We start from the raw sequence: 71,334 nt of genomic DNA, 5'->3' as shown, positions 1-71,334 counted from the left end.
GCCGGGTGCACTGTGCAGGCTGGGAAGCAGTGTGATTAATGTAGGAGACATGCACGTGGCAGTAAAACCAGAGGGATACTGCCAAGCTGTGAGGAGAAACTAAATCACATCAGGAAGGTGAGATTTTTTTGTTCCAGTTGTATACTGGAATCTCCTCATACATTCTTCCAGTGCCTGCAGAGACAAAAAGTAGCTGTAGATGAGTCAAAATTAAACATCAGAGAAGTGCATGTGCCCTACCTGGAAAGTCTGAACACAGTAAACTCTATCCTTAATGATAAAGATAAGGCTTATTTCTTTATTATTTTTATTTCCATAGAAGTCACAATAACTATTGGGGAACAATTGTATTTCACAAGGAGCACCACTTACCCTAGGGATGCCACATCTTGCCCTCAAAATGGGCAGCAGAGAAGGATCTGGACACTTGTATGCAGAGCATCAGGTAAAAGCAAGTGTGAAACAATGACATGATTGTTGGTATTAGATGACAAACCTGTCTCCCAGCTAAGTCTTGTTGTTGCAAATATTTTTGGCAGTGTCATTTTAAGCAGACAACCAAAGGAGCAAGGCACTGGTTTGTCTCAATTTGCTACAGGGTGGTTGGATAAACGTCACTTAAAGGGACACCTGCAATACCATACCATTTTTAGTATGTTACTGATGATAAAGGGTCATAAAATTTTTAAGTTGGTTTTTTTTTTTCCATAGATGACCTTTGTTTAATGAAAAATGATGGCAGATTTACTCAAAACAAATTGTAGTCATTAGAAGTTACAAAGAAAACGGAGTTGTTGCTCTCAGGTACTAAAATAAGACCTATACCAACAGCCATCATCTTTACCCAGCCCTTCTGGGCAGTTATGAACCTGGTGCTGAGAAGTTTTCATGGTCTGAGACTTCTGGGATTTTAATGCAAGTTCTCTTCATCCCAGCTTCATCCCCAGTAAAGGATGGGATGACACAAGCAATGTCAAACCCTGTCATTTGCAAAGACAGGAAGCACCAAGGGTGCTTACATTGAATTAGATTAGATCTTCACCAGACCTTTTAGAAGAGTTTCTGCTGCATTAAAACTCCACTTTTTTTTGGTAGGAATAAGTAAAAATGGCTGGTAAGTAGACTGAGCTCTGTCTCCTTACCATTAATTAAATAGTAGCAATACTGATTGATAAGAAAGCCAAATACCTCATTTTCCAAAAGAGTTATCCACCTTACTCTTGATATCTTTCACCAGAAGCAAGAAACACCCTCCCCAATATAGGGTAAGTGATCAGAAGTATATAGATATGAATATAATTACTACAGAATACCATTACTTTATCAGCAACATCTACAACTCTAATCTGATTTAAATAACTGCATTCTATGATCTTCTGTGTGGTTTGCAAACTGGTGACTCCCTATGAACTCAGATTAATTTTTACATCTCTGCTTGCTGCTGCTGCTGAAGAAAAGCGGTGATGAGGTGACTCACTGCCACACTCGTGCATGAATCATCTGAAACATCACATTTTTTCATCTCCAGTTCTGCAGATCCTTGTTCCTGTAATGACTAATTAAATTACCTTTTTTTTTTTAGTTTTCTTTTCCACTCTAGTATTTTAATACTGTTCAACCTTGCTCAAGGCTTAAGACAAGGTCTGTGTATCTGCTTGCCTGACCTTGTTTATCTGAAATTTGATGCTGGTTTCTCTTGAGGTTCATCTGACCCAGACTCCAGGCCTCCCACAGTGATGTGGATATTTGAGCCAGGTGTTCTGGGCTTCCCTTGGCAGCAGCCAAGAGAAATAGGCATATTTAAGGTAGGATTGACTCTCCTTCATGTAGCCAGGTCTGCAGCAGGGTGCTAAGACCCCACACGATTATTACATTCCCCACAATCATATGTGATTGCATCAAACATCTCCTAAAATCAAGGGGGACATTTGCAATGAATTTTATTATGTCTTTTCATTACTGGCTATGGTAGACATGTTTGTGAACATAACCACAGTGAGTGCAGTCTACTCCAGCAAATCCTCTGGGAGAGTGTCCCACCAATATTTCTCTCAAAAGAAGTCATAGAAAACATCTTTTCATTTAAAGACTGAGCCTGGCTCCTATGGCCACAGCAGTGGTGAATGTCCTTAGTGCTTGCTGTTTGTTATGGAACAGAAAATTAGGATAACAAGCAATTCTGGATTTCCCCTGAAGCTACTTCGCCCTTATGCTTGTTAATGCATTGCTTTCTCTCTAATGTTTTTAAACTAGTAAACTTCAGAACAGTAAGTATTTAATAGTGACATAAGTGCACTTCCATTTGGGGAGGGAAATAAACTATAATGATGTCAGGATGTTTATACTAAAATGTTTGTGGCTTTTCCTGGTAGGATGCCTCCGTGAAAGAAAACCTCATGCAAACAGAAAAGTTCATACCCCTAATTAAAGCAGTAATAATCTTTACAAGCGATTACAACACTGAAGGCCAGGTTGACATCCCCAAAGTCCTACTGACAAAGCTTGCTGCCTGTTGCCTTGCTTTCAGCTGTGCCAGAAAACCTCCTGACAAGTGAATTGGAAGCACTTTCAGAGGCAGAACCGCAGTGTCACTCAGCTGCTTCGGCACTTGTTGTGCTCCAGTACCAGCACCAGCACAGCGATGCTGCCACGCCTTAGGTCTTCTCTGCTTGAAGTGTTAAATGCCACCCTAGGCCTACAAAGGGAATTCTTTATAAAAACTAACTTTAGGGCTAACAAAGGGCTCACTGGTCTCTAATCAGGGAAAGAAAAAGTCTGTAAAAGGGCATTTAAGCAACCAGTATCTCTTCTGCATTAATATTTCCCACACGTTTTGGAAAGATTTCTCTTTCTTCTACCATTCTCAGAGAACAGATTCCTGGCCAGTTAAAGTCTCAGCTCAAAATAAAAAAGGCTTAGGTTGACCTCGGGTTGCATCCCAGAGAAGGAAATGTCTTGGCTCTGCTCAGACCGCCACGGAAGGAAGCGCTGTGAGCACTGTCAGAGAGACAGCAATTGCTGTTTTGATAGAAGGGATAAAGGGCAAAAAGGGAATATAGCAGGGAAACAGCAGTGTTTGTGGAGGGGATGATACTGCAGCAATGCTGTAGGGAAAGGAAAATCCAGGAAAAGCCCTGGTCCCTCTCTCACATTTGGTGCTGTGATGCAGGGCAGGGATGGGCAGCCCTTGGGGTACATTACAAGAGACTGTGACATCCTCTTCTATCTGCAAGGCAGACAGCTCTCAGCAAAGCAATGCAATGTGAACTGCTGCCACATTCACCTGCTCCAGAGTACATCAGTCCATCCCAAGTACTCCCCATGTTCCTGTAAAACTGGTGTCCTGCAGTTGTCAGCTCATGGAGGTCACGTGTGTTACTATGCAAGACTTAAAAATAATATTCAAGCAAGGTAAATGACAGCTTTTCTTTGATAACAAACAATGCAAAAATAACAAAATGTGTCTCTGCTTGTGTTTTAAAACACAGCGTGCTTCCCACTAATTATTTTGATGCTTTCTCACTCAGCCCACCCTTGAAAGCAAAGATTAAACCTGCAGTGTTTTCTCTTGGACTGGCCACAGAGCTGTATTCGTACTGCTGCTGCACTGAGGCAGCATCTAAATGCCCAGGACTTCACAGCCTTTAGCTACAATCTCTCAGCAACAAACCTTGCAGCAGAGAGTGCAGAAACAACATGCATTTCAAAGATGCATTTTTTTTGGTTTTTTAACAGAAATGAAAACAGAATGGAAACAAAACCAGAAAGAATAGACAATGCAAAGTTAAGTCAAAGTAAAAACATACAGACGAACATCCAAAGCATGGAGAAGGTCCAAAGATACCTCCAAGCAATCCTGCAGCTGGGTTTTCATGTTACATGCTTTTGCAGGAAGAATTCTTCATCAATCTATTACAGTATCAAAACCGTAAGTCTGCTTCTCCATCTGAAATGCCACACCTTAAGCAAGTCATTTGGCAGCAGTGGAAGGGTAAAACTGGGATGTGTGGGCTCAAGGCACTTGGTTTGGAACTGGCTCACCAGCCTAGCTGGCAAATAAAGCTCCTCTCAGCTTTCAGTGCTGATTTATCCTGGTGCAGGCACAACTCTGGCACAACTTCAGTGTTATTAGTGAGCGAGCATGATTTAACATTTGTGCATTTCTAGGAAGAGCAGTTTCATTTCTGCTGTCAGGATAAGACATCTTCCACATCCAGGAGGTATTGGTGGTCTTACTGCAGTAGAGAGAATGGCAGGTGAGCCCACCCTCCAAAGGGGGAATCCTAGAAGGACTGCTGAGCCCCCAACTCTAAATGCACACCTTGCCTCCCATCTCTGTATTTTTAGGGCAAGACATGGGCACCCACTGGTCCTTGCTGTAACATCTCCCCAGATCTACAGAGAAATAGTGGAAGGAAGACCTTTTCCCCAGAGCTTTTGAACCAAAATAATCTGATTTAAGAATGACTTGCAGTGGCCTGTCTTGATGAGTACTGCTCAAAACCAAACCTGAGCCGGAGAATGGGGGAAAAGAAAGAAATAACAAACAAGATCGTTTGGACCCCCACAGAAGATGATCTGGTCATGTCTGACCTACACATCTGTCCATACAATGGCAGACAGGTGGGTCCCAGACCATGCTGCCCTTGCTGGGCTTGGCACAGGTGGGGGAATGGAGATATTTGCTGGGGCAAATCTTTGAGAAAATAGCCTTGTTTCTGGAGGAGTCACTTAGGGGATTTCTGTGGCTGGTATATGAGATGTGCCCAGTGCTGCACCAATAACCCCATGCTCTCAGAGCTTGTGTCCTTCCCCTCTGGACACCAGAGAGCAGCCTCACATCTCCACAGTATGAACAGGACTGTTCTGATCTGTCCCTCACACAGTCTCCATTTTGCTGTTCTTTTTCAAGCCTTTTAATTGTTTTGTCCTGCTCTGATTCCTATTATGGCACAAAAAACTGTGTGCTGTGCAGAGCATGCTTTATTTAATTCGTTATGCAGTTTAGAGAAGTAAAAGAAACTCTTCAGTAACAGATCCTCAGCAGATCCTGAAAACCCTGCATAAACTCTTGACATGGCCAGGCACTATTTATTCACAACATAACACAAAGCAGGACCCTCTGCCTGTTGCACATTGTCAAAATACGCTCTTCACGCTTTCTGCAGCTGAGAAAAGCCTTGATGGGTTCTGGTCATTGCTCTCGCATCTGCCAGGCAGTGCTAAACCAGCTCTTTCCTCCTCCTCATTACTCCTTTGGGCTTACAGAAAGCAGAGAAAATGCAACACGTGTTCACAGAAACAAACGTGTTTGGGTGTGTTAGGTTGGTTGGAGGTCAATGGTCACCCTTCAGTGCCTCACATAAGAAAAATTCCCCCCCCTTCCCAAAGCAAAGACACAGACTTTGATCTCAGGACATCTCCTGGGACCTGCCCTGCAGTTGTACCTGCAGTTCAACAGTTGTAGCCTTGCTGCCCAGTCATGCATTATATATGTTATGCTCAGACAGAGTTAACTTAGGACTTTACATTAGGTAAAAAGACTTTTGAGAGAGCATACACTAATGCAATCAACAGCATGCACATCTGCTCAGTTTTCCATATCTCATCACTGCCTGCAAGAAGCCCTTCTAGCCCTGAAGCAGAGCTAATAAAGCACTTTCCTCTTGTACAACAGCTTCACATCCACATCAGCGGGATGGTGTTTGTGCAGGGCAGCTGTAGCCTCAGTGCAGTTCTCTATTTTATCACTTCATTGTGGCGGCTCAGCCTTTCTGGCAAGCTGCCATTCTGCTGCTCACACTAAGGAAGTATCTTTTGCCTCTGGCTCATCTGGAATACAGCTCAGGCAGCAGCAGTGCTCTTGGAGGCTGCCAAGAGGAAGGGACAGAAGTTTCCTTCAATCACAGCCTCGTTAGACTCTTCCTTTTCACTGTTCCAAACACTGCAGATCTGGTTCACCTCAAGCAAAGCCACTGTGAAGATTAGAGTGATGGTTTTCGCACCAGTGCCTTTTAGCCGTTCACAGCAGGCTGAACCAGTGAAAACACCGGTTCTGCTTTGCAAAGTTGGTATCCCAGATTGGCTGTATTTTGTGTGTCTGAGCATGGGCATGAATGAACACAGTCTTGCCATGACTTCGCTGCAAGATACTAATCTATGAAATTTAAATGTACACAGGAAAGGATGAAGGTGAAAGTAAAGGATTGCTTGAGAGATCTGATTGCAGCCCTCCAATACCTGTGAGGAGGTCATCGAAAAGAAGGAGGCTCCTCTTGGGGTCCATGGTGGGAGGATGAAGAAACAATGGGCATCAGTTGAAACACAAGAGATTCAGACCGAATATAAGAAAGCTTTTTTACTGTGACAACACTGAAGCAGTAGGGCAGCTTGCCCAGGGAGGTTGTGCAAACTCCACCCTTGGAGATTTTCAAGTCCCAGCTGGATAAGATCTTGAGTAACTTGGTCTAAACCTCAGAGCCAATGCTGCATTAAGGAGATCGGAGAAGAGACCTCCTGAAATCCATTCTAACCCAAATTACCATATGATTCTAATGTGTGTCATTTATCTGCAGAGTAATTTATCTACAAAATGATAGACAATGTGCCTTGAAAGTTTGCTTAACTGATAAAGAATGGCAGAATACAGAGTGTGGTCAGTGGTGTGCACATACTTCCTATTCAACAATTCTTTTTTTAGGTCTCTGCTTCATATATACCAAAGGTTACAGAGGATGTACTAAGCAAACAGGGTGACCAAAACTACAGTGTTGACATTTAAACCAGCAGGTGATAAGTGCTTACACTTCACTCTGAAGAAATCCAGTGATTTGCCTAAACCAAACTCAGGAACAAACTGACAAACTGTATCAGTGGTCTTTATTGCATTTTAAAGACAACTGCTACAGAAACTGCACAGGAATTAGTAATGTTCTAGAACAAGAAAGCTAAAATTCACTTAAATACAAAAGACAGCTTGCTAAACAAATCTACAGACTGTTCCTTTTACTTGTTGTTTTAGATTGATTTAGTTTTCTATTTTAATTTGGACATTTCCAGGGAGGGCTGGGGCAAGGGAGGAAGAAGAAGAAAGAAAATAGAAAAGTCTTTTTGGCTTGGGCTGCTATGATGATATTTCATGTTTCTGGAAGTGGCAGACCACAGTCTTGTGGCCACGGTACACTCCCTGGCCAGCTAAGCCACAGAGGAGGAGCTTTTACAACCTCCCAAAGCTGTTTGTCACAGTGGGCTGGATGCTTGCTTCCTCAAGACTGCTTCACTCCATGTGCTCCTCTCTTAGATTTCTTAGAAAAACTCTTAGACATCTACAGTATCATAAAATGATTTAAGGTTATACTTGCTCTCTGTTACTAATGCTTTGTGGTATTAGGTAATTGCTTAATTGAGCATTTAGAAAAGCATTAATATATTTTTCTCTGCAAATGCATTATTAATATATACATTACAATCTCTGCTGTTAACACTTTGTACAATTATTAATAGACTTAAAACACTGTGAACTGCCTGAAAATATTTTCTGCTTGGAAAAATAATTGCAAAAGGACACAAACCATACCTAGTACGATGGTATAATCATACCATCATTATAAATTAAGTATTTGTATTGATAATTCTTCCTAAGCCTGTCTGCACCAGTTGCAGTGGGAAGTATGAATATTTCTATTCTGTTTCACATTAATTCACAAAGCCAGATTAGATGGTTAAAGAATAACAAATTGCTTTGCATCCACCCCTTTGGACCACTGACTTCTCCACCATACAATGTATTGCTTTTCTCCAGAGCAGCACACTACCTATAACATCACTCCTTCCATGTAGGTTTTATTTAGGATTGCACTGACAACTTGCATTCTCCCAGAAATGAGAAAGGCACTACAACTACAAGTGTTAATTTGTTTTTAATGCTCCTCGGAAGAACACATTAAAGATTTTAATGAGATTTTTTTTCTCAAAATAGTAGGCAGTGCCAAAAATCCATGCGGGCTTAAATACAGTACTAAAAGCAGTGAATACAGTGAAAGGCAAAACAAAAAGGAGGTGCAGAAACCCTATACAATTACTTAATGACCAGAAATAGTTTGGGGAGATTATAACAGCTGGATGATCTGGGGTTGGGAGGTAAAAATAATCCTAAATCTATAAAAACTGAGTTGGGTGAAAGCTCCAGTCAGCCCAGCAGTTTCTGACAGAGGTGGGTAAGATATGAGTAGGAAGACAGAAAGAACAGGGCAAACACGTTCTGTACTTCCCCAAAATGCCTTTGCAGCTCCAGTAACTTGCAAGTCAGGAACTTGCTGAGTTAGATCAAGAGTCTTTGATGATTCTCCAGTTGCTTTTTAAGTCCATGCAAAGTTTTGGTACCCACTATATCCTGAAGCAAAGACTTCTGGCTTAACTATGGACTGAATGAAGCATTATCTCCTCTTGTTTGTTTTGAACCTTCCAAGTTCTACTTTCATTTGCTGTAACTCAGTTCTTGTGTCTGATAAGTCAGTGAACAGTCTGGATTTCTGGTCCTTATTTGGATCTCTGAAGATTTTACACAGACTTTGATATTATCTCCACTGCAGACTGAAGAGATCCAGCTAAGTCAATCATGACCCGTTTGAAAGCTCTCCTACTATCTGATAATTTTATTGATTTTTATTAATCTATTCCAGTTCTACCATACTATTTTTGGGATAGGGACACTAGAACTGCACAGGCAATTAAAGATGCAGGTGCAAACAGGGATTTATCCAATGGCACTTTTATCTCTTAATAAATTTAAATTTAAAAACCTCTCTTAATAAATTTTAATAATAATCTTAACAGTTCTCAATTTCCATTTTGATCACTGCAGAGCCCTGAGCTGATGTTCTCACAGGACGACCTCTCACCACCTCAAGGCCTTTTTCCTCACTGGTAAAAATCAACTTAAAGTTCCTCAGTATATATGTGAAATCAGGATTGGTTTTTTCTCATATGTCAGCCTTTCATATTTATCAGATTTTAATTTCATCTACCATTTTGCCACGGACTCTATTAGTAACAAAGTCATTCAGTTTTTCTCAGTTAGCCCTACCCTAAATAGCTCATTATCAACAACACATTTTGTAAATCACTACTGACCTCCATTTCTGTCAGTTATTTGTCCAAGTTTCATTTCCATTAGCAGCCTTGTTTTTTACTTCCTTTGGGGAGGAATCCTACTGATTGCTTTTGGAAACCATCATAGACAGTTAATTGAATCTTTGTGGTCCGTGAGCCTGTTGACTTCTTCAAAGAAAGCTTTCCTGAGACACTAATTTGCTTTAAAAAAGCCATAATGATTTTCCCTAATGTGTCATCTTCTCTATGTGCCCACTAAGTATTTTCTGTTCTTCAGCATAATTTCTACTTATTTGTCTAGCAAGGACATCAGGCTTCCAGGTCTACAGCTTCCACAGAGTCTTCTCCAAAATCCTTTAAAAAATCTGGTGTCACACGAGCAACTCTCCAGACCCCTCTGATGACAAGGTAGCTTTAAGGGAGAAGTTAGAGACAGCAGTTAGTACCTGAACCACTTTGTCTCTGAGCTGCTTGAAAACTCTTGGTTGAACACCATCTGGTCTCAGCAGTTGGCTGCTGCTCACTTGTTAATTTGTTCCTTCATCTTTTATACTTACACTGTAATCCGAGACATGTTTTCCTAATTATTCTCCTTAAAGAAGCTTCCCAGTATTGGAGTTATCCCATTTGCAAATGAAAAAATAAATTCAGATTTTCTTTCATGGCTGTATCTTCTCCAGATGTTTCTTCGGTATATGAAACAATCTATTTGCCTTACAGAGCTGTCAAACTCCAGCAGGCTCCATGATTTGTTCTAGGAAAGACTTGCTATTATTTCTTATAACTTTCGGAAGCTGACCCTGAAACTTTCTTCTGGATCCTTCTCACAGTTTTGTACTTAACCCATCAGAAGTTATAGTCTTTCCTTTTAGCCCCCTTTTAATGAAAGGTGTGTCTTGTCTTATATTGCTCCTCTGTTTTTTAAAAGAAAGCAGAATACTACTGATTTTCTTTGTCATGGTGCTACAAGGGTGTTGAAACCAAGGATGCTACAGTTACTCCTACAGTGTGGGTCTTTGTCAATAATATTATGACACTCTTTAGGACCAGGGATTTCTTTTCCTCTTCTGGCTTCTCAATGAGCACTCACAGAATGCTTCTAAAGGTTAGCTCCAGCCCTACCCCCTCCTGTGACATTTATCCAACTTAATTTGAATAATTCAAGTTACTTATGATTGTGTTTTCTGCCTCAGACTCTGATCTCCCTGCCTTGTTAGCTGGACTGGTGATGCACTCCTAGTACTGCATTTTTCCTATTTATTTCTGGGACTTCAGTCCACTGAGACCTTATCTTATTTATTGACAGAATTAACTGCTAACTGAAGAATCCTCTAAGCTTTCTTTAAAATAGAGCATCACTCATCCACTGTCATGCTTTGTCCTGCCTCAAAAATACAATACAATACATATCAAAACTGATTGTTCACTTTTCCTGTCAGCTTTCCAAATATGAATATAATGCATCTTTGATGCATCTTTGCTACAGCTGCTTGCAAAGCCTGGTTGTCTCCTGGCCAAAGCCCAATGTGACAGGCCCTGGGACACCCTTGTGCATGCCTGGCTGTACAGTTGGGGTCTTTATTTACATCTTCTGGCTTCATCTGAGAGTCCAAACTAATGAACAGTTGCTTGCAATTAAGGAGGAGGACTGGTGATAAGAGCTAATCCTAAATAAATCTTCTGTTCCCAGTTGTGCCAATGTGTGAAACAACAGAGCAGAGAATATTTTGTTTCTGATTTGTATATGTTTTCTCTTGAATCGTACCAACAGGCATCAGGGATCTGCCCTGACTACAACTCAAACTATCAAACAGCCGACAGAACAGTATCTCATCTGCTGTAGAAACAAGAGATGTAGTTTAACAGGAACTGTGAAGAAATGACCAATATAAGGATAAAAACCACATCTGTGTTTATCTTGTATAAAATTTGAAAGCATCTAAGCCATCCTGCTTCAGGCCATGCGCTCATCCATCCCTACAGTAAGGGTGATTGTTTTCAGTCAAAAAATGGTGATTGTTTTCAGATCTCCTTGTGCAGCAGTTCTTCTGACAGGAAAAAACGGTATCACTCCTTTTTAATTGAGAATGGCACCTCAGAGACAGTTTTATCCCACCTTCTTTAAGGGCAAGCTTTTCCCCTGTCTCTCCTGACACAGCCTCTGCAGTGTGTTATGCTCTGTACTACCAGCACTAATAATTAGCAGCTGCCAGTGCCTGGAATCGCTGATGGTTTTGCATCAGTCATCTAGGTTAGGGAACAATCTGTAGATACCATAACAGTAAGTCAGATATTTAAAAAAATAAAAAAAAAAATCCTACCATCACACAGACTGTAATGACTTAATCCATATTCCTGCTTCATCAGCTTTTCCTCATCCGGTGCCCAGGCTTCCTCGCTCTGCTCCAGTGGTTTTCCAGCTCTTTTATTCGGTGGTGCAACTTGTGACTTCTAAGGCCATGGTCAGATGGCTTTGCAAGGTCGTTTCCCCTCCCTTGCAAGGCAAGCAGCCGCTTACACGAGTCTACAACTAAATTACTTTTTTTTTTCACACATTCTGTGGCTCGTCTGGTCACAGAAATGAAGATTCCCTAAAACAGCTGCGGAGAGGCCTGAAAGCCCTCACGCACCAAAGCTCCTGGGAGTACAAGGCACATAATAAAAACAGCTAAAAACGCTATGATTTTGGGGGACCGCCCTCGTTCTTCCACATGGGCCGAGTGAAGGCACCGGCAACTAGGAGGGGGCGGCGGACATGAGGAGGGGACAGCGGGCGCGGGTCCCTTGGCCGGGGGGGCTGTGCGTGCGTGCGTGCGGGAAAAATCTCCAAACCCACTATTGCGGGGGGGGAAAAAAAGGTGAAGAAAGCGCTTATTTGTAACACTGCCAACGCTCAGCGGCTGCGGGGCGGAGGGGGGGGGGGCTGCGGCCCTCCAGCGTCCCCTCAGCGCGAGCGGCGCCCCCGCCCCGCGCGGCACCGCGCTCGGCCCCCATTGGCTGCGCAGCGCCACGTGCCGCCCCCGCCCGCGCGCCGGCTCCGCTACCTGCGGCGGGGCCGCCCCCGCCCGCGCCACACAGCGGCGGGAGCGCCGCGGGGCCGGCCCGGCTGCGCCGCGGGCACCGCGCCGGGGACACCGCGGGCACAGCAGCGGGGCCAGCGCCGGCCGAGGCCGATGCGGCGGCGCGGGGCCTGCGGGCTTGGGCTGGAGCAGTCGGTAGGATGTGCCCCACCGCCAGCGCTTCCAGGTCTCTCCCTCCTTTCCAGGCAGGGAGCACCGGGGATGGGGAGGTGGGGGCTGCGGGTGCTGGAGCAGATGGGCGGTGGGAGTCGTGTTTGATTTGGGCTGGAGGGAGAGGATGTAGCTGCGGCTGTCTTGAGTTGTTCCTCTGGAATAAAATTTATAGGCGTTTGGTGAGGGATTCTGTCTTTTCATGCTTGGAGTGATGTGAATGCAAACCAGATACGGCGTCTGCTGTTGCTGCCAAAACCTTTCTGTTTCCTTCAGCACTACTCACTAAAATGTTTCCTTTTTTCCCCTTTGTGCTGAGATTTGTTTTGTATTTATTTTTTCTATTTCACTAAGTAAGATCAAAATAGAAGGCTGCTGGAGGAGAGATGTGTATTTTGCAGCTCTCTTTAGTTAGGGAAATGATTAGGAAATGTTCTTAAAATTACTGGATGTAAAGGTCTCTGCAGTGGAAAATGACTGGCTTTGTCTCATTCTGGGGAAGAGGGTGGATAAAGATGTGTATTCATTATTTTTCTAAAGAAAACTCGTTGAGATAAGTGCTCTTTTATGCTTCTAAACTGGATACATGTTTTTAAGCTGCAGCTTACGATGGGTCTGTGCAGATTCATTTCAGAGGGGGTGTTTTCCATACGGACTGTGTTATTCCATCTGTTATGCTGCAGTGGGGTTACTGTCTCCCTTTTGGATCATGCAGCAGGAAACCTTGAGCTATCTCCCAAGCCCTCTGCTAGCCAAACTCGGAGGATTTCTTTTAAGAGGTCAAAATGCAGCTGGAGAGTTAGCACATGAAAGCATTTTGATGCATTGTCTGCTTCCGTGGGATTGATGAGAAATGAGCTCATCCCTCCTCTAGTTTCCTGCAACTTCTTGGGGTTTAGGGTCCTTCCTTCTGTAGAGTTCCATCAAATTGACCAAATGATTGACAGGCAGTTAGGGGCAGGATGTAGAAGACAGAGTATGGTAGCAGAAACTTCCTTTTGCTGGGGAGAATGGGCTAAAAATATTCAATTTTGTTTGCTCTGCATACATCAGATGTGAAATGCGCTAAGACTGCTGCAGAGTTAGAGTATTTGGTGGGCAGGTTGTTTGTTTAGATTAAGAGACCCTGGAAGACTTAAGTAGTTCTTGAGTTATAATAAAGGCTAAGTAAGTGAAAAAGACCCAGACAATGCTTCCAGCTTGTCATGATGTAGTTTTCAAATTACGTGTGAGTCTGAATGAAACTTGCTCAAACAGAACACATTAAAGCATCTCCAACAGGCACGTCCCGTGCTTCGAAACCACACAACTGTAACTGGACATAGGACTTCAGGATCATGGAGGACTTCTGTGTCACAAGCAGCTCTCACTGATAATGTTATTCATAAATTATTAAGGACTTCCTTAAAACTTGCGTAGTCCGTTATTTTCCATTATTCCTATGGGAAGGCTATTCCTTTGCTGCTCAGGAATCTTTTGTCTGTAGTCCCTCTTTGTTTATGTCCACTTTTCCTGTGTGCTAACATTGTGCTTTTGTTTGGAAGGTTTGGTTTTGGCTTTGGTGTTTACATGTTTGGTGTATCTAAGGACAAACTCTCAAATCTTGTTTTGCAAAGCTGGACAAGCCAAGCTCTGTGATCTCCTTGGGAGAAGCTCTTCCTTCACCTGTCCCATCAGCACTGTGAGGTCCTGAAGTCTTAGGGATGAGGGGGTCTAAAAAGCTTCCCTTGTAAGAAATAAACTTAACTTTTTAATACCACACTGTTCACAACAGCAGTACTTTAACTCGCCCATTTCTTGCTGCTTGGCTGTGACACAGATTTCTGTGGCTCATTTGTGAATCAGAAAAATTCCAAATCCAGGTACTGCTTTCATCTGTCTCAAAGCATCAACAGCTCACTTAAGTGTTGAAGCACATCTTGTTGATGTTTCTTGTTTTTGTGTTTTAGTTATGTTTTCTTGCTGTTACTCACTTGAGAGCACCTGAAAGAGGTTTTACAGAAAAGCCTGGAAAGTTTGACTGGGGAAAAGGGTGCTAAGGCAGATGTGAAATTAAGAGAGTATCCCTGTTTTGAACACTGAACTGTCATTTAGAACCTCAGTAGGAGTTCTTTCTCTATAATATTATTTTAGCAGGCACTATTACTGTCCAAAAAGCTTCCTGTGAATGCTGCAGAGGGGAAGTGATGGTGTTACACTCTGAGTGTCTGTAGTTAAGCTGATAATTGGACTGCATTTGGAACCTTTTTTTTTGATGTTTTATCTGGATGTCTTAAGGCTAAGAGCAAGTTGTAGCCTCTGTGTATCCTTCATAAAGGAAAAGGTTGCTCAAGTAGACACAATTATGTAGTGTTGTTAACGATCTCATGACTTGGTTGCAAAGTTGATGTTGCAAAGAGGGTGTAGGAGTTACCCATTAAACAATTGGAAGAAAACACAAGTAGAGTGTCACAAGGCAAGGAAAGAAAAAGAGTGATGCCTCTAGGACACTATTGTTGCTTGGTGGCATTCTTGGCTCCAGAACAAATAATTTTCACCTGTCATCCTGTTGGTGCCTTTGAGAGTTTCTGTCAATAGCTCTGAAATTCTCATTTGCTCCTTGTTTCACTTTTTACCAATTGTGTCTACAGGAATAGTGTTCAGTAATAAGTTCTCATTTTCTAAGGAGACAGATCTTGACCAAATGAACTCCAGATTGTACAGACAGCGTTGTTTTTTAATTTTTATTGTCTGATTAAAAAGCTTTTCCAGCTAAAGTTCATTTTGTAAGATGTATTATACATTAATGTAATCAATATCCTGTTGTAGGTGTTTATAACCGTATTATAGGTGAAACTTTTTTCTGCCATCACAGATGTATTGTGCAATTAATCAAAACAACTGACTCTGTTCATTAAAACAGGTGTCAAATGCTTTTTTCATTCAATAGTAATAGGCACTAAGGAGATAATATTCTAAGGAAGTTTATCAAGTATCTGAATATGTTAAAGTGCCAACTTTACTGCAGGATTTATATAGTGGTAGATGAAGAAATAATTGGCAGATGTCACTTAATTTTTAAATTTAGCTTTGCGTTTTTCCTCTGGTGAAAAGATGTCAGTCCCTAATCTGCAACAGCTCCCTGGGCGCTGTCTCATTATGTCTTGTGATAGGGTGTGGTAGGATGGTGATCAGGAAATTATTTCAAGATAAACATCCAAGAATGAATACATTGCTACAAATTATAACACAAGAGTCTCTCATGCTTTAGCATGTTCCTGCTAAGTCTCCCTCAGATCATTAATATCACTGGAATTTTTCCTCATGCTTGTGGTTTTAGAGGATTTTTGTCATGTACCATTGAACAAAAATCCTTTAAGAAGGTATTTCAATGTTCATTTTGTCATATAAGGAGGTTTTTCCAATCAGAAACAGTTCCTTTGGGATAACTTGTCTGTTGTTCTTCTTTCCCCACTTTTCCTGAGTATTTTGTCAATATGGGCAGATGGGGACCATCCAGATAAAAGGCTTTTTACTTTCCTTGTATAGATTTTAAATCCAATTCCAACATCTGGGCAGGTTGTTAGCTTTCCTGATCTGTTAAACCTATGTTTAAAATTCAGCTGAAAAATTTGGATTCATTTCTGCAGAAGTCTTTGGAAAGTTATCTTCATTAAGTTCATCAAGGTCCTTCACCTGTGTCAGGCAATCCCTGCACAACTCCAGGGCTGAGTAGAGAATGGATTGAGATTAGCCCCAAGGAGAGGGACTTGGGTGTGCTGGTGCATGAGAGGCTGGACATGACGTGGCCTTTTGAAAAGGGCACAGACTGACAGGACAAGTGGGAATGGGTTCAAACTGGCAGAGGGCAGGGTTGGATTGGATATTAGGAAGAAATTCTTTACTGTGAGGGTGGGCAGGCCCTGGCACAGGTTGCCCAGAGAAGCTGTGGCTGCACCATTCGTGGAACTTCTTAAGGCCAGGTTGGGATGGGGCTTGGAGCAACCTGGGATAGTGGAAGGTGTCCCTGCCCATGGCAGGGAGGTTGGAACTGGATGATCCTGTGATTCTCTGAAAGTGAGGCAGTCCTTCACTACACTGCAGTTTCTGGAGTGCCTCTTGCTAGAGGATGTTCATCCCTTTTCTAGATTGATTGTTTTTTAATAACAAATTCATGTCACAAGAGAATATGTTTCCAAATTGTTTTTGTATTAAGAAATACTCTGTGTTTTGGATGGATAAAAATACCTTGGATTGCAGTTGTAAGGCAGCAGTTTGACTGTACAACACCTGTAACTGTGGAGTCCTTTGTGTATTATGGGGTGCACAACTAACTCTCCTTAGCGTCAGCATTTTTATTCTTTGCATTACCATTTCCCCCCCTAATTGTTATTGGGATTAGGCTTGATTCACTGTTGGCTTAAAAAGATTTGTTTATCATGTTTTATGTAAACAGATAGAAGTTATTTACAAAATTTTATTTTTTATGGTTTATTGTTTCCAATGAAGAGATGATGCCATTTGAAAGCATGGGAAGTATTGAAGGTATGCTTTGAGTAAGGAGACTTGGAAGGAAGAGTCCCCAAGTAGGGGACACCCTGGGGGACTTGTGGGCCTCCTATGCCACAGTAGGTAAAATGGTAAGATACAGTATTTACTCATGGGTTATTTTGTTTTTTCCAATATTAGAATTGATGATTAGCAGTTGTATTCATTGACAAAATCCTATTATTTATAAATTCCCTGAGTCAAGACTGGATTGTCCATTAAAGAGAATTGAACAGATTGTGGGATGGATATAGGAAGGAATTGGGAGAGTTTTATACTTATTTTTGAATCAGTTTTGTAATGATTGTCTTAAAGTAGAACAGAAGAGGAAGAAGTTTAAATTTCTCATATTCTTAGGTGTCATCTGAGAGGCTCTGCTTAGTGACTGACTTTGAAGCATAAACCAGAAAAACTACCACCATTCCCTTTTTTAATTTCTCAGCCCTTATGTTTTGATCCCTGAGGATTTCAGTATTGCAGAAGCAAACAAAATCAATCCTAACTGTAAATTTCACCAATCTAATTTTTGTGTTTTGACATAAATTAATAACATTCTCTTAAAATATTGTATCAATTTTGGAAACCTTAATGAAAATTAATGTCTTATCTATTTGGTCAATAATGAGGATAGATTGAAATGTGTAACCTTTTCATGGGCCCAACTCTTGCAAGTAATCACAGACGTTAAGGTTGTAGTTGTCTGTTTTTTGTCATCTGTTTTCTCCAAATGTGTCCAAAACCAATGTGTAGTTGGTTTAAGTTTTCTTAATTATTCTCTTCTAACTTCTAGCATAAAGTTTTGCAGTATATCTGTGGGATTTTTTTTTTTTTTTGGTTTAAACAGAACCGGAAATCCATGCAGAATGCGTTACTGAATAATGACCACATCTCAATAAAGAGTGCCTTGCTCAAGTTCCTTGTGTGAAAACACCTTCTCTGCTTTTCAACTTTGCCTTTCTTTTTTGAAACAAATGTTACTCAAAACCAAGTAGCTTTCATCTTATCCTTTACTGATTTTGGAGGTATGTTCAAGTAATTTATGTGCATCTGATTTCTGGGAAGAGGCGTGAAGTGAGCAGGTGGGTTTCAGGTATTTTTGCATTAGTTTTAGCTTCTGCTTCAATGCCTTCTGGAGCCCCACTGTTCGTGATTAGTAATTCCTTTACATTAATGTGACTTTCAGGTTCCATTTGCTGTGGGCTTTGCCCTGAAAGCTTCTTGGTCTTGTTACATGAACTTCAAAGGCTGCACTGTGCAGCAAGGCCTTGCTATTGACTGCCTTGTAAAGCTGGGTGTTTCCACTGCTTCTGGTGGTACTGTGAGAGGGGAAAGTTTAAGTGAAAGTGTGGGGTTGTGGTTCTGGGGGCTTGATGGGAGCCTGGTGAGGGATGCAGGTGTGTGCATTGTTCTGCACTCATGTGCAGGCTGCCTCCTCCTGTTCCCGTGCCTGCTGAGAGACCTTGGCTTTGTCTTTGGGTGAATCCAGGTGCTGTATGTAACCAAATGCGTTTTCCAGGGTGTGGCAGTGGTTATGTACAACTTGATACATGCTGCTTTTTAGCTTTTAGCATTCCCACATGAAAAGACTTCCAGAAGGCTTAAATGAATTGCTTCTGAAATACTCCAAGTGTGGAACTGTTGTCTACTTAAGAATAACAATGAGACAAAAGTAAATCATGGCGAAAAGAATAACACCACAAAAAGCTTTGGAGTATATTATATTAATGGACAATTTAGCCTTAGAAGCAGCTTTGCACAGATCACTTAAGTTCAGTAGATGAAACAAATTTAAATCCTCCAAGTGCTCACTAATTACACCACAATGAGTAGCTATAGAAACGTCACTGCAAAATGTTGCTGCAATACCACAGTGCTACTGAGCTGTTTTGTACGCAAATTGAGACGTTTGCATTTGTGGCTCTCAAAATAACTGTAGCAGGGCCCCTTCCTGCAAGAATGTAATGGTGTTTGTATGCAATATCTCTTTGGTCCTCTTGGGATCTTGGTTCTCTCTGCAAACTTGGAGATTTTTTTTTTTTTTTTTTTTTTTTTTTTTTAGATTCAGGAAGACTGTGGGAAGGGTGCACTCTAAAGTGCTTTTTACTGCCATCTTGCTCTTTTGAGCACTCTTACACCATTGTAGCCCCTGGAAGGCCTTATTGACTGGAATAAGAATGCAGGATCCAACCTGAGTAAAAAAATGCTGTGCAGGACAGATGCATTTTGATGCATTTATGTATCAGTCTGTGTATATATATATATAAACTTATTTGAGGAAGGAATCATCTGTCGTGTTCATAAATGACAAAGGTCAAACTGAAGTAAACTGTTGCAAAGGAAATGAAAACTGACATTATGTGACAAAAAAAAAGCATTGTGAGTACTAAGAGTTGGACTTGGAAAGGATGTGCTGAGGTGATTAATTATATTCTGTTTCACTGTTTCTTTTTACACATCCAGGATGAGTGAAGCAGGGAACAACTGGATTTTTTTTTTTTTTTGCTCAGAGGCTGGGAAGACTGGCTGATAGTACTTGCTTACTGCAGTCTTGCATTCCTGTTTAATTCCCTTCTGTTTTCATCACTCTCCACCTCTTCAGTGCCTTCTCTATCTTTCAGATCTCTTGCAGCCTGGTACCAAGTCTGACTCATTATTTTGTGCAGAATCCGTTCTGGCCTAGGTTCCTATGGTCTTTGATCAAGTTACCTCTTTATGTTTACCCGAGAATTATTACCTGCGTTGTTCTCTAGCTTGTTTCCTGCTTTTTCATTTTGAAAAAAGAAAAGTCCCATTTTATACTTCTCCCCATATGTGTATGTGGAGATCTGTGGGGCTGACAGATGTAATTACTGCCTTGTTTTGTGCTGTAGCAGTGTTCAGTGGTCATGTCCCTGCTGTGAACCGTCGGTGTCAGTGAGTGATCTCTTCCCTTTCCGAAACAGTGCTGAGTGCCACTTGTTTGTACTGGTGTGAGGCAGTCTCCTCTGAGGTGATCTGATGGAATGTCCTCTCTGTTCTTTGTGCAGCTGTCCTGGAGCTTCCACGTGGTCTGCAGGCCTTGTTCACTCTCTGCAGCATCCTCTGATCCCTGCTGCTGTTGTGTGCTGGTGTGATCTTGCTCTGTGAACTGTGATTGCTCCCTGTGCATCCTGACAGTGTGATCTCTGTGGATCCCTGTCATCTCCAAGATGTGTTAGTGGGAAGGTGCTGGATGAGAGCTGCTGAGTTGATTTGTCTTTGTAGTGTGGCAGGAAGGAAGTGTATCATAAAAGGTGATTGTACCAGTCGTGCTGGGATGGCACGGAACGTCTCAAGGCAGAGCAGTTTAACTTGGTGATCCATAACTGACCCTGGGATATGGTCCTTGTAACAAATTTTTTGACATCTTCACCCATGTGAACTTGAATGATTTGCTGCAAATTTTAGCTGAGAGTAAACTGATGTGGATGACGGGGGTGGTGATGTCAACACCCGGATTTGCACTCCAGTGCTGCTTTTATTCAGTGGTATAGATGCAGCCCATAAAGACAAGGTGTTGCTCTGAGAAAATGAGGAGCTTTTAAGGCTTGATAGGTTCCCTGTGACCTGCTGTCCTGTGTCCTTGTGTCCTGACAGGTTGTGTTGTAGACAAGAGCTGGATTTGATTTCCAGCTTAACTGCTAGAATTCTGGGGGACTGGGGGATGTCACTTACCCCTTAAATCTCAGAACCCTGTTCCAAGACAACCATGATGATAGTGACTTCCGATTTTAGTGTTTTCAGAGCTGCTAAAAGGGGCTGCTATAAAGGCCTGCAAACGGGTATGACAGCTCAGAGAGTCTGTGCAATTAGTAAATACAGCCAGGTGGGGAGTTTGATGTTCTTAGTGATGTCACAAAAACCAAGTTATCTGTGTTTGAGGTAAGTGGTGAAGTTTCCTGCAGGCAAAAGCCATACAGCTTTTTCTGCCTTGCTCTGTTTTGTGGGTTGTGATCACTTGCATGTGACCCTGAAAGGATGACTTGACTGTTGTCTGCTCTTCAGAGGACTTCAGATGCTGTTGTTGGTCTTTATCTCTCCTTGTCCCACCCTCACAGTGTTTTTTGGCATTTGACCTTCTATTGTGATTATCAAATTTGTTACTGAGAAATGATGATTGTGCAAAGAGACTGAGTCATCTTCCGAATTAGATACCCTTGAAATTTCAGTGGACTGGGTTTGAGATCAAGAGGGGGTACTTCTGTCTCCTCAGCTCCTTCATCCTGGTGTTCAAGAACTTCAGTTGTTTGTCAAATCAGTGTTTTCAAGTGGCAATGCAGGCTGGTTCAAATGGGACATATCACCATATACAATAACAAGGGGTGGAAAAGAGAATGAGAAAGATCATCCATAGATAAAAGTCTTCCCTTAGCCTTGCTCTTTTTTAGAAGTTCTTGTGACAGAACTCTTGGCAGGAGAACAGAAGAGGCGAACGCCTTTGCCGCGGAGAGCAGAGAGGGTCGAGCGCTGAGATCAAAGGAAGGAGTAGGGCTGAAATCCTCCACTGTGGAGGAGCAAGCTGCACCTTTCCATGGTTGGCTGATCAAAGGGAGTGCTGCTTTGGGTGGGTAGGACAGGAAAAACCCTTGCCTGTGTTCCTTCTCCTTGGAAAAACCAGCAGGCTCATATAGGTAGGCTCTTCATGGGGATTCCATCTTCCATCTTTGGTTACTGGCAGCAGCCTGTGAGATGATGTGCCAGCCTGCATTTTTCTTCCCAAAACCAGTATTGGAGTGTGCTGATATAATAATTGCAGTCTTGCTGCTCCCACAATTTCTACTTCTGGCTTATGAAGAATGCAAAGACCAATACCTGGCAACATTTTTAGAATCGTTTTTTGGTGATGCAGCTAAAATGAGTGAGTTCTTGATCACAAGGGGGTCAGGAGCAATTCAGTATTCCTGCCACCATAACTAAGAATCACAGTCTTCTCTGGGAAATAAAGTTGTCACTCCATGTACATCCTGTGAACTTTTCTTCAATTCAGCAAAAGTTATGATAACTTTTTCTTTGTTTTTTACAGCCGTGCTGAGTGACAGTAACTCTGTGAAGCTAAAGAGTGATCGTTCACCTCCTGTGCAATGGTGTAAGGTGGCTGCACATGAAGATGAGAAGACCAAGCTGGTTTTTAAAAGGTACTCGCAAGTAAGTGTCATTGTCACAGCTACACAGAGGACAGTTGTTCTCCCCCCAGCCTGGGCAGTTACAAAAAAGATGCAGAAATCAAGGCATGGGATTACCACGGGCTTTGAACAGAGAGTTAGGCACACAGCTTTCTGTGGGACACTGAAAACACTTTCTGGAGCCCAGGTTAACTTGTTGTAGTACCTGTTTTCCCAAGCCAAAGTGAGATCCTAGTACTTCACTCACAAGTATTTCCAATCATTTTTTTGTATGCAGATAAATAACAATGCTGAGACTTTTGTACAGCCTGATAACTGAGGGAATGAAAGGCCAGTGGATGTTGAGTGAGTATCCTGGGGAGGTGTTTTCATAGTTATTTTGCTATGAAGACTTCTGGAATGCTACATCAAAAACCTTACTCCATTGTTTGTAGCTTGACATCAAATTAGAATTAAAGACTGTGTACACATGTAGATCCAGGACCATATTTTATACCTAGAAAGCTCACTACTGTGATGCCACGTGAATTTTTAGGTCTTAAAGCTTAAAAAACCCAAAGACAAACTGTTACATCCACAGGTGGATATAACCTGAATGTAGCAGCCCCAGCTGAACCTGGGGATACTTGATAAACTTCTGGAGGAAAACCAGCCTCATTTGTCAGCTGTGAATCCCCTGCTTTCTGCCCGTTGGCTGATCTCCAGGGGTTGCAGCCTAACATGCTAATGAAGCTCTTAGATCACCTATCAGTGGAAAAGGTAATTTAATTACGTGAGATGTGAGAACAGTGCTGCTTTTCCAGTGGTCACCTTGTCTGCAGCCTGTACTGCACACTGAGTGCCAGGATTGCATCTCTTAGTTCATATAGTACAAACTTTAAAAAAAAAACATTGGAAATCTGTATTAACTTCATCTGAAAGGGTTTCAAGAAGCATTGGGCACTTAATAACTTATATATTATTTCAAGACATTTAAACAAATGTCCAGTTCTTAGGAAACAATAGGAAATGAAAATCAGTAATAAAGCTCAAACTACATACTTGAGCAACAACCACAACTTTAACCAAATAATGATGTAAGTATTCTGTAGATGGGCTTAAACATGCAATGAGCTAAGTGACTGTTTGGACATCAACAGTGGTATTCCTTAGGAATGAGAAATTAGTAGCTCAAAAATATAAATAGTCTATGTTCTTCAATTTTAAAGTTGGTTGGACTTTTTCTTCTGCTTGTTTTGGGGGTGTAAGTAACTAAGGCTTCTTGATATAAACCTGAGCATCTAAGTTCTGCATTCTGGCCTGCCAGTGAGTTGGAAGTTTTGTTTCACTGGTGGCCATTGGCCCAAAATCATGCAATTTGAAGTTCCAGCGTATTTTTTAGCTTGCATGGAAGTATGTATTCCAAGACAGAGTTGACCTTCAAAGAAGAAAAAAAGTCACTCTTAGTTTCATTATGTGAAGAGAACTGTTTGACTCATCAGAGATGCATTTAAAGTATATAATGCAGGCATTTTCTTTATCCAAGCATCTATATATGTTCATGCTCTCCTGCAGATAACTTTGAAGAGTTATGAGAGACTTGAAGTGAACAAGCCATAGGGTTTTTTTGTTTGATTCAAATGCAAGTATTCACGTGAATTTCAACTATCTTAAATTTGCTTAAAAATATTGATTTAATAGTTGATTGAACATGGGAAAAAAGATTTTTTTTTTTGTTTGTTTCTCTCTCCTACCCCTCACTGTCCTGTTTGTTTTTAGAATTCTTGCACTGTTTGTGGTTGGAGGGTGCTTCTTTTATATCCTCAAATTACATTTTGGCCCTGAGGAATGTGACAGAACAAAAATGCCGTATGTGGACCTTGATCGTGTAAGGGTTGGTATCTTTTGACTTTTTTTATTTTTCACTTAGCTTAAAAAAAAAGTTATTAATTGACAATACAAGAGTTATAGGGTTCTGTACAAAGAACTAGAATGCTGAAATAATCTGTTGAGCAGAAGTATATTTTGCTTCATTTCATGTCATAGACATTCTGGTTTTTGTTCTTGTAAAGTTACAACAGAAGCATGCAGAGAAACTGGGTTTTTAGGGGTAAAATTAGATAACTGTGACTTTAACATTTGAAATGGATGTGTCATATCGTTGTATCAGTGCAGATGACACTGGTGATCAGAGGATTGATGTAAATGAAAAGTAACATATTAAAAAACCTGAAACAAGCCAAACCTAACATGTTAAACCAAAGGGCTTGTTTTTTTTTTCACCAAAGCCGGTTTCCCAGTCTGCTTTGCCTTGTAGTTGCACAGATGTTTTTGGAATCACAGGGCAAATGTCCGGGAGGGTGCAGCTATTATTTAATTTGTTCATTTAAGGTAGCAGTTACTTACTTTAGCTACAGTTTTGCATGTGGCTTTTCAACAGGTGTAACAGGCTAAAGCCTTTGCTACTTATCCTATTTGCACTTTATAACAGAACTTACCTGGCTTAGAGCTGTTACATTTCTGTCTTTGAATGTCTCAATGCTAAAAGGCAACCTACAGCAGAAGCCCTGGCTTAAGACAGTCTCATTTTAGCATTACTGCACGTGCATCCTGCCCCACCTCCCATCATCGAGCCCTTCTGACCCTCTTTGCCTCCCCTTTTTTCTCATTTGACTTACTTATTTTTTCAACAACAGATTCTTGATTATGAAGAACAAACACTTTAAATCAAGCAAACCTAAAGACTTCGTGAACTGTGTTTAATGCTTTTTCATTATTTGTTTTGTTTGTGTTAGATGCAGGATGAACAAAGAGCATCTCTCTGGTCTGGTTAGGTAGTAGATAGTTACAAAGTGTTTGAGGCAATTGTCAAGTGATTTGCATTAATTTTTACTGATAGGGTGTGCAAATATCAGCCTTAAAATGGGGCTCTTCCAAAGATGCAGTAACTCTTGCCAGCACAGTACAGCGTGAAGTCACTCAGTCATGCTTTGCCCAGTGTGGTGTTTATGCCCAAACTTGCAGAAACCTTCACAATGGTGGCAGAGGAAGTTCTGTAGATCAATCTCAGTTAAAAAAACCCCCGGAAAACCAGCAGCAAAACTTCCCTTCTTGTGCCCACAGATATACACTACTGTTCCTTAACAGTAGAGGAGAGCTAAATCAGCAGTAGATTTGAATCTTGTGTCTCTGACTGCTATGTTTACTCATGGGTTATTTTTAAATACAGTGGAGGAAAAACCAGCAGAGTTTATTGGGAAAGTTATGATGCAAACAAGATTTTATTTTAACTGATAAAAGTAATACCTTTGCTGTTTCTCTTTCTACATCAGATACCAGCTTGCCACTACAAATTTCTAAAAATGTACATTAATAGTGTTTTGGTTTTATTACAAGATGGATCAATATGTAGTTTTGTCTGTCACTTTAATCTTTTTATGCAATATGGAATTCTAGTCTCTTATTTTGGTGACTAGTCTTTGGCAGAAGACCCCAAACACCCCCCCTTGTAATTCCTTTTAAAGTCATGTTTTAGTCTTTAGCACTTTAGCAATATTTATGGAAGAAGTATTGCTTCATTCTGGTAAGCGAGTCCAGCTGCTGTTGCACAGAACTTTTACCCTATGGATGTGTCTCTGGTAGAATCCTACCACAGGCAGAACTCAGATCATGCAGTTGAGCAGTGGAGTAGAATTCCACTTGCTGCTAAATTGGATGGGTAGAAGTATGTCTATATTTTTTTTATTTGGTGTTGCAAATGATAGTACTAATGGCTCATTTTCACTTAGCACTTCTTTTAGCCTAATATATTCTTTAGAAAACCTCTTACCTAGATTTAAGGGGTTGAGTGGAGAGGAATTCCTCTGCAGGTTTTCACTTTGCTCTGGTTTGTATCCGCATTTTAGGAAATGCTTTAAAATGTGTTGTACTTCCACACTGAAGCTTTCTTTGTAACCCCTGTGTTTGCTAAACTGCTGGTGGTCAGCTGGTGGGCTACATTCCAAGGGCTTTGTGCATTCCTGCAGCTGGCCTTCCTGGCTGAAACCCCGTGTGTTTTGTTTCAGAGGGCACAGCAATTTGCCAGTGCCGCATTGCAGGAGCAGTGCCGACCTTCTTATGTGAAGAAGGAAATGGGGAAGTTGTTTGCAGAGAAATACAGCGTGGACATATCTCCCTTTGTAAGGAAAAATATAAATGAAGATGAAGCTTTATTTAAATATGAACCTCCATTTGGATTTCACAAGTTCTTTGATAAACTTAAAGATCTCCTTGAACTCTTACCTGAGCATGATTTACCAGAAGATTTGAAGTCAAAACATTGTAAGCGTTGTGTTGTTGTTGGCAGTGGTGGAATTCTTTATGGATCAGAGCTGGGTCACTTACTGAATCAGTTTGATATTGTTATAAGGTATGTATTTCCCATTTAAGGAGTCCAACTACTTCATCATTATTTTATGAGCCAGAATTGTTTTTTAAGGGGAAAATATCTCCAACATTTATGTTACTTAAAAGACTGCTTATAAAAGTGCTTTTGAGAAATTTAATTGTGACTTGGTGGAATTTGAAGTCTTAGGAGCAAAATAAATTGTCATGTTTACAGGAAAGGACTTCAGGTACAAAAATCACATGGGCAGAAACTAGATATAAACTAGTGACATCATGGACAAGTAGACAGTACTGGATTTATTCTTTCACATTTTAAAGCTTTCAAATCTTAACTTTCAGGATAAGGACTCACCTCTGCTTTTTTCCCCATGGCCAGTTTGGGTGCTTATTTGAAAGATTATTTTATAACAGCTATTTCAAACACAATAAAAATTAATTGATGTTTCAGTACACAGTTTGCTTACACACTTTATAGCACACTTATCTTCCCTTATCTTTATGAGGTCAGTGACTGCTTTTTCTGATTGCCCATGATTTCTGACATCTGAATTACATGCTCTGTATTTGTGCCTTCTGAACATTACAGTTTGACCTCTCCTTCTTGTTTTGAATCATGTAAAGTTACAAATAAATTTAATACAAGCATTTTTCCCAATATTTTTTTTTTTTGGAAACTAAGGCTTGCTCCTCCTGTAAAGGGAATAATTCATTGAGTCAATAGCCCTTATTCAAAGGGAAAGAAACCTGTTAGCAAGTGGAGGGGCAGAGAATTTGCATTAGCTGTCCTCTGAAATTAGGGCTGGCAGGATGAAGGTGATTTTTTTGTTGATATAGAAAAGTTTGCAGGGCTTGAGCTGTTCTGCAGAACTCATGGCATCAAGATGATGACATTCTTGTCAGCGGTGTGCCAGCATCTTAAGTTTTTGCTGAGCTGGAGTGATATAAACCCACAGAATGCATTACATTGCATTGTAGGGATAATTTGAATGATTTTTTGTGTGGAATACTTGAGTGTGTGTGTATATATAAATATATATATATGATAAGGATAACACAGGCAACTTTGTGTGTTTTCTTCCCCTTCCACTTTTATGCCTCTCTGAGTTGACACAAGGCAATAGATATGAATTTCTGCAATGCTGTCTTAAAGTCACTTTACTCTTCAAGCTTTTCTTTCTGAAGTCCTGCACTTGTGCCATTTAATCAGGAAATAGAATTGGCTTCCTCCCAAAGATAAGGGCTGGAAGAGTGCACGAGATAAGGAACATGGGGGTTGTGAGAAAACACCATAGTCTGTTCTGTTAAAAATCTGGGGGCCAAATAACAAGTTTTTGCTTAGTGTCTGATATTTTAGTGAGATTGTAACGTGTTTATTTAGTACCTCTCCATTGTGGGCTTCTTTTCCCCTAGGTTAAATGATGCACCAGTTCAAGGCTACACAGATCACGTCGGTAACAAAACAACAATACGGATGACTTACCCCGAAGGAGCCCCCCTTTCTGAACATGAGTATCCTCCTGCAAGCTTGTTTGTGGCTGTTTTGTTTAAAAGTGTTGATTTCAACTGGCTTCAAGCCATGATAAAAAATGAAACCTTGGTATGTAACATGACAGTCTTATCTACCTGTATGTTTGTTTGTTTTGTTTTGTAATGCTTAAAGAAGCTGATTGATCTGTTGCTTCCTGATTTATCATGCTGAGGATCTTTTCTATAACCTTGTGGGTTTTTTTTAGCTTTGTCTCCTAGTTACAGTTGGACCAGCATTTGTGTTGAAGCCCCATGCTGACAGTAACACTTCTTTTTTGTGGAGATATTGGTGGTTTGCACCAGGCTACGTGACATACTGGGTGTCCACTAAAGTGGAATTCATTTCACATTAGGTTTAAGTGACTTTAACAAGTCTGCAGAGCCCAAAATAGAAATGTGATTTCTGAATGCCAGTCTGGTTTTTTAGCAGCTAAAGTCTGTTCTGCTACAATGGGCATACATGCAGTCAACATGTAACTGAACATTTTTCTGGGGTTCCTAAATCATGAGGTTGCTTATTTTTCACAAAACATTTAAAGAAGTGCTGAGATTCCTAAGGAACTGGGGGAAGGATTTCATGTTTCTAAATTAATTTGATTTGGTGGCTTCCACTTCTTTCAATCTGCAGGCAGATAATTTCACCAAATAAAAATTACTGAGAGAGATTTAGAAGAAGGCCTGTCAAGTTTTTTAACAGTTTGATCTATGCTAGTTTAGGTACTCCAAATTCCCTTCTTAATTCTATGATTTTTACAATATGAGAAGGTCTGTTTAATCTTGAGCATGACTGTCTACTGTTACACTGAAGAGCCAGGAAGATGCTTAAGGGACTGGAGCATCTCTACCATGAGGAAAGACTGATAGAGCTGGGAGTGTTTAGCCTAGAGAAGAGAAGGCTTGTGGGGGATCTTATTAATGTACATAAATATATGAGGGGAGGGTGCAAAGAGGATGGAGCCAGGCTCTTTTTGGTGGTGCCCAGTGATAGGACAAGAGGGAGCTTGTCAAGTTGAATATCCATGGACATCTTTCTCACAATAATCTAGACGTGGTCCTGAGCATCTGGCTCGAGGTGTCTGCTTGAGCCAGGGGAGTTGGACCATGTGATCTCCAGAGGTCCCTTCCATCCTCAACAGCTCTGTGATTCTGTGAACTGCAAACCTACTTCTCTCGAATACTCAGCTGTCAGTTGGCTCAGCTCTCTGTGCAGGCACTGGTACTGAAATAAACTGATCCAGAGCATGGCTGGGAAAATGGGAGCGCTGCAACTTGGATTTGATCAGTTCAAGCTGCTGTTCCTTAAAGCCTGTTTAAAAATATAGGTCTGTTGCAGCTGTATCAGTTCTATCATTTGCATGGAATGTTGCCCATTCCATGGAAAGACTTGTAGAATTAGTGTGATACGGTGTTTTTTCTTCCATTAGCAGGCATCTAGCTAAATGCAGTGGCATGAGATCAGAATCTGAGTTTCTGAGCCCTGTGTAAATCCTCTTCTGAAGGGTTACATTCATCACTCAGTGGATGCTGTCAAACAACAGCTCTTCACTTCAAAGCTTGAGCACAATTGTTTTAAATCCAGTGCTTGCTTCAGAATGCCTGGTTAATGTTTGTGGGAAACTGTGGTTCCCTTCCCCATTTCTTTAAATACTGTTGCCTGCTCAGCTGTGCTGGGATAGCCTGAAGAATCTATGGGTGCTGGTGAATATGTTGACTGATTAACACGAAGTGCAGTCAAATATTTAGAATAAACAACTATTCCCTCTGCTGTCCTCTCTGCGGTTCCAGATACTTGAAAGGTTTTTCCTCTTTTGGGTGAGTCATTTGATCTGTAAACTGATATTTCTGAACCACCTTAGCTGTAAACTATTTGCTGAATTTTTCAGGGTCACTGGTGAATTCTGTAACTTGTGTGCTTTGTCTCTCTCAGTGTTTCCCTTTGAACTGTATTTTTTATTTATCTTAGCCTCTGTGGGTGAGACTCTTCTTTTGGAAGGAGGTTGCTGAGAAAATTCCTTTCACATCAAAGCAGTTTCGGATTCTGAATCCAGTCATTATCAAGGAGACAGCTTTAGACATTTTACAGTTCCCTGAGCCTCGATCAAAATTCTGGGGTTGGGATAAGGTAAGAAGTTTCCTTTTACCAAAAGGAGACAGTAAAATACAAGGTAAACAAAATGAGAAACTGAAAAAAGTTTTGGTCTCTTTACTTTCTCTGTGCAGTTTTAGAGCTGGTCTCAGGTAATAGGGAAATTAATGTGCTTTCAAAAGAGTCTTGTATTTTCTTGTGCAAAATCAAAGTAAGATTTCAGCTCACCTTTTTAGATGAGGTGTTTTCCTGTGTATGCTGACATGAAATGGCATTCAGATGCAGCCAGACATAAACTCATTCCAGTGTTTAAAAACATGTATTTGATGTATGTTAAGCCTGTTAAGAACAGCCCTGTTAAGCCAAACCAGCCATCAGCTGTAGACAGATGTGTCTCCAGCTGCAGGGAAAGCAGAGACAGTCTGGAAACCAGGCTAGTGTAAAGCAGCCTTCCAGCTGTTGGAATTACTGTGTCTGCCACAGTATGCTCAGTAGCAGCTGATGGGCATTTCCTCCCTCCATGTCCTTTGCTCCAGCAGTGGCACAGAGTGATGGATTGCCTGGTTTAATTATATACTGCATTTTTGTTACTTTGATTGTGTGTTTGAGAAGTTGGATGTCACTATTCCTCTTGAACTACAAAAAATACTGACTAGCCCCTATCTTTTTATGTTTTGTGTGAAAGCACTTAAGATTATTGCACAAATATTTGAAGGATCTTCTCACATTTATTTATCATCAAGCTAAGTATCTTCATTGTACTGTACTATATTTGCCTGCTTCACAGGTTGTTCAGTGAAAAATCATATTCTGAAGAATACTGTTAGAGAACCTGATGTTGCTCAAGACTGAAATAAGTACATCAAGAAATGTCAAGTTTAACTCTGTCAGGAGTTGTTTGAAGTGAAGGTTCACTTGCAGTTTAATTACACAGTGATAGGGCATCTTGCCTTCGAGGAAAAAAAAAAAAGTGTTGACAGCCAAAAGCTTCATTAAATGCAAGTACTTAAGTTGTACTGGTATTTTACCTTGGAGTTTTCAGTTTTATTTGATCACTGAATTGATTTTTAGTTGTAGCTTTAATTGATTTCATTTTTTAATGAGGAGAGGGAATAGACAAAGCCACTGAATTGTGTAAAGTGTTTATAAACCTAGTAAAGGACAATATGTTTGAACTGAGCAAATTTCACTTTTCTCCCTTTTTAGAATGTACCTACAATTGGGGTCACAGCAGTTGTTCTGGCCACACATTTATGTGATGAAGTGAGCTTAGCAGGATTTGGATATGACCTGGATCAGCCCAGCACACCTTTGCACTATTACAACAACCTCTGCATGGCTGCCATGAAAGAACAAACTATGCACAATGTGACAAGTGAGACAAAATTCCTGCAAAAACTGATCACAGCAAAAGTTGTCAAAGACCTCACTGGAGGGATACACTGTGAATTCTGCAGCAAAGACAGCTAGTGACCAACGTGCAGCATGGATGGGATTTGTTACTTTTCCAGAGGTTCAGTTGGATCAACCCTTTCCCTACCTTTAGTTCTTTAAAGCATCCACGGAATAGATGTGGAATCCCTGCTGCCTTTTTTAATGCCGTGTTCAAGTTGTCGGACTTTTAAGTTAATTTTCCTGTCAGATTTTACTTTGCACATTTCTGTGAATAGCTATGTAAATATGACTTGGAGTTGAAAGACATCCATTTAAAGTATTTAATGTTTTAAGTTGTCTGAATAAAAGCAGATTGTTTTGTTTTCAGATGCGCACATGGCTGGCCTGAATTGTCTAGCAGTATGCAAGAGTTTTTTCCACTGATCTGCTGTCTTTGTTGGTCCAGGTCTTGGTGTCTTGACTCCTTTTCATGTGTGCCATGAAAAGAAAGGCATAGGCTTCTTGAGTCTTTCATGTCTTGAACTTGAGCATTGCATTCACCCCTAAAATATTTATATTCTTTTGCGAATACATTTTTTTGGGGGTGAAGGACAGATGTAGGAGTGGAGTTGAAGGAAAAGGAATTGTTGTGGCAACAACTGAGTAGTAAGTACTTTGATGTTCATGATTAATACATCAATGGTTTTAATATCAATGTTTTGGGTTAGAATCCTGCTTTGTGAAGCACATTTGGGCCCAGGGCACTCTAGAAGAGGATTTAGCCAAGAGGAGGCTTTAGCCCAAAAGTCATTTGTCATTTCTGTTCCTGAAGACCCATCTAAATGTTTCCAACTAAATGATCTGCAGCAGAGTTCAGCTACCCCAATTAAAGAAGTGGCATTAATACAAAATCTGCCCTTTAAAAAAAATCTTTTTTTGAGTGACTCAGTAATTTCTGGTTCTATGAAACACTAGTTTGTATGAATCATTTAGCAATACTAGAATCTATGATTAGATTACAATTTCCACTGGTTAACTTTATGATCCTTAAGTAATTAATTATAGATATCGTCACCTTAATAGTTTGCAATGCTGATAACCCATGTGAAGTCCAGTATTGACTATTTGATTGGAGAGGTAGAGTTGTTAATTTTCTCCCAAGTCAGTAATTGGGTGAATGTACAAGTTAAGAAGAAAATCACTTTAAGAAAGTAGTATAATCTAGTAGCCAGCTAGATAACTGCTGAAAGCAGCATAATTAAAAAACAAAAAGAGAAAAGAAAGCTATAGCTGTATGTTCTTGGGGGTGGAAATCAGTGCACTGCAAAGTCACTGGACTGTGCAAATCTGTAAGCAAGCTTTAATGTTAATTTTTATTTTGTTATTAGTAGAGTATCAGGTATGACTGTTTGCACTGAGGAGTTGTGTTACTCAATCTACAGTATGTGAAAAAGGCTTCCTTTAGGACTGAAAGCTTGTCAGCAAATTGATCAAAGGTTGGCCTAGAAACATTGTTCATAGTCAGGAACTCTCCACATGGTGAATGTTCCCACTTTTCTTTGTTATGGACAAAGATATGAATGACGTTGTAGTTCCAAGTTTTCAAACTACTCAAGTGGAAATGCAAGATTAGGGTGGTTGTGTTTTGGGTTTTTATTTCAGGAAGAGAAGATCTAATGAATGATGATGTTGGAATGCAGGAGCAGCAGACTGATGCTCACTGTTATACTGAGAGGCAATGGAAGGACACCAGATCATAAAACATAACTGAAGAAAGTTGTGGACCTCGTCCTTCCTAAATTCCACATACCTCTATGTCCTTGAAAGTCAGTTGTGGGGGGGTGAATAAATTTGAAAATCAGAAATTCTTGTCTCTGTGTTCATAGCAAAAATATTAGTCTAGCTTCTTCCTCCATGAAAAGCATTAATTTTTATGCTTGCAATAAAGTTCTAATCTGGGGGGGGGGGGGGGGGGGTTGGTTTGTAAGTATATTATTATTTAATTTAAAAGTATTTCAAGTGTGAAGAGTTTTATACAAATAGTCCTTTAGTTAATATATTAAAATGTGGTAACTATTTTCTTGTGGTATTTAAACTGGAAGCAGAATACTTTAATTTTGTTTAGTATTAATGAAATTTTGGAAGACTTCAGAATGTGTGTTGGGAGGATGTCCTGAGTACACCAGAAGTCTGTGTTTCTGAGCACCTGGTCCCTCACCAGTTTGTTTTATTCAGCAACTTAATCAGTTGATTAATGTAAATGCCAATAGCTTTTTGGAGATGCTGTATTTACTGTCAAATTCGCAAATTGTGTGGATGTAGGATTAGATTTCCTACCTGTTTTATGGCTTGTAATAAAACCTTGTTCTCCATGGTAGTCTGTGCAGACTCGACACTCTGTGAAATGGCAGCAAAAAGCAATAAAGTGATGAAACCACTTTCTATTTATGTATTTGTCTCTCAGTTCCATTTGTTCTCCCTCCTTTGTTAAGGATTTTTCATGTCTTGCTGATCCAGTTGAAAGTCTTGATGCAATCCCAGGTACCCAAAAACAGGAATGGTGGTAGCTGGTAGCTTTTTCTCTGTTCATTTATGCCTTTTTAATACCTGACAGTGGAATTACCTGTCTGGTGCTTGGAAGGGAGAATCCCTCTCAACGCTGACCATATTGTGAGCCTCCAGGATTTTGAAGTTAATGTGGATGAGAGTATTTTGGACTGGGTTATAGCATTGCCCTTAAAATCAGGAGTGTGTCTCCTTCAGTGGTATAAACAGACTGCAGCTTCTTGTCTGTGCCTCAGCCTTGCTGGAAGTGAGGTAAGAACAAAGCTGTCTGTGTTCTGTTGCTGTTTCACAGATTTATGCTTTGCAAAGAATCTGCATCATCCTTTGTAAATGGGTCTTAAATAGGTCCCAAAGAGTTCGGGAGCTGTGATAAAGCCATTGTGTTCAGCATCGAATTCCTCTTTGTAACTCTCTTTGTAGGAGCTGTTACAGCCAGGGGTGTGCCTTATCTATTCTGGTGCTGAGTGTTTTCATGGTTCCTGTGCAGGAAATTGCACAAGGAGACATGAAGAGCTGCTCGACTCTGGAGTGGGGAAGTGCCAGAAAGGGTGGCTGTGGCTGCAGTCTGTGACCAGTTGGCATCGAAACTGGGTCTTGAGCTCCTAGGGACTATTGAGATGCTGATAAGGAACTGAAGAGAGTTCAGGCCCTCCAGTGCATGGATGTGTGTTGATAGCTCCAGCTCTTGTGCTGAAGTTGGAACTCCAGCAGGAACTGGGAGGGCACCAGGGGAGGCAGCTGTAATAGCACAAGTGTGATCCTTTTGCCTGTGCCAAGGGAAGGATGAAGGAAGAGCACCTCGGTTAAGACCCACTCAGATGTGATGCTGTGCCTTCCTTCCTCCAGCCTCCCAGCAGCAAGGTTTTTATATAATGCTTGATTTTACCAGCTTAGGAAAAGGTCTTTTACCCAGAGGGTGGTTGGGCACTGTAAAGGCTCCTCAGGGCAGTGGTCGCAGCCCCAAGGCTGACAGAGTGCAGGAAGCATTTGGACAATGCTCTCAGGCACAGGGTGTGACTCTTGGGGATGGTGCTCTGCAGGGCCAGGAGTTGGACTGGATGATCCTGGTGGGTCCCTTCCAACTCAGGATAGTCCATAATTCTGTGAAATGTGGGTATATCCTGGTCAAAAGAGTTCTGAGCCATTTGGCATCAGCCTTGTCCCACATCTCCTGAGGTGCTGCAAGATAAACAACCCACCCCTAGAGTTCCTAAGGGGCTAATGCCCCTAATGCCTAATGCCTTGTGTCTCTAATTGTCCTTTTGAGCTTCTCAAACAGTGCTTCTCTTGCTACAGTCTCTGGCTTTCTCTGCCTCCATTGTCATTGTATTTTCCCTAAAACAACAGTGTGAGCAGGGACTGAAGCACCCACCCATGTGCACACAGGTGCTGTGAATTACAAACGGGTATAGAGTGTTACATTTCAGTACATCCCCAGCCAAAAGGGGGGCGTGTTGCAAAACTTGCTGCATGTTACAGATGTGTAATCCTCCCCACCGTTCCCTGGGAAGGAGCTGCAGTGGCTCATAGCTCTGTGCTGGTGAAGGACCTGTACATTGCCATGAGGGAATCCTTCTGCTCCAGCTCTGCCTGTATTGCTTGCTCCTCTCTGTACAGCTTATTGCACTGTGTGCTTAAAGCAAAAAAAAAAAAAAAAAAAAATCTTAATTTGAAAGAATATAATAAAATGCCTTCCTTGAAGGATGATGAGGGATCTTTTGGTGGGGACCTGGTTTGAGTTCCTTGCAAACTGAAGTCCAAACTATCACATGGGGCTGACTTTGTCAAGGACATGACAGCATCAGTGGCTGCTCTGATGGTCAAGGTAGGAGGTGGGTGTTAAATCAATTGTGCTATGACTGCATCCTGTGGATGGGAAAAAGCCAGGAATTGACAGCACTGGATTTTCAAGTGGGGGAGTGCTTGTTCCAGCAGATTTACCCTTTGTTCCTTGTCCAAGTACTTGTGCATCACCTCTTTGTGGTTTGACAAAGATACCCAGACACACCTGCGATTGAATCTTGACTGAAATTCTGATACCTGTCAACACTTGTGTTTTCTGTCCTGTGAACTGGAACTAAAGCTTCTCATGGTTCCAGAGTTGAGCTTGGCTGAACATAAGTAGTTTACCTCCCCTTGGGGTCATCTGCCTGATCATTTGTTTTCACAGCCTCCCTCTCCCATGCTCGGTCCAAAACCAACTTCTTCCCAAGTTGCTGCGTATGCCACAGAGGAGAACAAAGCCTTCTTGTTCAGTGCAGCCACTCCTGCTCCCTTCTTGTGGAGCCTTGGCCTTTGCAAGGAGGCATTTCCAGTGCCACAGGATGGCTTTGGCAGTAGTCAGGCACTGGGGCTGCACGTTGGAAGGGGCTGCCAAGGCTCAAATACAACGTGGTGGGCAAGTTGCAGAAAAACCCATTTTCCACAAGCTGGAGTCATCTCTCTGACAAAGGAAAGTTGGGAATCCAAGCAGCTGTGGCAGTGCTGAGCATCACATGCTTCCTTCCCAATGATCTTTGTGTTCCTGCTGTGTAGCTAAAATAATTATTCTATAGCTCAAGGAAGTCTTGAGTCCCAGCTTGGGCCTTCAGCATATAAGTCAGTCTGGAGGGGAGCAGAAACACTGCTATTTACAATTTTCCCCCTTTCCCCAACCTTTTTCTTCCTGATCTGAGCTTATAAAACCCTAAACCAACCCATTTTGCAGAAGCTGGAATTACTTCCCCACCACCTTAGGCTGAGTTAAGGATGAGGAGATGCGAGGACCTGGTGGAACAGATAGAGAAGCTACAAAGAGGTTTTAACTCTATATGGGCTGGATTGCTACTCCTTTTTTTTTCCCCTTGCATCCCTTTTGTTTCTGCCTCCTTTATTTTTGGCCATCAGTATATTTTGGTGCTCTAATGCTATTTTACTCTTCACTGCCACTCTGTGGCGGTCTCTCTGGCTTCTTTTTGAGGCTGACCAGCTGGAGAATTTCAGGTGGAAATGGTTTGTGTTCAAGTGGTGTGAAGGCATTGGCTGCTGGGTTAAGTGGCTGCAGCAGAGAAACCTGAGAAAAGGACTTGGGGAAACAAGGGGATAGGGTGGAGAAGAGGTTTGGGATAAGCAGGTATGGAGAGGCAGGAATCTCCATACCTCTCATTTGATCATCTGAGCGCAGCCTTAGGAATGTTTGCAGCAGGACTGTAGCTGCCAGGGTCAACCCTCTGCATTACTCACTGTGTGCCTGGGCCTCTCATGCTGCTGTAACATAAATGACCGCAAAATATCTCAACAAACATTTCTGTCCAGCTTTTCCTTTCTGCTGAGGAGAGCAGAAGCTCATGAAAAGCAGCTTGTGTGGCTTCTCAGGGCTTGGTGTTGCTGCACCTGTAGGGAAAGATCAGGACTTGTGTCCTGGGCAGTTTTATAACTCCTCTGTGCTGCTCTGTCCAGGAAAGAAGAGCACTGGTTGTTCATATTGTGCCTTTTTAATGCAGTATCTTCACAAAGAAAGAAGGGTTGGTTTGTTTTATCCATCAAGTAACAAGACTGATCATTTGAGCATTTTCAGTTTTATGGCTGGGTAGAGAGGTCTGGCGTTATTTTAAAGCAAGTCCTTTCCTATTTATAGAAGCAGTTAATTGGGTCAGATCATGGCTTAGTTCAAAACCCCGAGGAGTTTTCCTCTGCATGGTCATGAGAGTCTGAACCCTGTCACCACTTGTGCTGCCTGTTTTTTTCAGGCTTGATTTCTAAGCCTTCTCTCTGACCCATCTAGCACCTAACCTGTGCTCTCAGCTCTTCTTGGAAAGCTGATTTAGACTGATCTGTGCTAGGCAAGGGACACAGGTGCAGTTGGACACACAGGTCCCTCAGAACCTCTCAGGTACCCCTACCTTGGTCCAGCTCTAAGACCATCAATGGAGACTTTGTCTCAGAAGAGGAGGAATTTAGAAATATTATTAGATACAGGTTTTGCCGTGTTCATGCCTACACAGATGAAAGGAACTGAATGTGAGTTTGTAGCTCTGCAGCCTTGGGCGACGCTTGGGGAATGGCTTGGGCTGGAACCTCCTGCTGCAACGGGATATTCCCAGGCACTGCTTCTAACAGCTCAGGCTGCATTAGAAATTTCGGTGGTTTGAAATACCTGGGTACTGAAGGAGCTGTCCCCGTGCCCAACAGCTGACCTGGGAGCTCGCAGATTAGAGATGCTAAATTTTACGCCGCCGTATAAAAGCAGATGACGCGAAATGTCCGTGAAAGCAGCACCAAAGAGGTTAGCAAATGCAGCTCGGGCTCTGCTTCCAGCTGAAGTTCTGGGGGTTACTTTCCGTCTGCAGAGGGACCGGGAGCGAGGAGCGGGCGCGCAGCCCCATCTAGCGCCGCGCAGGGATGCCCGAGCTTCCCCGGCTGCGACCGCGCCGATTCGAGGGGTCGAGACAGCAAAAATCCTGAACTACAAACGCAACACACGTAGGCTGGTGCTGGAATGTAAGCCTGAAATGGTGAAGGGCATGGGAATGAGCCGCTTTCCTTGCTTAGCACACAAGTGGAGCTCTTTTATGCCGTGGTTTGTGCAGTTCTGTGGAAGGGAGCAGTCTGCAGCTCTAGAGGGAGCATTGCTACACGTCTTGTTGGTTGCTCCGTTTCCCAGGGAGCTGGGCTGATGCACGGAGGTCTGTCCAGCCTGTCTCAACCTTCTGTGCCACCAGAGAAACTTGGAGGGCAACAGAAATCCTGAGATCTCCAAAAACATGGCTGGCAAGGATACTTGGGCAAGCAGAGACCGGCTAGTCCGGAGAAGACCATGCAAAGGGTCAGTAGCAGAGAGAGTGATTACCTTCTTCCTTCTGCATCGTTCTGGGGAAAGGACCTGGTAGGTTTAGGTACAATACGGAGGTTTTTCTAAAGTGAGATTAGAGAAGCATTAGTGTGAAATGTGCTGGGAGGCCTTCCAGCACTGGAAAGTTTGAAGACTATATTGGATAAGCTTCAGCCAGGACTGTTTCAGCTGCAGCTGATCCCACCGTGGGCTGGGGATGGATTTAGCTGCCCTGGGGGAGGAAGGGAGTGTTCTTTCCAGCATCTCTCTTTTTGCGCTTTCGATTTGATGCATGATATTAGACACTGATGCTGGGGTTGTGGTTACTCACCCTTGCTCCTGAGGTATTTTTGGCTCTCTCCTTATAGGACATGCTGTGAAAAAGTCATAGAACTGGGGACAGGCTGTAGCTAAAGCTGAAGTTGAGGCAGAGAGGAGGGAATGCAAGTCCTTGATTCAGAAGGAGCTGCGAGTTGAACCCCACCATGGCTGAAATTAGAGTGTCTCCTGGACTGATTTAAAATGTACAATTCTGGAAAAAGCACCTTATCAGATTGCAGAGGTTGTTATTTAGTTGGAGATGTGACTTCAGGTATGTTTGAGCACTGGAGCTTGAACTTGCCTCTCTTATTGAGTGGTGATTGGAAATGTCATCTTAGGAGAGGAGGTCTGGGGACAAAAGATGTTCCCCATTGTGCAGAAGTAAAGAGAAGGCTCAAAAACTGCAGGAAACCTCTTCTCTGCACTTCCATTTAGTTTCTCTCTCCTCCTGTGAAAACAATGTGTGAAATCTGGAGAAGCCAGCTGGAGCCAAAGGACGTAATCGACCCTGACACTGTAAAACACTTCCCTGTGAAATACTGCCTGCAGCCTGTCCAGGGAGGATTTGCTCCGCGGCTCATTGCACTCTCAGCTGGCATTTTACTTCAGCTGCTCCTCGCACCTGCAGCGATGATGGCAGTGGGAGGAGCTGCCATGTGAAACCCGCAGCACAGGTGGGGTGGGGTGGCACAGGGGAGATGTGTTTCAATCTGGGTACAACATACACCTCATGAAGCCACCCAAGTGAGGAGAAGGGTGGGTTCTTTGCAGGCACAAACTTGCACAGCTGGGAGCTGCACTGATTGATGCCCCAGCAGGGTGTGAGCTCACCCATCAATATCCACTGCAGCTGCTTCTGCCATGTCTGATGTCCCTGGGGAATCTCTTCCTTGTGTTTGAAGAGCCTCTGCTTTGTCTCTGCTCCAGGTTTTCTGTCCACTGTATCAGTAAAAAGAGAAAGAGAAGTAAAACGCAACTGATTAAGACACTGGCTGGGAGAACTCAAGCATTTTACCCCAAGCTCTGCTCATCTCTGACCCTCAGCCCAATCCTTGACTCTAAAGGGATGGTATGCATACCACTCCTGCTCTTGTTTTGGGATATACTTGCAAGTGTGACTTGTTCTTGGCCCCTTAGCTAGTCTTGTGAGCTTGTTCTGACTCTTATTAGGGTATGTAGCGTGTCCCTGATCCAGCCCATGTGACAGTGAAGTCTTCTCCCCCATTCTGGACTGGTTTGCTGGCTGCTGGTGATGGCTGCAGGGTTAAGGCAATGCAATGACATCTTTCAGGCCCCCACTCCAGCTGACATTGCTTGGAGGTCTCATCCTTTTTAACCCTAAGCTGAATCCTGAGCATATGTGGGCCAGACAGGGAGAACACCACTGCTCTCTGCCCAAACAGCATTTCCAAGATCAGAGCTTTGCTGTCATTTCCCTCTGCAGTCCACAAAAGACAGAGTTGCCATAAAATGATCACACCTGGTAGTACAACTTCCTGATGTATCCGTGAAGAGATCCTGATGTTCAACCCAGCAACTGGCAATCATCAACATGCAGAGTTCCAAATGAAATACATTCCTGTGCAGCTTTCAATCCTTTGACAAAGATATTTCCCAGTGTAAAGCTGCCATGAAATGTGTAAGCCAAAAACATGTAATTTCTCAACCAGTGGTGCTAGGAACACGGCTACAAAATTCAGGAACGAAGCAAATGCACCTGGAGTGATTTGATTCTGGTTCTGACTTTTTTTTCCCATCTGCACTAGCTGTTAGGCAAGAACTGAATGATGCTCAATTCATCATCTCATAAAAGGGCAATGTGGAAGAAAGGAATAGGAACATCACAGGGAGATGTAACGTGCACATGTTAGCTGAGCAGCTGAAACTGCAAGCCTGCAGTCACCCCTTGTGTTACCAGCTCCCTGGAAAGAGGGAGGACAGGCAAGTGTGTTCTTATACAGAAACAAGGAGGCAACTGAATGTTGAGGCCCTTAATCCTGCTGATGTGTACAGACATTGCTCCAGGAGGACCTGCAGGTCCAGCAATGCATTCCCACTGGAGAACCATGGAATACTTCCACTCTTTGGAGAACACTAGGGGCAGTTTTAAACTGGTGCATCTTTTAGCAGGTCAAATTTTGGTTGTTTCTGGTTTGGTTGGTTGTTTTCTTGAGGGGGGGGGTTATTTTTTTGTTGGTTTTGTTTTTTTTTATATCTGTGAGCCCAGGTTGAGTTTGAACCCTTGGGCTTGGTCCCAACTCTAATATGAGAGCAGTTTGCTTTTTGCTGATGTGCCTGTAGGCAGGGATGCCCACAGCAAGCAGGGCAGGTCAGAGGATGTGTGGCTGCCATTCAGCATGTTGCATTTGCTGTAGCCTGCACCTGGCTTACATTTTGTCCTTGAACAAGTCATTGGTAAGTTGAATGACAAGTATGTATTTCTTTTTTTCATTAGATTTACTGAAGAAATAAAGATTATATACTGTGACCTCTGCCTGCTGGTCCCCCAACTAGCTCATGGCTGATTTTAAACTTTACATATGGGGAGAGTTGTTAAAGGTATTACACGTTCATAAACAATGTAAAAATCTCTGCCTGGGTAGGGGAGAAATAAAGGTAAGTCATTTCCCACCCAGTTTCAGCCAGCCAGCTCTGGCTGTGATACTTGGTGGGTACCCAGGCTTGCTTAATCCTGCTGCTCACAGACCTTCTAACTCTGGCTTTTGCAGGTGCAATTTTAGGAGTGAGTTTAGGGTTACAGAAGCATGATACATGGGGTTTTTCAATTTTCTAGAAAAGAGGATGCTTGAAATTTCAACAGTGAGTCTTTGCAGGCAGGAGTTTCATCCTCACCAAATGGAACCAATGGATTTGATGGCTTCCTTCGTAGCAACGAGCAGGGAACCGTTTTAGGGTCAGGAAACACCACCCAGCCTCATCTTTGGCTTGAGCTGGAAGGGAATGGAAGGATCAGCAGAAGTGGGTGTATGCTCATAATGCTCTTGCTGCTGTGGTTATCCAGCTTGTGCTGCTTCTCCTCCAAAGCCCTTCCTGAAGGGAAATCCTGTGGACAGTTGCGCTTTCCTTGGAGTACCTTGCTTGCCATTGGTTCTGTTTTTCTTCCAACAGACAAAGCTTGGTGGACATAAATCAGAAGGGACAAGTGGTGTGTATGAAACAGGCTACTTCAATATGTGTATGGGGGAATATCAGAAAGTCCTTTGCAGCAGCCAGGAGATTCCAGGTTTGGCTAGAGGACTGTAGTCCATAAAAGTTGCTTGGATAGCTCTGGTTCTTTTTCCCCCAAGAGAGAGGAAACCTTTTTCTCTGTCTCATTTGCTGCTTCTACCGATGCCAGATTTCCCTGTGTGAATGCATTTCTTTTCCTTCACACCCTCAGATAGACTTTCCATTGATAGCTGCCCAGATTTATGGCCTTTAGATCCTGGAGCTCAGCTCTGAAATAGCCTCCTTCCAGATGAAAAGGAGGGGTGAGGAGTTAAAAAGCAGTGGGTTTCACTTTTTTATCAATTACAGTGCTTCCCAGGCTATGTGGTTAGAGAAGTGCAGAGCTTAGGAAAAATCCAGGCTGAGGACCTGGCCTCAGCATCAAGGATTTCCTTTCTGAGATGAGCTGTTGCTCTGCTCTCCAAAGTAAGGATCTCCCACTGTTTTATGTGATTGTATTGGGTTTTTTTATGTCACACACCTCATTCAAGGGGTATCTGCAGAGTTTTCTCATGGAAAGTGCAATCATTTTCTGGAACGTGTTGCTGCAGAGTATTTCTGAATCCAGGCACTTAGCAAAATTCAAAGAGAGGTTGGATATTTGTGTGGATCACATCGCTGGTCCGGACCCATAAGGGATTGTGCTAACAGGTTTTGGAGCAGATCTGAAAGTGCTTTCAGGCCTCAGCTGCTCTTTCATGCTTAGAGCTTAGGAGGAGACCCTCATGTTCCAGAGGTTGTAGTCCTTCCCCAGCAGAGCCTTGTGTTGCATATGAATCAGTCCGTCCACCCATCCATCCACCCATCCATCCATCCATCCATCCAGCTGATGGTCAGTCTCCAGCAATCCCGTATACATCAGGGTAAAACACACACCTGGTGAGTGTTGTGCAGTGAGTGCTGGTGGCTGCAGGCTTGGTGGCTCCCAGTCACCCATGTCAAGGTGGCCAGGCTTGAGAGAGCAAGTCAGAACCAATCTGCTTGTTTCCTTTTTTTCTCTATTTTTCAATTAGTTCCTGCTTTTCTTTGCTACTGCCCAGTCCCCTAAAGGGGAAGGGTGATGGTGGTGGTGTGTTTCTCTGCTCCTAACACCATTTACCTAACTTTTATTGTTTTACCAGCCATCTTCCTTGTGTATTGAGGGGATGCTCTGCTTTTCTGCAGCCCCTTGTGGTTCCTTCTGGCAACTCGTGTTACCAGGACACCTCCTAAGTGCATCTACACCATCTCTGGCTGATTTTGGTAATCACAGCACCGATACATGTGGAATTGTGACTGTGTCATTAGTGCTAGAAAGCACCCACAAGCTCTCGCTGTGCTGTTTAAGTGAGCTTATACTGTGGTTCAAAGGAAGTTATTACCAAGTGTACACCGCTCAGTGTGTTTATAATTCATGGGTGCCATAGGTACCTGCACCATCTGAGCAAGCTTTTGTGTGCGGGTGCATCGGCATCGCGGCACCCCTCGCTGCTGCGGTTCGGGTTTCATCATCTCCGCCTGCTGCGGGAGGGAGCCAAAGCCTGCCCGAAAGCAGCAGCGGGATTGAATCCTCCCCTCTGCGCCCTCCGCATCGCAGCCTGACACCGACGCCGCTCTGTCTCGGTCTGTGTGACCACGCCGGACACGCGGGGGCCGCCCCGCTCCCCGGCAGAGGGCAGTGACAGACAGACGGACGGACGGACGGACCCGTGGATGGATGGATGCACAACCTACGCCAAGCGCTGTTCTGCTTTTCTCCGGGCTCATTAGCCGGGATCGCGGGCCAGTTAAGCTGGAGCATAAGCCCCGTGCTTGGCTGGAGGAGGCCGGGCTGGCGGGGTCAGGGCTCCGTCTCCCCTTTCCCCAGCTGACGACAATGCCTGCGGCTCCAGCCCATAAAACCTGACCTTGGTGTGGGTCTTTGCTAGGATGGGGTGTGTGCGGGGGAAGGGTTTAAAGAGATCCCTGCACGATGCTAATCCTTGCACAATTCTTAGGGACGATTTCTCTTTTTGGCCTAATTTATTTTCAAAGAGTGTTTCAGTGTGGGCTGGGGGAGAACAGAGCTGAAATCCCATATTCTGGCCATAGATGTTTGCCTGAGCAACTATACTGAGAGCAGATTGCAGACTGAGACCTCGGAAGATGTTGCCAGGGGAAAACTTCCACCCTACCATATGCATAAATGTAATATTATATATTTTTTTCTTTGACTAGCCACCTCCTCCTCCCTTTAGATTCCCTGGTCACAGACTCTGTGCCTCAAAGCATTGCACTCAGAAACCAATATGCACAAACAAAACCTGTGTTTTGCCCAGCAACCCACTGATCAGTGAAATTTGAAGCAGGAGAGTGCAAATAAAACATTCAATATTAACCTATTAAAAATTCCAGAAGGGTCTTTCTACAAATTGACTGTCTCCTGGTTGCCCTGAATAGCACAGTGTCCTCCTTATACTGCAGCTGCTCTTGTGAGGTCTCAAAAGACATGCAGCTCCAGGCCTGGTTAGCATTTAGATGGGAGACCTCCAAGAGCTTTGGCTGGTTGAGAAACAAGCATTGGAGTTTCAGTAAGTGGCATTTTCCTGTCCTGAGTCATTGTTGAACATGCACCCGTTCCAGCAGCAGCAGATCTCATTCTTCAGTGCTGTCATTCTGGCACCCAAGAGCTCTCCAAAGTTAAAGCCCATCTTGTCAACACCAGATGCACTGAGATACTCTGGGTGTCTGCTGAAGAGGAGAGACACATGTGCAGGACATGGTCCTGGCAGCCATCACAGTGTTCGGCGATGGATGGGACCTTGCAATTCAAGTATTGAGCAAAAATGACATTTTTAATACAGCAAGGGTCAAATTAGGCGATACCAGAGGAAGGAGCTTTTGAAGGAGGGGTTCAGATCTCCCTGTGCTTCTCCCTTTTGCTTGATAGCATGAAGCTGTCAGTAGCTGGTCCTGACCCTTCCCTCCAAGGGTTGCTAACAGCAGCCTCACTTCTCTCACAGTGCCTGTTGCTCCTACAGATATATCACTTGCTGTCTTCTGAAAGCAGAACATCTGTCCAGTCTCTGTTTCCTCCAGACTGTTCCAGGTGGGAATCATTACTGCTAATTTACACCTGATGATTCAGAGCAGGAGATAGAGAAGATGAGGATGTTCTCCTCAAACAGGAGCAGGACAAACTGCACCTGGAGAGTTTCTTTGCAGGAATGAAGTGGATGTCTGGAGGGGGCCAAGCTCCACAAGCAAAGGGATTCATCTTGGTGAGACAAAAGAAAGTGTTTTACTCACCAGAAGTTTATTGCATGGAATCTTTCCAGTGACACCCTGAAGGTCACCAGAAGCTTCACACAAATTCACAACTGGTTGCAGGGTACAGTATGGAGCAAGGGTAGGTTATTATTTTAGAGCAAAGCACCTGTGCAACATGGATCTTTCTTTTCTTCCTGTGGTCTTGTGTCATGCTAAGGGCCAACAGCTCCAAGGTGACTGCATGATGACATCCAGGCAGAAGACACCCTGCACATGGCAGGTATGGAGCTGAGTACCTTTTTCTGAAATATGAAAAGCAGAGAAGAGGAGAGGGTGACTCTTGCACTTCCTGCAGGGCTGGGGACAGCCTGCCTTCTGTGGCCTGATCCTAATCACTCTGTACTCCAAAATGGTGCATTGAACAGAAATTGCACTCACCAGTGAGTTCACCTGCAGAGGCTTCCCACTGGTAGGGACTTAACTGGTGGGGACTTAACTGGTGACTTCTGAGGAGATACCATTTTAGACCATTTCCATGGGCTATTTGCAGGGTTTTCCATCTTGAGCAGAAACAAGAAGCCCAATAACAGTTTTTCCCTGATTTCATCCTCAGACTGATGTGGGTGGAGAGGCTGTATGGATTACTGAGGACACAGCTGACATTTTGTGGGGTTCCCAGGAACTCAGCGTGGGCGCCTTCAGCCAGGGCTGTTTTGTTTTAAAAGCAAACGTGAGCTCTTGGACCTGGTCCTGTGGGATGCTGACACCACCTGGCAGAAGGGCTGTGCTCAGATCGGGATGACTGTATGTGTTTAATTTTGAGCTGGAGGAGGAGAACTATGGTGAGTCCTGGGTCAGTGACAATGAGGTCTGGACTCCAGATGTGCAAAGCCTGGCAGCACGAGATGGGAAGGCTGTTTAGAGAAGAACATTTTGGAAGTCTGGGGGAGTGCACAGTGGGATACTAGATCTCAAATTAAATCTTCAGCCAAAAAGGGAGGAATCAAGCAGCAGTTTTATCAGGCTGGGCTACTGCAGGAATTGCTTTAGTTGCTGGCCAGGAGTGCTGCTGAGAAATTGGATCCTGCAGCAGCCTTATCTGAGGGGTCAAGGGAACAGCTTCCAGATTTTGCAAAGTGGTTCCTCTCAGTGTAAGGCAGTGGGGCAGTGAGATGGCTTGGGGTTGCTGTGTGAGCTTTTGAAGCTGCCCAGCGTTGAGCAGTGCTTTCAACTGAAGGTTGTGTGTGTCTGGAAGGAACAGCATAGACAACAGAGACAGAGATACATTGCTGCTTAAAATCTCCAGAGCTTCTGTTGGTTTTGAAAGTTGAATTATCCTTATTGGTTTACCCCCATGGATGGGGTTAGTGAGGCACTGGCACAGGTTGGACAGGACTTGGAGAAGCCTGGTCTGGTGGATGCCATCCCTGTCCATGGCAGGGGTGTTGGACCTGGTGATCTCTAAGGTGCCTTCTGACTCAAGCCATTCTGTGATTCTATTGAAAATGGGAAGGAGGTTCTGCAGCAAATGGTGCTCCTTAGGTACAAAATCTCATGCTTCAGTGCTGGTTATTCACACTGTCAGCTCCTCAGATATGAGTGTGAGGTGGCTGATATGGCAGATATGACTGTGGTGACTTGCTGGAGCAGCAGGAAGCATCTCCTGCTGCAAGGTTGCCTCTGTGCATTGCCCCATCTGTTCCTGTTGCTCTTGGCAGGTGTTTAGTGCCTCCCATGACAAGTGTTGTCACGGCTGCTGTGCCATGAGTGACAGATCCATTTCCAGAACAAAACCCAAGCACTTTCCAGCACCATGACTTTCTTTGAGTGCAGTGTGAGAAATGAGCAATGTCAAAATGCTTCTTGAGTCTTTTGCAAGGACTGTGGCTGTGAATAGGCAGACCAGATATTTCTAGTGTGCTTGTCTTTCTGCTCATGCTGCTCTTGATGTGCTTTGCATGGTAAGAACCATGCTTCTTTTTAAATTGGATATTTAAGTATTTTATTGCATTAAAACAGGAGTAAAAGGGAAGTAAAAGAACACTGATACAGAGAAAGACACTGCCACTAACAGGTGGAAAGGCACCTTGCTGTTGGGAGCCAAGGTCCCTACAATGTCAGGTATTTCCAGGAGTAAACAGCAGCTGTGGGAATTTCAGGGATGTGAATTTTGAAATAAGCACTGAAAGTTCCTGGTATGTGTCTACCAGGTGACCAGTATCTTCGGTGGATGCAGACTGTGGGAAGAGATGTTCCCTTGGAAAGCTCAACCAGGAGAGATGGTGAAGGGCCTTGAGGAGAAGCTGTGTGAGGAACAGCTGAGGGCACCTGGTCTGTTCAGCCTGGAGGAGACTGAGGGGAGACCTCATTGCAGTTACAACTTTCTCATGAGGGGAAGGGGAGAGGCAGACACTGATCTCTGCTCTGTGGTGACAGTGACAGGACCCGAGGGAATGGCCTGAAGTTGTCAGGGGAGGTTTAGGTTGGATATTAGAAAAAGATTCTTTCCCTAGAGGGTGGCTGGGCACTGGAACAGGCTTCCCAGGGCAGTGGTCACAGCACCAAGGCTGACACAGTTCAAGAAGTGTTTGCACAATGCTGTCAAGCACATGGTGTGACTCTTGTGTCCTGTGCAGGGCTGGGCATTGGACTCAATGATCCTTGTGGGTTCCTTCCAACTCAGGATATTCTATGCTTCTATGATACTGCCATGGCAGTAATTTTGGATATGACTCCCCAGTTCAACAGAGAGGACCTGCAACTGGTTTGCTGTGGAGGTTACAGCTCCTCCCTGCTCTAGAGGGGTTTTCCACAGGCCAGCACTATCAGACACCTTCGTGTGGCAGGGGTGTTCATGTAGGAGCTCTTTGGTGCTAAACTGAAGGTTTCAGCTTAGGTTCACCCTCTAACTCAGGTCCTTAACTTTGATGCAGCATCTAAGTTCCCTCTGAAGTCAATAGAGATGAGTTGCTCTAGACCTAAGGTTTGAATTGTCTTCACAGGCTGTAAAGAAAACACAGAAGAGTGAGACATCTTACTAAAAATACAGAGGGATAGGATGAGTCCAGTCACCTGTCCTCAGCACTCTTGACTCTTGTAAAGCCCACTACCCATCATTCTTGCCCATTTCTCTTCCAAGACCACATCATTAATAATGCCCACCCCTGAAGACCTTGGTGTGGTCCAGAATCCCACCTCACAAGGTGTTACACTGACACAGCTTGTTGCCACCCTGTTCCTCAGCGATGATCACGGCGCCCCTGTGAGTCTTGTAAAAGTTTGAGTTTGCCATTATGAATTGCTGACATCAATGATGATAAACCCTGAGTGAAGCTCCAGCTCTAGGATCTCTGATGGATGGCTGAGTTGTGGACCTGTGCTGAACCCAGCTCTCATGTCACCCTCCCTCCTCCCACTAGTCCCAGGCCCTGGCTCACTGCACAGGATCTAGTAAAGAAGAGTGAGTTTTAAAACAGTATCCTATAGAGAAGCATGTCCCTGCACCACAGGACCACAATGCAGCATCTCAGCTCTGCCCTGAGAGCACCTCCTTTTGTTCAAAGCCATTGTATCCTGCGAGGGAGCTCCCAGGAAAGCCTTGGGAGAGGGATTTCAAGAGTGGGCGTTGTGGGGACCTTTCCACCAGCAGGTGTGGGGCAGAAGGCCAGATGACACCTCAGAGCAGAGCAGGGAGTGGGGCAAGCCCTTACAAGGGAATGTACAGTATGCAGGGCACACGCAGGCAGCGTCCATCAGCCAGTACAGTAGCAGCCTGGAATAGCTTGGCCGGGTAGCCCTGCATGAGGGAACACTCCTGAAATAGGTTGATAGCCCTGATGTTATTTTTGTTGTGCTGGAAACCACAGCCCTGGCATCCTGAGTGGCTGCTGGCTCCCAGGTGCTTGCTCTGGGGTGGGTGCATCCTAATGTGGGAGGCAAGGATGTCACCTTCCAGTAGGGAGAGGAGGGGGATTTAGAGGCAAATGGTGGAAGATTTGTAAAAAGGACCTTGCAGTGCTCTGTTGAGGAGAAATATGAGCATGGCTTGGGAAGTCAGTAACTTAGGATGCTGAGGGCCAGAGATGGAGGAGAGCAGCCCAGGAAGGAATCCCTCCTCCCTTCTTGCACTGCTTCATCATGTGCAAGGCAGGCAACGATCCACTGCTGCAGTCACCTTTGTCTCAAAAGTCCACACAACATAGTAGATGCTTCTGTCTGAGCCACCATCTCGAAACATGGCTCAAATTGTAAAATATCTCCTAAAGTGACAGTCTCCATAGGGAACTGACCAGTGGCCAACCAAATTTCTGGTTCAGTCAAAGACTGTCCCAAAAGCAATCCTAGGGCTGTAGCCTTAAATCACTTAGTACTTCTGAGTTTATGAGGTCTGTAGAAACTTTCTGATCTCGGTGATTCATTTTTAGCCAAAAAGCTCTGTTTTTTAGATCTCAGCATGAAGCAAACTTTAGCAGGAAAATAGTTCAACACTCAAAAGCAAATTTTGCAGAAAAAAAGGTGTTAAGCCTAAAATTTCATATAGGAAAGTTGGGAGGAAATGTGCCAAGCTCCACGTATGAAGCAGACTCTGACTTACTGGGTCCTCAAAATAAGTGGCCACTTTTATAAGGTGACAATGATTTCCAGATTGCATGTTCCTGCCTGCTGTGAGTGGGGGTGAAGCAGGCCAATTTGCTGCCATTGGGCTCCAAGGTGGATCCCTATTTCTCACTGCATCCGAAAGAAAAGCAGAGCAAAGAAATTGAGGTTGAAATTGAGGGACTTTTGGGTCATCATATGGCTTCAAAGAGTTGTGCTTAAAGACATGGCAGTTCTAATTACTGAGGTGCCTGCACAGTGACAGCAACGTGACACATGATCATAAAGTGGAGAAATATCTCCAGAAACAGAAGCACATTTAGCTGCAGTGTGTGCTTCTCCCATGCTCCTTTACTTAGGGAATGGAGGGATCACCTCCTTTCCTCCTTCTTGAGACAGTTCCTTCGGCAGATTTGGGGCTTGTTATCCTCTGTGGGAGGGTATGGAGAAAGGGATGTCCTTTGGGTGCATAGGAGATGCTCCCATGCAGGAATATTTAAGGATCTCATATTCTTGTGGCTCCCTGGTGAGTCAGGGGAGGCAGTTCCTGTGTTAGAACAGGGACCTGAAAAATGAGTGTTTCAGATGAATATGGAGAGAGGAGGGGGGCTGTAGGGAGCTTACAGTTTTCACGATATCCCATCTATGAATTCCCCATCTACTGCTCTTGGAATGAAATGTCATGGCTCATTTATTCTTGTCACTATTGTGAGCTGCTGTGAACACTCTAAAATTAAATTATACTTAGTTAAAACACCATCAATATGGGCACAAGAAGAAAAATTTTCATGGGTTTGTCCTGCTCCTCTAAGAGTTTAGTTCTTACCTTTGCAACCAGCATCCAGGTTTCTCTTGCAATTTCTCGTCCTGCTTAGGAAGGACAAAACCCCTCCTATGGCCCTTCCAGTGAACTTTCTGCCTGGAAACCTCAAAGCTGTGACTTTATTTAGAGCCTGAAGGGGCCGGCTCTGGATTGTGTCAGGCAGGATGTCCTGGGACTTGAGGTCTTGAGAAGAAGTGATGGATAGGGCAAAAAAACAAAACAAAAAAAAAGAAAACCAAAAAAAGAAACAAAATGCCATTTTTATTTCCTTTCCCAAAGGTCTCCTTAACACCATTTCATTCTGAAACAAAATGTGCAAGAGCCATGTGCTGGAATGGGAAGATGGTCTCAATTCACAAGTGTGGGGTTAGCACCTGGGCTCACACTGTGCTTCTCCAGGGCACACAATGACGAGGAGAACATCTTTGGGCAACCCAAAATGGAAAGGACTTTCAAATATTCCCTGCCTTCATCTTTCTTGGGAGGTGTGGGAGCATGTTCCTGAAGTCTGTAAACTGAGTACATCTGAGGTGAAAATGTTTTTGGAATAAATATTAAGTGTGTCATACATGGGCTATTGCATGGTGGATTCTTGCACAGCTGCAAGAGTGCATTTCTCTCTGTTGTCGAAGTGAACAAAATTCAATTGTTTTCCTCTAGATGCACTTGTAGATCTGGTGGAGCTTTTTGTGACTCCCTTGGAATCAGGAAAGTTACACAAAACAGTTTCTCTCTGTTGGTTCCACATCTACCGTCTCTTAAATCTGATATAGTTGCTCACATTTCCAGCCTCCAATGGTCAGAAAAATCCTAAAAAGACTTACAGATTATGGGACGGAAGAAGAGCTGATGGGGTTTTATATAAAATTATTCTGTGCCTGTGAGAACAGCCATTGATTTTTATTGGAAAAATACATATGAGTGCTATGCTTGGTAACAGCAGCCTCAAGACTGAGGCTAAAAGTATGGAAAAATATGATAAGGGGCATGGTGGGAAGGGTTTATTTGCTCTCATTTGGGATGACTGGGATAATACAGCTGGAGTAGATATGAAAGATAATGTAGCCTGGAAGAGTTTACAGAATGAATCCAAGTTACAGCACCTGAGTTAGCCTGAGTATGGTTTAGGTATCTCAGGGGTGTCAGGGAACCCGTATTTCATATATGTTTATGCATCTTACACAATCAAGCACAAACCTACCTCTGCAATCTCCTTGCAGTAGAGTCTTGGTGGGCACCAGCCCAAAATAGGTTACAAAAATGGCCAAACTCATGGAAAAGTTATGGTGGGCTTTTTACCCGAAGCTATATTTCCAAACACAGACACTTTGATGGGACCTCAGCGTGGTGCTGTTGACATACCTGAAGGATGGGATGCCATCCAGAGGGACCTGAACAGGCTTGGGAAATGGTTCCCCATGGGAATCTCATGCTGTTTAACAAGTTCAGGTGCTGGTGTTACATGTGAGTCAGGGCATTCCTGGTATCAGACCAGGCTAGGGATGAACACACCAAGACCAGCCCTGCCAAGAAGGCTTTGGGGTGCTGGTGGGTGGAAAACTGGACATGAGCTGGCCACGTGTGCAGGCAGCCCAGAAACCACCCACGTCCTGGGCTGCATCCAATGCAGGGTGGGCAGGTCAAGGGAGGGGATTCTGCCCCTCTGCCCTGCTGAGGTGAGATCCCACCTGCAGAGCTGTGTCCAGCTCTGGGTCCCAGCACAGGAAGGACCTGGAGCTGCTGGAGTGAGTCCAAAGGAGGCATTAAGGTGATCAGAGGGACGCAGCACCTCTCTCATTAGGAAAGGCTGAGAGAATTGGAATTGTTCAGCCTGGAAAAGAGAAGCTTCAGGGTGACCTAAATCCCTTCAATATCTGAAGGGAACTTACAGGAAAGATGGGGCAAAACTATTGACAAGGGCATGTAGTGACAGGACAAGGGGGAATGGCTTCAAACTGAAAGAGAGTGGGTTTAGATTGGATATTAGGAAGAAATTCTTTGCTGTGAGGGTTGGGAGACACTGGGACAGGCTGCCCAGGAAAGCTGTGGCTGCCCCATCCCTTAAGTGTTCAAGATCAGGTTGGATGGGGCTCTGAGCAACCTGGTCTAGTAGAAGGTGTCCCTGGCCATGGCAGGGGGTTTGGAATGAGATGATTTTCAAGGTCTCCATCCAACCCAAACCATTCTATGATCCAACCCAAACCATATGATTCTATGATGACACCGGGACATCCTAAGTCAAATCTAATAAGTCTCTGTATTTGCCTGTGTGTCCAGCATAGTGACACCTCCACGTTCAAAAGGATGTGGGATGTGGGAGTAGGATCACTTGGATGCATGCAGTGACTCCTGGGGTTTCAAAGAGCAGTCATATACAGCCACCCTCCCACCCACCCCACATCTTCATTAGTTTAGTCAGATCCATCTGACTGAAAACCACTTTTTGTCATGTAGTCCCTATTGGAAGCCTGTTCCAGGCAAGAGCTTCTCAGAGGGTTGTTTTCTCTCTCTAATTTTTTGCCTAATTTATTCCTGGCCTCTTCATACCCGTTTGTTCCTGTGCCAACATTGTCTTTTAGCTCCAATAGCTCAGCTGCCTCTCTGATGCTTGCCCCAATGTATTTATAGACAGCAACCCTGTCTCCTCTCAGCTTTTGTTCTGTGGCCTAAATGAGCTGTTTTAGCAGATGACTACCTAGGGAGCAGAGATGTGTAGACACATCTCAGCTGGCCTGACAGTGGCTGGCGCCCACAGCAGCCCTAGGGTGTCAGGGCAGAGTGGGCTGAGCAGACCCAACAAAGAGCTGCAGGGCAACCTGAGCACTTGATGTCCCTGCTGGTAGTTCCTAGGCAGCAGTGCTTCTGTCACATTGCCTTTGTGCTGTGCCCAAAAGTTGTTGCTAACAACTGAGGAAGAAGCTGTGCTGGTGCTTCAGGAACCATGCGTGACCCATTGGTGCGAGACCCCAAAGTCAACTGTTTTACTTTTTCTCTAAGAAGTTTAAGAAGTGGTGCAAGCATGAGACCAAACTGATATTTCTATTCAGAGATGCCTCTTCCTCCTACATCACTCAGCTGGAGAGGTAGTGCACTCTCTGTCTTGGGATGGCTTTTAAAAGAATATACTGAAGCCTGTCCCACTCTCTCCGGTCTTGGTGGGACACGTGGATGGAAAACGAGACACAAACTCTGGGAACAGAAGGTTTCTGTCCATCTTTTACTTACTCTGGTGTCTACACACAGGTCTCCAGACAGGGTGTGAAGAGATGGAGAGCATGGCTTTGCCACTGATGCATTAGGTGATCCTGTGAAAGCTACTGCACCTCTCTTTGCTTTCTCATCACCTCTTTGGCCTGTATTCCCCCTGGGGACTGCATGCACTCAGCACACACCCCACAGCAGCACAGGGACCCCAATTTTGGGCTTCCTATGACCTTCTCCAGCAATGCCAGCAATCGCTTCCTGAGTTGTTTATTGTTCCCCTCTGCCTCTGAACCAGCTGCTCACATTGCAGAATTTACAAGGGCTGACGGTATTCCATGGGAAGGAAGTAGAACTGCATTTTAGTTTATATTTATGTAGTTCTCCTACTTCACCTATGCTTAGGGCTTCTGTGAGATCTGTCATCACTCAGCAGAAAGGAAGGAAACAATGAGTCCTTGCCTGAAAGTGATTTTTCTTTTGCAGACACTTTTGATGAAAACAGAAGTCTTCTTGGGTCTGTTAAAATGGAACTGAATATGCTCCAGCTGAGAGTGGCAGCAGTAATTTGCTTTTCTGGATCCAGTTTGTTTCAGCCACCTGGTTGCCCATCCTGATGTCTCCTTTTTGGTCTCAAACTGCTCGTGTAGTGCAGTCTGGCTGCACCTCTTGCCCCTGCAGAAAATGGAAACCCCAGGAGAAAAGTGAAGCTCCCATCAAGCACTGCGATGTGCATTTTAGGTCTGATGGTTTTTCTGTGGTCAAAAATATTTCCATTATAAAAATTATTTATTTTGAGGGAAGGTTAAAACATCAATGGAAATGTGACCATACATGGACAAGAAAATCCACCCTAGTTATGAGCATCCAATGTTTGCTGCCATGTTGTAGGAATATTGGATGCAGCCACTTTGCACATGATGTGCTGATTTGAGATTTGTCTGTTCCCTGATACAAAGGCGGTTACTCTACACGCTTTATTTCAGGAGATATTGGAGAGTGAAGGTGAGGTTCTCACACAGAGCTCTAAGAAATATTACAGTAGAGATCAGCTATTGAAAGAGTTTTCACCAGTGCAGAGTTTTTGCTAGGAATAGTACTTGGAGAAGATGATTTCCCCTTTTCATCTGTCTCTCATCTCTTCCTTTGACAGCCAGACTGATATCACCACCTGATTCTCAACTAAATCAGAACTCTTCAGTTCTGCCTTTCTTGCCCTGACCAGGTTAGCAAATTTATGCTCACTGACCACTTTTGTGAGATTTGTTTTAGCCCCTTTTAGGCAGAAGGAAGAACTTCAGAAACATTTTGGCCTGTGGATGGAGAGCAGGGACTGTTGCAGTGCAGCAGAGCCAAAGCCTGGTGTCGTGGACACCCACGTGGGCTAGGAGAGATGAGCTCTCCTACTCCAGCCTGGTGGCATCAGCATGAGGACAAGCTGCAGCACTTTAACCCATTAACACCAGTGGGAGACACTCAGAATGAAATAAAAAGATCCTATTTTCCAAATGGCACTCAGCAGGGTCAGACGTTTTTCACAGGGATGGAGTACAAGATGGTTTGGCCTGTGGGGGTGTGGGGACACACATCTGTGGATATGAGCTGCAAACACCCATGGTGCCAGGGACTGCTGCCAGGTGCCCATTGTGGTGCTGTGACCCACGGGGCCGTGTGTGTCACCGCTGGGGCAGAAGGATGTGGCATTGGCTGGGGAGGGGCAGAGCACTGCGTCCTGCTGGAGCCGTGTCAGGGTTTCCAGGCAGAAAGCAATTTATCAATCTGTTGTGCTTACTTTCTCCTGACCTGTGTGATCAAGAGCAAATTGCCTGGGACAAAACAAAAAAAGCAAAAAAATGAAGGGGGATGGAGGTTACAACCTTCCCGCTTGCAAGGGGAAGCTGTAAAATGGCATTTGAGGGAAGAGCTGCGTCTTTTCCATTGTGGGGCTGCCTGTGCTCACTCAGATTTTCAGTGTCTGCAAATATGTGCTAGAGGGAGTTGACCGTTGCATTTTTGTCAGCTCCCTCCTCAAAGGCAGAACTTGACGTCCTGCTTCTCTTTTCCTCTTATTTGTCTCCTCCCGCCTCCCCTTTTCCCTTGTCCACATGACAGTCATAAAAAGATAATGGAAACAATATGGGAATAGTCCTGGTTAGAGCAGCTTCCTTGTGGATGAGAGCCACGTGCAGTAGCTGGGGAGGCTGTGAGGTCCCTTTGGAAAGCCAACGAGGGCAGGTCAGGGTGTCCTTGTTTCCAAAATCAGTGCTGTGCTAGGACTGTACTGGTGGAGTGGAGCCATTCAGATACCAGGCACTGGGCACTGCGCTGGTGGGACAGGAAACCCCAGGATGAAGTTATTATATTTGAACTGGGTTTTGTACTGAAATGCTCTTTAGGGCAAGGCCATCAGAGGGTGATAAAAGCATCCTGAACACTCTCCTCCTCCCATCCTGGCCGTGGGCCTGCCCAGTCCCTGCCAGGCAGGAGCCGCTGTGGATGGGCCTGTTGACTGTAGCCTGCTGGCAGCTGTTTGCAGCCAGGAAGGACAATATGCTGATTGCAGAATCCGGTTTAATTACTCACAGCACATGCCATTAAGAGAAATTGGCTCGGCTTTCTCAGGAGCAACACATCTGAACTGACTCACCTTCATAAAACTTGGCTCACATGCTAATTAGATGGCTTGGCTTAAAAAGATTGAGCCCCTATTCTGCCACCAGCTCACAGGACCCGGTGTTATTTAAAGATTCTGGATTTCCTTAAATAAGAGTTCAATTGTTTTTTCAACAGAAAAAAAAAAAAGAAAGACTCAAAAGAGAAAAGAAAAAAAGAAAAAACTCAACCCACCCTTTAAACAGAATATAAATTTATACATCATTGAGTTCTTAATTTTCATGGAATTTCTCTCCCCCTCACAGACAGAAGTTGTATATACAGGATTTTAGTATTTCCTCTCCGGCTCCAGCCCCAATTTGAAGGACTGTAAAAGTTTGAACTGATTCCAATAGTGCGCGGTTTGCATGGTCTGTGCTACGCTGCAGAGTCAAAACAGCCCACACAGTAACAGACATGCAGTAAATCTTGGGAGAAGTGTTTCCTTTCTTCACACACACACACACACAGAGGATTGAAATTCAATTATAGTTTTAAAATAATACTGAAATTTGGAGGCAGAGGATAAAAAAGCAAGCGGGGCTTCTCACAGCGAGGAGCCCAGCGTGTTTTGAAGCGCGATCAGGTTTCAGGGAGCTCGGGGCTGATGATAACGTGTTCAGCATATTCTGCGGTCGGGCTAGTTTGCAAACACGAACTCATTATTACTGAATGATCATAGCAGTTGATTGTCTTTGGAGAGAGATTTAGAGTCCCCTTGCACTGCGTTTTTTGCCTATCCCATGTACTTTTTCACAGATCTTGGGAAGAACAGAATGTAAAACTACAGATCATCAAATGAGCCTTTAATAATGCTGCGAGACCTGCGTGCACCACAAATACACAAAATCCTTCCTTCTCCTCTGCTTTTTCTCCCTTGCACATATTATAAACAAAGGAAGAGAGCAGCAGGCTCCGTGCCAGATCTACCCATGTTTTCTCTTTATCTTTGCTTCCATCACACTTTTGACTAATTATATTGCCATGCCTGTAGGAGAGAGGCTGTATCAACAGATATTTGCAAAATCCTCAGCAGCAGCAGCAGCAATGATCGTGTATCCCAAAACAACCCAGGACTTTGCTGGCTGAGCATGAGGCACGTTTTAATAACAGAGTGACACTGGGTCGGGAGTTTGCCAGTGATGCTCACATCAACCTCTCAGCGTGAGGCTGGGCTGAACGTCACGAGCTGGGATGTTGTCCTCCTTGGAAAAGGAGGTTGAGCTGTGATTCTGCAGAGAAGGGCAGCCCATTTTGTGGGAACTGTTGCTGCCTGCCATGCAGGAATGAGCACAGAGACTGCATGTAAAAAATTCAGTTTCCCTTCCAGGTGAAGAAAGGCGTGAAAAGGACCCAGCTGAGAGATAAACATCACAGAATCATAGAAGGGTTTGGGTTGGAAGGGACCTTAAAGATCATGTAGTTCCAAGCCCCTGCCATGGGCAGGGATGCCATCCACTAGACCAGGTTGCTCAAAGCCCCATCCAACCTGGCCTGGAACACTTCCAGGGATGGAGAATCCACAACTTCTTTGCGCAGCCTGTGCCGGGGCCTCACCACTCTCACAGTAAAGAATTTTTTCCTAATATCTAATCTAAACTTTCACTCTTTCAATTTGAAGCCATTGGTCCTTGTCCTGTTACTACACACTGTTGTCAAAAGTCCCTCTCCAGCTCTCTTATAGCCCCTTTAGGTACTGACAGGTTCTCAAAGGTCTCCCCAGAGGTTTCTCCAGGCTGAACAAGCTCAGATCTCTCAGCCTGTCTCCATCGGGTAGATGCTCCAGACTTCCTCTGGACTTGCTCCAACAGATCCACATCCTTCTTACGCTGGGGACCCCAGAGCTGAACACAGCACTCCAGTGGAGTCTCACAAGAGCAGAGCAGAGGGGCAGAATCCCCTCCCTCAACCTGCTGATCACACTTTGGATGAAGTCCTTCTTTTGATGCAGACATGAGAGTTGGGAAAGAGACTGGGCTGGGGAAGGGGAGTACAAGAAGACGTAGCAAGAATAAGGAGGGCAGTGAGAAGGTAAAGCCAAGGAGAGGCAAACACAGCTCGTGAGCCTAAGAGATCTGATTGGCTGAAATGTTTCCAGCTCTGAGATTTGGTGGTTGAACTTTGCCTTGGAATTGGTTGGATCAGGTGGAAAATCCATGGGGATTACACCCTTGCTTGCTTCTAGCAGGAATCAGCATTTGTATTTCCAGGGGTAGCTCAAGTACTGCATTCCTCACAATAGCACAAAGGGGTTTTTTTACAGGTGTTCAGTGGAAAACCCCAAAACCCAAAAAGCCCAAAACCCAGGGGAGTTGGGCTGTGGAGGGATTCCAAAAGATGCTTTTCTCAAATTGCTGATGCATAACCCTAGACGTGGTTCCTCTCTAAGACCAGGTTACCTAATACACTGCTACACTTGGGTGTGTTGACACATGACCGCATACAACATTCTCCAGCTAGTAACCCCTATTTTGGGGTCTTTGAAGTGACATCATCTCTAACCCACTGGGGCTGGCACACAGGAAAGATGACCCTGTACCAACATGCCTAAAATTTTAGTGTTGTGTCCAGCTTGCTGTCAGTAGTATACCCAAAAATTGAATTGAAAATGCTATAATAATTGGAAAAACACTGACCTGATTTTTTTTCCCCATGGTTCATTCACGTATTTAGGAGTGAAAATGCTTTCACAGCTGATAGCTCAATATAAACTGGTTTCCATGCACCCCACAGCTCTGAGAATTCCAATAGATATGTAATTGTCTGAGCCATTTTGGGTCACCAAACAGACAGGTTACTTCAGTCACTGCACATTAAACTTCTGGGAGCCTCTGAAGTGAGGATTTGCTGCCATATAAAACTGGTGTGGAATGGGCCTAGGAGCCAGGATTTGGTAGTATTTCATCAGAGCATTTGCAAGCAAGGGCACCAGAGTCATTAGGGGCTTTGGGACAGCCTGGACCAGAATGGTGGGGAAAACAAGCCCCTTTGCTAATGGAACAACTTTATTTTTGCTTCCTGTTCAGAATGATGCCCATAAGACATTGCCTGGGGCCAGAAGCTCTCATCTACTACATGGGCAGAAAGAGAGAAGAGGGCTCTGTTATTCAAAGTTCACTTAAAAATACTTTGATGACTCACAGGGAAGGACAAATTAGCTAAATCTTGCCAGCTCTTAGTGGCTTTTGGCTTTTTGTTTTGGTTTTTTTTTGTTTATTTTGGTTTTTGGGTTTTTTTTGGTCCTAGCAGTCTTCAATGCTCATCCAAAGGTGTGAGCTGGGTGTCCTGGGGAATGGTTTGGGCAAATTAGAGGGACCATGCTGGGTGGAAGCTGGACATTTCTCTCCCAGAGAGTCTTTTGCCTACTAGGCCCCTTCAAGTTACCTACCCCAGCTCTCTCATTTTACCTACTCACAGCCTCTCATTTTGCCTCCTTTTGACTTAAAATTAGTAAGATGAGGGCTGGATGCTGGTGTAATGAGTCTCACTATCACAAATCTTGTCATAAGCTGCCACATGAAGGTGCTATTTTGCACCTGTTGCTTTTGATTTTTGGGCCAGAAACATGGGCTTCTTGTCACTAGGGGTCATTTCTTTTTGTTGTTTTTAAGCAAAGGTCTCCTGGCCTTCAAATAAGCAAACACCAAAGGTAGCATCTCATACCCACTGCAAACTAGTGGTTTGGAGAAAGATCTCCTATTGGGATGAGAAGCTGAGCTGTGAGAAACAGATTTTTTGTTTGTTTGTTTGTTTGTGTGCCTTAGCTACAGAACCCAACACTCGCAAAAAATTTAGATCTTGCTCTGGCCAAGCTTAAAATTTGTAGCTTTATTTCAATAACCCAAGAAATTAAAAAAACCCCCATTCTTGTGTCAAGCCAAAATGTTCTTTTGGTTTAAAGAAAAATGTTTTATTTTCAGGCAGAGAATGTTGTTCAAATCTACTTCTTTGAGCTTTGTATGATGAAACCCTAAAAATCCCTTCTGCCACAGAGGAGAACCCATGGCTTTCTCTCCAGCCTGTAGATTAAATTTCCCAGTATTCATGGAATCATAGAACGGTTTGGGTTGGAAGGAACCTTAGAGATCATGTAGTTCCAACTCCCCTGCACAAACAGGAAAGGGACACCCCGTCCACGGCATATTCATGTTGATGTATGAAAGGTTTAATAGTGTCAGTAAGAGAAAATGAAAAATCCTACCAGAAGCCTTTAACAGGGTGACTCGGCACATTGCAGCCTGCATCTAGACTGGGAGTATATTTTGGTCAGAGCTCAGCAAACCATGATGCTTCCCACACTTCTGCAGCTGGTTTTGTGTCTCCTACAGCTCACCTTCCCCTGGGGGCAGCTGAAGCTGGGTCCTGTCATCCCCAGCAGCAGGAGGTGGTGTGTGGCTGGTCCAGGGGACAGCACGCTGCTCCTGCAGAGCTGACCTCAATAATTCAACCCATGGGGCTTTGGTAATGTTTAATTGTGTAGCTCTGTCCTGTGGTCTCGTGGTTTGAGGCAGGAAGATGGGAGATTTTCAGATCGCCCCAGGAAGATGAGGAAATTGAAACAAGGTCCCTCATAGCCCAAGAGAATGTAATACCCATGAAGCTTTGGATGAAAGAAAGGGGTGTTGATGTGTGTAAGGGAGAAATAGTCATAACTGCATTTTTGGGTAAACTTACTCCCCACTGAAGATAAATAGTCTGGCCTTCTCTGCTAAGTCACAGCCTCCCATTCAAATCTTTGGGTTTTCTGTTCACAGAATGACCTTTAATTGTGTTAAAGGCTGTGCAAATCTCTGTTTTGTAGAGACTGGTAGCTAGAATGGAATGGCTCCTTACGTAAAGCTGAGAGACATGAATAGTTCAAGGCAGCTGCAGGGATTAATGCTTTGCAGGGCGGCTCTTTGTCTTGGGCCATGGAGAGGACTGGTATTTGGCACTCTGTTTTGCTGCATATTTTATGGTCTGGAAGAGGTCTTAACAACTTTTATAATGCAGTCACTCCACAATGGCTCTCTTCAGTGAGGCTGAGAGCTCATTGCTGTGAAAACATGAGCTATTTCCCTTTTTGCATGGGCATATGGGACAGGGTGCTCTCCACCAAGGAATTGCTTCCAGGTAGAGGCAAAAGACTTGCTGCTAGGATCTGAGGTTCCAAAGGTCATGAGATTTAGGGTGGAGCTGTGAGTTTTGGCAAGATGACACATGGTTTTGGTTTGGTTTCTGCTTTCAGAACAGGAACATGCTCATGTACTGAGCCATTGGCACTGGGCACTTGGGGTCTGAGACCATGACCAGTGCTCTGCGATGCCAGACCTGGGAATACAAAGACAAGCCTCAGTAGACACCAGCTCTAGATATTCAGTGGTAAAAGAGGTGACCTTGAGCCTTGTAGGATGATTGACCTCTGAGGCCAATTGGTATTTTATGCACTAAGCCACTGCTGGTTGCTGCATTTTAGGCAAACAGAAGACATCTTGATCATAGCTACTATCTACAAAATCTGGCTGCTCTACCAGTTATGATACCAAATTTCCTTCATGCTGCTTCTTTCTTGCAGTTTATTTCTTCTTTCCAGCATGTATTTGCTTTCCACTTGTTTATTACAACAGCATCTCTCTCTCCTGGCTCAACCTTTGCTTCCTAAAAGCTTGCAGCAAGTTCAGCCACGGCTCTCACTGAGTTGGAGGGAAAAATCAGGTGCAACCTCCTTCTAGACTGTAGGAAATCTGTAGGGAGGTGGTCCCATTTTGAAATTTAGTGGAGAGGAAATGCACATTCTGTGAGATCATCCACTGTGATATCTGTTGGGAGGAACTAGAGATGCCATGTGCAGTGCTCAGCTCACCCAAACCCCGTCTGACAGGAAAAGGAATTCCTGTGTAATAAAAATTAAGATAATTGCCTATGAAGAAATGTTTCATTGTCGAGGGTATTTTCATACACATTAGTGGAGAGGAGGTCAAATTCAGAGAACATAAGATCAAGTCCTGGAAGAGATTACTTTGTTTTTGTTTAAATTTCCATTTCGTGTTTTTTTCACAGATGCTGCTGGGTTCTGGGGTAAGTCTCCACTTATTTTTCTGGGGAAAGCTTCTAAGTCCTAAAACTGTGGAAGGTCTGAGCAAAGAGAATATCACTGTTCTTTCCATCTATTCCACATCTATTGAGGAAGATACTCCACATATATTGAAGAAAACAGCTTTTTTTCTTCCAGCATCTCAAAAGAGCAAAGCTGAGTAGCTCACCTGGCTCCATCTGACCCACCAGACAGGAGAGCAGCACCTGGGCAAGGCCAGACCTGCTCATCTTTGGGTGTGAGGATACAAAGAATATGGAGTTTAAAGGAGCCACAGCTGGCTATGGAGAAGTATCTGGTCCTCCCCCTTTATCTGTTCTGATCCTGCCTAAACAAACTTCATGTCAAGGAATGGTGAAAGTAAAGTGTGATTTTTGTGTTAAAGAGAGTGAAAATTAAGAAAGAGAAAAATGCAGGAGGAATAAGAACTGTTATAGGTTTTTGGGCTTTTGTGGCTGGAGTAAGGGCAGGTGGGTGGAGGATGAGGACAGAGCTGTGCAGAAGATGCTGTTTTACTCAGTCCTTCACTTCCCTACAAATACATGTAAGTTCAAGACTATTGGGACTGGATTTGTAGTGAAGTTTGCTACGAGAGGTAGTGGGGGATGGACTAAGGGGGTAAAAAAGTATGAGAAAATGCCTTTAAAATATTCAGAATGAGGAGAGATCATCTTGCTGATGTTGGCCAAGGATTTGGAAGATCTTGGTTTTGTTCTGGGGCCAACCATAAGATACCATGCAAGTGTTTCAGCTCATCCATTTGCTTTGCAGTTGTAACAGGCTAAGAACACATACACTCAGCTGTCAGCTTAGGAAAAGGTTCTTCCCCTAGAGGGTGGCTGGGCACTGAAAAGGCTCCCCAGGGCAGTGGTCACAGCACCAGCCTGAGAGAGCTCAAGAAGCGTTTGGACAATGCTCTCAGGCACATGGTGTGATTCTTGAGGTTCTCCTGTGCAGGGCCAGGAGCTGGACTTTGATGATCCTTGTGGGTTCCTTCCAGCTCAGGATATTGTATGATTCTATGATCGCTGTGGAGATTCATTTGTGGGTGCCTGTATATCTCCATAGACTTGGGCATGCTGGCTGCATAATTTCTTCACCATGAATCAGAGAAGCCAGAGTCTGTATGAGGTAAAAGACCCTTTGACTGAATCCCTTGTGCATTGGAGAGCCTGTTCTGTCAGTTTGAGGTACCACATGAAATACACTAGGTCTTCACTTGGGAAATAATTCCTGTCTTTCCACCAAAGGGATCTAAGAAAGAGATAAGCAGGACACCTTTTGACCAAATACATAATATTCTCTTCTACTTTGGGTCTGCTGAAGATCAACACTTGTTGCGGTGGCTAAGTCCACTGTACACCCCTCAAGTTGCCTTAAAAGTGATCTCTCCTTACAACACTGTGCTGGAAAGTTCTCCCTCTGTCTAGATTCTGCTGGTCACTGGCCCTCTCCCCCTCCCATCCCTTTTCCCATTGGCCCCTGTTATGCCATTCAACCTTGCCTCTGGCCCCTAGCCCTCAGACCATTGGTTTTGGATGATCTGCCCGCCTTTGGGGGTTTTTGGGATAAAACAGGCACGGGCTTTTGGTCGGGGTTCTTTTTTTGCCTCTGCTCCCTTCAGGGCGTTGCCATTAAACACCTCAGAATCACATGCAGAGAACCCCTCTCGCCTCTCTGTCTCCAGTTTGTGCACAGCCTGTGGGTGTGAGCAGCTGTTTGCAACCACCTGGGAAGGTGAGATCGTGTGCACGTGTAGGTGCTGGCAGAGCTCTGCCTAAGGTCCACGAGGGACCCAGCAGGGACAAACACAGCATCGATCCACCAAAGCCCTTTCTTTAAACACTGGCATATTAAGAGCAAAGATCTGAAAGCAACTGTTCCTGTCTGCAAGCAAAGGGCAGAGATCATGGGGTGGAACAACGCCTGATGATTGGGATCCAGAGAGGATTAGCAAAAGCCCAGAACTGAGCTTCCAGGCAACATACTGCTGACAAACAGGATTCACAAACTCTCAGATTTTGATCTCGGCTTGTTTTTGTGCAGTAGTCCAAGGGGTCCTTGAAAGAACATATTTCACCACTCTGTCCTTTCAGAGAGACCTCATGTCTTTGATAGCGGGGGGCCTTGGACTGAGGTGCTGTCTGAGCAGCAGTGGCTGCCTTTCTGCTCATCTCCTTCAGCTGCAATCTCCAGAGAACTCTTTTTTTTTCTCTTTGTCTCCTGCTTAGTAATATCTCCCTCTGTTTGTCCTTGACTTTACCAGCTGAGAATGTGCCTGTGTGTTGTCTACACTGGATTTTTGAATGAGTGCCTATTGGGCAGCTGGTGCTGTTGGCATTTTGGTCTAGACTGATGAGAAGAAAGAAGGACTTGGATTCAGGACTCCAAAAATTGAAACCACCTCATTTTTCATCCCCTTTGATTAACTCTCTGCTTTATTTGCCTGTAACAATGACAAATGACGCCACCAGCTGATGCTATCACATTTGGCAGAGTCAGCCTGGTTTTGAACTCCTCAATTAAAACTCTACATTTAATGGTAATGCTTCGTGAGCTCTTGGGGGAAAAATGTCTTTGGCAGATTCAAGCTAAGTAGGAATCTGAAAGGTTCCCAACAGCAAGAACCCGTGTCCTACTGCTTATTCTGAACTACTAATATTCAGCAATGCTGCTCACTACCATGATTGTAGGATCTGTGTTTTATTATGATTGGGTTTTTTGTCTGCTTTACTGTGAGTGTAATGTTGATGTTATTTACACCAGTGTAAACTGGGAGCACTTTCACAGAAATTAACTGTGCTTTACAGCAGTACAGGCTCCAGAAAGGCTAAAAATGCCTCATCCAAGCAGCTGAGGGCAGGTGGTTGCTTGTTGAAGTAGAAATCTCACCTTTCACTTAAAATCTGGTTCCTGCCTTCCTGGCTTTTAGGAGAGGCTCTCTGAATGTAGAGCTCTCAAACCAAGAAAGCAAACTAAAATGTCAAAAGTTGTATTCTTCCCCTCCTGTTATTGTTGCCTGGAGGGTGGCTGGGAAGGTGTCTTGTGGTTGTTGAGGTTTCAGGTCAGATACTATGCCCTGAATGTCAGGGCTTTGCAAGGAAGGGACCTCATGCCACGCCTGTTGCATCCATTAATGCCAAGAACAGTTTTGGTCTCCAAGGTGCTCTGCTTGTGGGATGGACCCAAACCCTCTCCTGTCCTGTATCACATCTGAAATGTTTTACATCCAATGGAGAGGAACAGACACCCCAACTCCTCCAGACTACTTGGAATGCTCTGTTAGGGGGCCATGAATCCCACCTAGTGTCCTAAAATCCAGTTTAATCCCCATCATGAATACAAGAAGTGTGGTCGAACTTAGACCCTGCAAGGTCTGTACCCAAGTCCTCATGTCCCTGCATGCCACAGCACATGTCCAGGAAGAGGGGATAGGAAGAAATCTCCAGGAGAAGCTCCAGGCACGGCTCACAAAAAAGTGTTCCCTTGAGTGTTCCCCTGCAAGACAGGAGCAAGGAGACAATTTGGACTTTTTTGCTTACCCAGGCACAGAGGAATGGGGGTTATTGTGTTCAGACTCACTTTTCTGGGGAACAGCTCTACTAAAATCAGGGACGTGATGATCTGTACTTGCTGGTGTTAGCTCTGCAGCACATGGATGAGGAGGATGAGTCAAGAACCACACACCTGGAGCTCTGGAGGAGACACAGGTAGACCTAAATTTGACATTAAATCTAATTTTTGCAGGCAAAGCCAGCAGAATGAGTGGCTGTGTTGTAAGTCTGACCTGTAAAATGCAAATGTACTCATCCACCCCTCCCCTCCTGTGGTGCTGTTAGTAATTAATTCAGCACATCTGCTAATGCTCCTTGTCTCTCTCCACTGCCCATGGCTCTTGTTTAAATGTTAATACCGCATGTGCTACCTTTTATCTGGAGATGAAGATGGATTGCTGTGTCAGACTGGATTTAAATTCATTTTGCTGTTAAAAATTCGTAATTATATTGAAAGGTTGTATGAAGTCCAAGACCTCTCTGGGCTACTGTGGTTAATTAGCTGCTACAGATATTGTGCATTCAATCAAATTGTTCTCACTGCATTAAATTTGGTTATTAAACACTTGAAATAGTTGAGATATTAGCAATGCTTGATCGCTGGAAGGTCACACTCTTCGTTATTCATCCAGGCTGTGTGTCAGGCAATTTAAGTGCAAATGGATTTGTGGGTTGAAGAGCCGTCTGGGAAAGGATTTGGAAATGGTTGGCAGATTTGCACAGACACTGAGGATGTAGTGGGAGGCTGGGGCTGGGACTTTCACGATGTGCTGAGTTCTTCATGCAGCAGATCAGGTGAGATCTGTCCCTGCTTGCAGGCTCCACCAAACAAACAGTGTTTGTGAGGAACCTACTGAAAAGGTCCTGTCAGGTTGTTTGTAGGAAGGGAGAGGATCATTCCAAATAAATTCAGATGGGAGTGAAGAGAAGGCTTTCAAAGACAATGAGAAATTGGGACAGGAGCTACCGCACATAAATGGAAAAAAATGTTGTTTTGCTGATGCTCTGAAATATGTTGGCTTTTGACAAACAAAAGCCTTGTGACCACAGACAAGGAAGACGTCTCTTGAAGGTACTTCTGGTGACACCAGCAGACGGAAGAAAGCTCCTGAGCAGTGAGCTGGATTCTTCCTAGTTTGTTTGAAGGCATCATGTGATGTGGCTGAGATAGCCTGTGGGGTACCTAACACAGACACCTTCACCTTAGAGATGGGACACTGAGGCAGGAGGTTAGTCAAGGTCACAGGCAACAGAAATCTAATCTTTTCTAGAAAAAAACCCAAAGCTTTTCCATTGCTCAAAGTCCATTTCAATGTGTTATTTGAGTTATTAAACACAGCCCTCAGCCCCTCTCTGCCAGGATGCTGCTGAAGCATGGGGTCCACACTTCAGATCCTCCCTCCTTAGCAGCTCTCCCCTGCCACCTCCATGTCCCTAAGTGAGGAAGGCAGTGAATATTCAGTTCCCCAAGAAAACTGCAGCAACCTGTGCTGTACCCCTGATTCTTATTCCAGGTGCTCCCCAAAATCATTATTACTATATGCTCCTCTGCAGGAATGTGGCGTGCTCATCTTCGTTGGTCTTTCTTTTGGAAAAATACAGACGAGAAAAGATTATTCTTTCTCTCTCCACTGGACATGTGCTATCTCCCAGCCCCGCAGCCTGCAGCTGGTTTTCTTTGTCAGAGGATTTTGGCTGAGCTGCCGTGATAATTACACAGCTGGGCAGTGGGAAATCCCGCCCAGTAGCTGACGCCTGCCTAATCGCCGCTGGTTGTGTTTGGAGACTCCAGGACCTGCTGTAATAACACAGCCACTTAATTAGTCTTTTCCTGAGTAAAGGCTTTGGAAAGCAAAGGAATCACAGCTTCCTAGATCCTCTTAACTATGTGAGTACACAACGGGTGAAAACAGTCCTGATGAAGGACCACGAAGGGAGCTTATGCAGTTGGGTGTCAAGGCTTTTCGCTGCCTCAGTTTCCCCCTCTTGGCTTTCATGCTCTCTGGTGTCAGGACAATCGAAGTAACACCCACTCCTGGGCCATGGTTTATTACAAGGACATTACAGCTCAAATGTCAGGATAAATCAATATAAACTTTTCCTTCTGTCCCAGGGCTGTCTGGCATTTCACCCACCTCTCCATTTGTGAAGCTTTCACCACAAGCAGCTCCAGCTCACCACCCAGGCTAACTGCTTCATGTAAGTGCCTCTGAAACCAGCCTGTGCTGTTATTTTAGCTTGTTTCTAGGTTTGTATTAATGACAGAGTGTCTCTTCTGTGTTTGGAGAATTCAGATGCTGAATTAACAGTGAGCTGAATCACAGTAATTTACTGTGCCTGTGCTTTCACCCTGTTGCAACTGGGAAAACTTCTGGAGAGATTTAAACTAATTTATTCCCCTTGTCCTTCTTGCCTTGGGCTTAGGAGACAGCATTGTTAACCACAGCTCAGCTGACAGCATTGCACTGTGTCAAAGCTTAAATAAACTTTGCTGAAAATCAGAGTTAAAAGAGTGTAAGGGCCATTATTATCCAAATGTGCAAAAACAAAACCCCTCATCTGCTCCTCTTCCTCATTGACCACCCAGACCCCTCATAATCCCTCATTACTCTGTTCTTGCCTGGACTATGAGGATTTACCAGCCCCTCAGACCCTCCTCCTTATCCCTGACCCATCCCCAAATCCTGACAATACCTTCATCCTTGAAACCAGGTTCTGACCTCTCTCATCCTCACCCACGCATTCCTTCCCTTCTCCAACCCACCCCAAATCCATCTCCTTCTGTCAGCAGTTCTTGCCTTCTCCAAACATCCTGCTCAAAGTCCTCCAAGTTGGCATTTTTACTGCATGGCAATCCCATGCAGTGCCTAAATTTGAGACTCTTCACCTCTCCTCTTCCTGGCACACTCTTCTACTTGCCACTGACATGTGTGGCTGCCTTTCCTGTGCTGGCCTTCCTTCACTTGGTCTTCCTCAGTCTGCTCTGGCAGGGCATCAAATAACAACCACAGAAAACATCCAAACAGGCCTTGAAAGCAAGAAAAATAGGGTATTTAAAGGGGGAAAACATCCATAAGATGGCTCTACTTAATTATAAAGACTCCAAGATCTCTTTGGTTGGATGAGTGAAATTCAAAACCCGGTCCAAATTTTTTTTGTAGTTTGCTTTGTAAAGGTGCAGTCTTAAACTCTGGCACTCCGACTCCAGTCCAGATTTCCTCCTCTTCTGAGCAGTTTCTGGTTTCAGTGTTGGGTCACATCAAAGTTATCCCTGGAGAAGGGGTGCTAACACCTTCTCCATTCTGAGCTGGGTTTGCTCTTCAGTTCCCCCTCCAAGTTCAGTGCTCGAAGCAGAGATATATTAGTGTTTTTCATTTTCTCTTTAGCTCCTAGCACTGTATTTATGTCAGGAGTTCATAATATCTAATTTTTCTTGTTCATCTTTCATGTCCACAATTTTTGTGCTACACTTTGAATATTAATACAGATTATATCAGTTCTTTGTGGTAGACCCAGGGCCAGCAGCTTTAACAAACGTGTGGGTAAATGGCATTTAGGCACTCTGGAGGACATGTACCAGCACCTTCTTCTCCCAGATCCACACGCTCAAATGTGTTCTCAGGACAAATACTGCTGAATCTAGACTCCAGCTATTTATAATCAGTTGGTGTCTCACAGAAAAACTCAAGCCATTCCCAACTCAGAGTTTTCTGTCTCCGGAGGCAGCTCCACAGCTCTAAAGCTTGGCCATGGTGGTCGAAACCAGACCAGGATCCCTGCCCTGAGTGCTCTGGGTTAGAAAAGAGAGGAGGGGAGAGGAGATAAAAGTGAGGGTGTGATAGTCCCTCCAATGGACCTGCTTACAGGGCTCCTGGGTGAAACTGTTCATTTGAAACATTCTTTTTGCTGAAAATGCCTTTAAAAAAAAATCAAAACAAAAATCTGTGGGAAATGTCCAATTTCAACAACAATTTTAAGGTTTTCATTGAGGAAGAAAAAGCTTGAAAAATGTGCAGTTTTTTGGCAAAAGTAAGCTAAGGAGTTTGGCAAAAACCCAAACGAAAACCAAAAACCAGAAACCCCAAATTGTTTTGGTTTCTGGCCAAAATGTTTCCAGTTTTTGATTGCCAGAAACCAAACATTTTTCAGTTTTTGCTTCTTGAATGAAAACCCCTGAACTTCTGCAGAAAAATGTTAAGATAAGCTTTTGTTTTCACCTAATGTCTTCCATAGGAACAGAAATAATTTCTGCCTTTTCCCTTTTTTCTCCATGGATGGATGTGTGTGACTCTGGTGGCTCACTTCTGAGCTCCACTTGCCTGTCAGCCTGAGCTGCAGCACTTTCTCTGACTGCCTTAATTCCTCCAGCCCTGGCTGTCTTCCTGTTTCTGGCTGTTTGTGGGCAGGTTTGAGCATCCTCTGCAAAACACTTTGGGCCTCCGGCTTCCAGAGCTGTCAGGAGTATCTGAGGATGGCAAACACATTAGAGGACTAACTGGGCATTATGCAGGATCTGGCCCTCAAAAATCTACCTTCATCTTGGCAGGGAAGCCTGGATTAGGCAACACATCTTGGCTTCCTAATTGTGATTTTCCAGCCTTGCTTACCACCCACTGTGCCTGGGATTACACCTGTCCGAGTGTGCATGTTCTGCATCGCTGTGTTCCAGCTTGGATACACTCCCTTAAAAACAATTACTTCATGTGGTGGATCTAGTTAACACTCCTTCCAGCTCTGAGCTGCCTCTGACCCTGCAGATGCTAAGTGTTAGCAGTTGTGCTCTAGTTGCTGTAATTCTCATTACCCCAGTGTAGACAAGACCTGTTTGCACCTTAAAAGCTTTAAAATCTTTTAGGGGAATCCCTACGGAGGGTTTGATGATGGGGGTGGTTTTTTTCTTCCCAAAAATGCTGAGTGCCAGT

The 71,334-nt window shown here is 43.8% G+C and overlaps 1 protein-coding gene across 3 annotated transcripts; it reads left to right on the top strand.

The window, feature by feature from the left end:
- Positions 1 to 12,220: 12,220 nt before the first annotated feature.
- ST3GAL5 (ST3 beta-galactoside alpha-2,3-sialyltransferase 5) lies at positions 12,221 to 33,306 on the top strand. Of its 3 annotated transcripts, none has more exons than XM_082281453.1 (7): positions 12,221 to 12,357; positions 21,910 to 22,021; positions 23,768 to 23,882; positions 26,053 to 26,396; positions 27,785 to 27,971; positions 29,865 to 30,023; positions 31,194 to 33,306. In XM_082281453.1, exons 1-7 carry the CDS (start codon positions 12,285 to 12,287, stop codon positions 31,455 to 31,457), a joined length of 1,254 nt encoding a protein of 417 aa, XP_082137579.1. In that variant the 5' UTR covers positions 12,221 to 12,284; the 3' UTR covers positions 31,458 to 33,306. The 3 variants fall into 3 exon arrangements, with proteins under 3 accessions (XP_082137579.1, XP_082137580.1, XP_082137581.1); XM_082281454.1 differs by having other exon boundaries at positions 12,226 to 12,357; positions 21,910 to 22,031; XM_082281455.1 differs by lacking the exons at positions 12,221 to 12,357; positions 21,910 to 22,021 and adding an exon at positions 22,322 to 22,354.
- Positions 33,307 to 71,334: the final 38,028 nt, after the last annotated feature.

Source organism: Coloeus monedula, assembly GCF_965178545.1.
Source record: "Coloeus monedula genome assembly, chromosome: 5".
Classification (NCBI taxonomy): domain Eukaryota; kingdom Metazoa; phylum Chordata; class Aves; order Passeriformes; family Corvidae; genus Coloeus; species Coloeus monedula.
The sequence above is the reverse complement of the archived record's forward strand: the minus strand, read 5'-3'. Positions and strand labels throughout refer to the sequence as shown.

Coding starts and splice junctions, on each gene's coding strand:
- ST3GAL5 (XM_082281453.1), top strand. CDS start 12,285: ATGCGGCGGCGCGGGGCCTGCGGGCTTGGGCTGGAGCAGTCGGTAGGA. Junction 26,397..27,784: donor CAGTTTGATATTGTTATAAG/GTATGTATTTCC, acceptor CTTTTCCCCTAG/GTTAAATGATGCACCAGTTC. Junction 27,972..29,864: donor TGATAAAAAATGAAACCTTG/GTATGTAACATG, acceptor TATTTATCTTAG/CCTCTGTGGGTGAGACTCTT.